The sequence below is a fragment of the Dreissena polymorpha genome, chromosome 6 (assembly GCF_020536995.1).
Source record: "Dreissena polymorpha isolate Duluth1 chromosome 6, UMN_Dpol_1.0, whole genome shotgun sequence".
NCBI classification, from domain to species: domain Eukaryota; kingdom Metazoa; phylum Mollusca; class Bivalvia; order Myida; family Dreissenidae; genus Dreissena; species Dreissena polymorpha.
In genome coordinates, this window is record NC_068360.1 from 30,695,807 (window position 1) to 30,767,895 (window position 72,089).

Consider the following 72,089-nt stretch of genomic DNA (forward strand, 5'->3'; position numbering starts at 1 on the left):
AAAAAGAACGTCACAGACACATGGGACGACTCAAGTTAGATGTTTCAGCTATAAACTTACTATAGGGCTTTTTATTGACAGGTGTTAGGTATGTGACCCGTCGTATTCAGAACACATCGGTATTATCCGAAATACACGTTTTTTATAAGCTTTTGTGCCATGGATTTTAAAAGAAAAGCGTCTCATCACTTCATAAAGATTGCATTACTTTTTATGTAAATTTTACACATTGGCCAAATGTTAACATTTAACTGAGTAATATGTGTTGCATGTTTCATTTCGCTCACTGTACATTAAACATCCGTATATATGTATATATAGAGATGATATATAATATATATGGTCTATATGGTGTATATGTTATATATATATATATATATATGGATGATATATTCTGAAGTGGACGTTATATTCAAGTTAACGTCAACAGAACCAAAGGAATTAATAACAAAAATATATAAGTTTACTAAAGAACGTCAACAAAACCAACAGTAATAGCAACAGCAAATATAAATTTACTTAATTACGTCCACAAAACGATCATGTAGAGAGACAACCCATGAAGCTATGTTTCGCAATAGTATAAACGAGATTGAAAGTAATGTGACTATACTTTATCATAATTATAATAATAACTGATATAATTAATTACAAACAAAACAAACAAGTACACGTACATATAAACAATAAATATATATACTTATGCAAATAGAACACAATCAAATACACGGATTTTATAACAACCCAACTCTTTGGTTGTACATTAATTACCGTAACGTACCTACTTTCAACAAATTCTGACAAAAACTATTGTATAAAATCATTCATCTCAACAGAATGTTAAAACAATCACATCCTCAAGTACTATATATAAAATGCAAAAGGTTTTCGTGTCATGCTTCCAAATGAAATAATATTTACGTATTTCAAACTATTAACTTTAAAACATTTGGACGTCAAAGCGTCTGCAAAAATCAGCTAAAATGTACCAGTGAAATTACCATTATCAAAACTAACATGTTATAAACCTTTCCATGGATATCCTTTTAAGTAGAAAATACGCAATATGGTTCGCCAGCAAACTAAACGCTAAACAAAAAACTAAATTATACAAAACCAAATGTTTAGGACAAAAACTATTATTGAAATGTATGACAGTCGCTGCAATTCGTTTCATACAGAACACATTTCATACTAAAATGATCTAGCACGATAAACGCAAAAATGAGAAATTAAAGCGAATGTGTAAATTATACGATACGCATACATGGTAAAACATGTACAACAATGCAACGTTTATATCCTGAGTCGATATACTTGCTAGATTCTACATCAATACAATACTGAATGGTCTGTTTTCTTCCCGGCGTGTCATCTACATTGTACTAGAATTTGTACACATTGCCTGTAATATTTCCGATGTTATAGTCACAGTCTTGTTGAATGTATCACGACACCATTTCCCGACGCACAACGTATCGCATTGAGTAATATTCTTGAAAATACTTTGATATCTTTCGGAGTCATTTGAACACTTTTCAAATTTTGTACAAATCAGTTCACAAGTGGTAACAGGCGCCGCACAAACGCATTCTGTATACAAAAAAGTTTTCTGTTGTTGATGCAAGTTCATTGCTATGACAGAATTTTCGCAAGAATGCGCTTGATTAAGTACACAAACTTTTCACTGGGTATTAACAAAGTTGCACCATATAAATTATTTCAAAGTCACATTCCATTTTAACCACATTTATTGGAATACAAATGTCAAACAGAATATCCACTTTTTAATTTTATGAACTATTATTATCTTCCTCATTTTACATATAATCTGTAAAAATAAATATTTCATTCATGTGATTATTTATGCAATGAACAAGTATTTATAAACTTCAATTTTTATGACATAACAATGAGTATGTTTACCAGACGAAATATCCGAACAAGCTGGCAGACGGAAGTTGTGTTGCTTAGCGGCGATGCCATTTTGATGGAGAACGCATGAAATGTCCATCGAACTATTTTGGCGTATCACACCCTCGTTGATTTCGAACACGCAACTCTTGTTATGCCCTCCATCTGTCATCGGTGTTGTGTTACACAATTTGGCATCATCTATTAATTGTATTGAATAAGTACTGTCAATTCTGGTATCATAACGCTTGTTTCACGATCATATTTTATGGTACAATGTTTTGCTATAAAAATTATTCTCAAATAATAAACAGAAATGAAACATTATATTGAAGTAGCGCGATGACGTGTAAGCTTGTATTATTATGGTATAGAGATATTAATGTCATTCATTTCAAATCAATACAGTACTTAAGAACGCGCTGTAAATATGCTTCTAACACGAGTCAATGATGTGCCATACAAATCAGTTCAATTTGTATAAAGATCATTTATATTACAAAAACAAATATGTATTATCGAAGGTACTAATTACACCGGCTTCCTAATACCGCTATGATACAGAAGTTTGAAATTAAGTGATTTAACTCGTCGTCAAAGTATGGCATGGGCATTTTGAATTTGAATGAGTAAAACGTACCCAAACCACTTCGTTTTGTCGATAAGCAATCATGAAATGTAATATAATGTATAGAACCAGTTCGCTTGACAAAACGACCGCACGTTACCCAAATAATATCTAAAATGGCTAATCCCCTGCTTTGTTTTAATGTGTTGAATCAATTATTAAGGCAAACACTAGCCTGCCAGGCATTATGGACATCAACTCTGACGTTTCATGAGAACTGAAGCTCACAAAATCCACCAACATGGTAACTCCAGTATGTTCATCCACAGAACCCTTAAGACTGTTCGTGGAAATGTACTCAGACAATTATCTTCTATCTTTGAATAAAAGTTTAGTTGCTATGGTTACCTTCGGAAAGATACCGGATTCTCTCGACATCAACAGTCATGGCAAACTCACTACACGATGACGTCACTTCGCACGTGAATGTGAAGATTGATGACAAATTTGGATCACGTGGATCAAAGACTTGAGACACACTTGTCTCCAAGGGATGATCTTAATAATAATAGGATTTTGTTTACTAATCATGGAACACAATGAAAGATAAATAGTTAAGTACCTGAATAAATCGTGTGTCCATGCTTTTAACAAACACGGTTTAGATCGGCCATTGTATTTTTGAAATGGACGAGACAAGCACATATACTAGTTCAATTAAGTTACTGTGATACGAATTGATATGTAACAAAGTATTTCCTGAATTTGAGCCTTATTTCAAAATAACGAAATGGATTTAAATATAAAAGAATTTGAAACTTTATCATCAATGAGGAAAAAGTACATCGCTGACTTATTAAGCTGGTGTCATGCTCTTTTATTGTGCTAAAAGGCGCGTGCGCCTAGTTTTGTAAACACATTTAGCCTTATAACAGTTTGATGATTAGTAAGTTGTGTTTTAACAATCGTCAATTTTGATATTTTGAAGAAAAGCGGTCTGAAGAAAAGCGACCGCGAAATTCACCTGATAAAAACTGTAACATATTGACTATAAGTACTATCAACATAGTCTGCGTCACACTTGTATGGTTCCTAAGAATATTGAAATAATGGCAGAACCTTGTAATTAATGAGTGTGAAGATTTACTTTTGAGGGTTCGACAGCAGTTTATATTTATACAGATTGGTGTAACTAACCAGGTGACCGAAGTTCCAGTTTGGTGCTTAGCACAGTGTTCCCTCCTGTGTCAGACAGTGAAATAGATAACGTCCCACGGATCAGACAGGTAACATTTGGACCGGTACAAGTTAGTGTGCCTTCCGCAGCTTCAAATGTACAGTTTACCTAAAACATAATTCAGAAAAATAACCCCATCCTAGCGAAATAGAATAAATGTAAAACTTAGTGGATATTTTGTGAATTCTATATTAAATATTAATCACTCGCAATACGATAACAAACATGAACAAGGGCGGGTATAAATGTAAACGAGGCCACAAACAACGCATCAAACTTCCTCAGCATATGGGAGCTGACTTGGTTTAAGTGAGATTAGTTGGCGTTAACTTCCAAAATGGCGTCGCTTTGATAAGTTTTGCTAAGGAGTAACTTGTATTTTCACTCGGTTAGTCACTTTATATTTATATTTCCTTAAAATAATCTCTTTCGGCTCTATGGTGTTTGAGCTTCCCTCGTTGTTTTTTTTTCAAAATCAAATACGTCAGAATAAAAAAAGTTATTGCAGGAAAGTCGTCCACAAATGTGTTGTTAACTTACGTGACCTTCGAGAAATTTGATGTGATAATATCATTTTTTTCTTGCGCATCTGTATTGATAATATTTCGAAAAACACTATTAATTTTTTTTCCCGACAAGGTGTTATCTCTAAAAAAAAATTATTGACGAAATAAATTGGTTTAAGCCCCCTTTGTGGAACTGACTTTCTTTTAAGCACATTTTGGGACCTGTCTTTAAAACTGGCAAACATATCTTTCACATGTTAAAGGGTTTGACGCGAAGTACCGACCTATCGTTAATAAAGTGTATATGTGTACTTCAATATTTTAGTATAGCATGTTAAGTGGTGCTACATAGGTGTTTTTTTTTCGTAATCATGTTACTTACTGTAGCATTTTAATACTGCTGTTAAAAAAAAACCTGCCGACCAACTCAATCAGTTCACTTATGTTCAAGAGTATGGGTTCTGGGGTGGCTGCAAACGAGATCATAGAATGTTTATCAGCCGTTTTCACTAATATTTTAATGAATTTAATGTATTTTATGACTGCTCGACCTTATTCTTATATGAACTTTTGTTTAACCATTCTTTTCTTCCATCTATTTAGAGGATGCAGGTCTCAGATGGCGTAAAGTAATGCATCGTTCGTTGCAGTATATGTAATTAGGAATTTAGAAATAGATAACATTCCTTATCATTTAAACCAAATCATCTCCCGTATACGCATAAACCATCTGCTTAGGCACATGCCATATACATGTCATGGATTGTATTTTCATGTTTGCATATGATTTAATTAGAGCCCCTTTACGCGCTTGATTTCAAACATTATCTTGTCCAAACAGGACTCATTGTTAACTTCTAAAATAAAAACATATAAAGTTACAAATAATAAGCGCAATTTATATTGTTAAACATTTTTTGATTCGGATGGAAAAATGAGCATTATAAAAACCGTTACCTAAGATTTAATTTAGGATATTGAGAAAAAAGAATTAACCATTAAGATATTCGCACACTTCCACCTACTTGTGAAATGATTCGGCCATCTAGAGCTAAGTGCGTGTACTTGGCGTCTATATCGGTGAACGCGTCTGCTGGATCCGTTCTGTCAACGTAACACTTTACTCCTAATGGTTTCCCCATGGTATACTCTGTCAGTGTGCACGTACCTACTGTCATGATGACATTGATACACACAAAGGTTTAGCAATATTATCATTACGAAGAGTTGATATTATTTTCTTAAGCGCAGCTTCTTTGTCTGATGATCTGACATAAAATATCGAAGGAGCAATATGCGTGTTTGTTTCAAATTACAAACCTAATCAGATTCAGACGAAGGCCATTGCACCATTAGTTTGGGATATAAGCTTACGTTTAGAAACGTATATTATTTGCAAGTGCATAAATGCTCATATTGTGCATTTATTCTATGATCGTTGGATACACGAAACCAAGGAAATTTTTCGTCTTTTGAGCATTTTATTTACGGAGCCTTATGATGCTTGACTTATTTGTAATGTTATTTGTATTGCAATTTTTTGTCTCTATTGCTTGCTAAGAAGCACAAACATTTAGCACACACGCGTAAATGTTAAGTTCTAATTTAAAAGAAAACGACGTATTTGTCACACCTACCTCTGTTCACGGAAGGATCTGTAAATAGAAAAAGGCATGGGCTGCAGTAGAGCACAGCGAAAGAAACTTCTAATGGCATGTTCATAATATAAACTAAAATACAAAGTTAGAGAACTACCCTATTTGTTTTATTCAAAAGATAATCAATACAATCGAAGCATTCGAAATGCAAGTATAAGGCTCTTTCACTAAACAAAACTTGTGTTTCATTTACAAAAAAAACATGTTAGATATAGCCTAGCGAACATATATGCTCACTGTTCTTGTTCCGGTTTCGAATCACTTCGATTGGAACGACGACGCATACCACAAGTACCACACACACAGGTATTATTATTCCTAATGCCATCGTTGTTTTCTTTAACATAAAAAGTCAACAATAAACAAAGGGAAAACGTTTTGCAACACACTGGAAACTTATTTTATATTGAAAGACCCTCAGTTACTTTAGCAACACCATGTTATTAATTCATCTGCATAAACAGTTCAAGTATTCTGAAGACAATCGCCTACAATTCGCGATATTTCGATTAAGGCAGAGTTGTTTACAAAATTCCGGCATTTATAAGCTAATATTTTATATACAAAACAATACATACAAATATTTTTCTCACACATATTCTGATCACTTGTTAAGTATACTCACTTTCGAAACTGAACATGTACGATCCGCTAAATGGGTAGAGTTTTCCGCAAACTGTAATAAAAACGGTTTAAAGCCCTTTCCATATTTTGGTAAATTGACAAAATTAAAAAAAGCTGTTTCAGATTCGCAAATTATTGTTCTAGTTATGATATTTATGAAGAAACAATAATACTGAACATGTACCATGCTCTAGAATAGCCATTATATGCATGACGATTAAAAAACCTGTAAGGTATAAAGCGTTGCAACGCGAAACGATTGAATAATTTGGAGAGTTCTGTTGTTGTCGTTATATTTTGTGTAACTACAATGATTGCTTATATATGGTATAAAAACATCGTTTATTGTATGAGCACGGATAGCCGAGAGGTCTAAATGGGAGACTGTTTACTCCAGGACTCCAGGGATCAGTGGTTCGAGCCCTGTTTAGGGTTACTTTTTTTTTAAATTGTATTCTTGATTTTATACTGGGGATTTTTAGATCCAATGTCTAAATTTATCAATATAAAGCATTTAATTACAAACTTCAATACATGCCAAAATCTGTGAAAGGCCCCTTTAAATGAGTATAGCTCTATTTAGCAACCACACATTATTAAAATGATAATGAAAATTGCTATTTTAAGTAGTAGTAGTCGAAACACAGTATGATGTTACACACACAATATAACTTCTCTGTCCCAAATATAACTTCTCCTTCCCGGGTCGTATCAGATAAGATTTTAAAATTATTTCAATGTATTAATAGACATACGTTATGATACCCAAGAAAGTGAGTGGCCAGTTTTGAACCCAGCGACAATATTTTTATAATCTGTGTAGGTAGCCACAATCTGATGCCACGTACTGAATCTCAAGTTGTGGGCATAAGTTGTCATGTTAAACAAGTCAGTATAAATGTGTGCCACTTGGGGCATGGCAAGGTTTGATCGAAGACATGATCTAAACAACTTTATGAAAGATGTTTACTTTGTTTTACATCAACGCTCCTCGAATTCCGAAAATTTAGTGTAAGTCCACACAAATCATGGCATGGGACTACTGGATTTGTACCAGTTTTAGCCTCAAAGGTATCAAGTGAACAGACTATGTAAAGACATCTATGCAATGCTACACAGCAAACATTTAACCACTTGTTTCAAAGGAGAGTAATTTTATGGAAAATAAATAAACAAGTCTTTATGAATCATACGACCATAGATCAAATTTTGACAACAGCGGTATGATCTAAACTAACTTTCTACAAAGCCATTACCTGGTGATTCACACTAAATATTAAATCTTCAGGACATGTGGTTTGAGTGAATTGATCTTTTACGTAAATAATTATAAGATAAGATTTTGTTAAGTTACCATACAAAATAAGTCTGTATTATTTTATTAAAAATTAAAGATTAAAAAACTGTTGCATGATATTATCAAGCTAAGAACAGGATCATTACGTGATATACACAACAAACATCAAACTCTGGGAACTGTGCTAATTATTTATGTGTCTTTATGGATCATGTGATCTAAGGAGTGTGACCAATTTTGACCCATGGAGCATGCTTTTAACAAACTGTGTAGAGGACAAATAAACTATACCTACTGACGAAATATTGTAACTCTTACGATTGCGGTTTCAACGGAGAAAATTATTATAGAAATGTACGATACATGTCGTTGTAAGGCAGGAAATGAACAATAATTGTATATATCTTATTAAATATAATCGCAGTTTTAAAAGCACGGTTGGCATATTTACCAATAGTTAATATCAGAACGAAATAGCGATTGTTCACACTTTAATTATTATGACTGTGGTTGCATACTCACTTCGGGAACTGAATTGTCAGTATGAAGAGATGTGATAGACAGACTGCATTCCGGTGACTGAAATGCAAAAAGTGTTAAATGGTAATGTTCTCTCGTCGATCAGAATGTACAGCTACTGATGTCAGTACATTTTAAACAAATGCATTACTATCAGCAGTATGTTTATATATCATAAAGTGACCAATTTTGAGGTGTGCCCTTCAATAGCAGAAGACTTTAAAAATAGTGTTTGTAGATAGGGAGTAACGGTTTTGTTAATCAAACATGTATATAACTTACACCGTTAAACCAGTTTATCGCCAAATGCTTGTCAATAACCATTTCTTAGTTGTTGAAAAATCTTTTTTAATAACGGTTTGTTCGATTTTCTTCCAGCAAAGTATAATAAACACTGATGCAAAATAATAATGTCTCCTGACGTTGTTTCTGCAGTTTTCTTGAACAATTTGAAAAATGCTTAATAAAATTGACTGTAAAGAAGTGTTTGTCTCATAAACAAAAGTCGTATTGACTTATATGTTAACGAATACACACATCTTGAAAACATAAAGCCAATTACCTCTAACAAACAATTATGTCAAGTGTTGATTTTTTATGAGTTCCATTGTTAATGTCAAAGTGAAAGAAAACCCGTCATTATAAGCATCTAGTCCGTTGTACTTTTTGTTGTTTCTTTATCCATGCATTGAGTAACTTATGCCATGTTAGTATAATATAATGGTATGATTTATTTCATTATGCCGTACTTAAGATGTTTTATGTTCGCACGTGCAGTTCATGCAATAGTGTTAGTTTTATAAGCCAGTGATTTAGTCTAGTATTGCGTCCTTAAAAAATATTATGACGTCGTAAAAACAGACTAAAACTGATTTAAAAGATACTGTTAGTTTTTGATCCAAATACCGTATTTTTAAAAATTCACATGTTTATCGTCTCACATTTTATAAAACATACACAGGTTTTTCTGTCACATATTTGAGTCATACGATATTAAATATTTTGAATGTTTGAAATCGTTTTATTTTATTCATTAAGAGGGATAGAGTTGTATTCTTTATCATGATTTAATTTGGGCTGCGACAATCAACATCGACCGGAGTTAACGACTTGTTTGATAAGCTTGCTGTTCTATTTTCGAAAAGTCAGGGCGTAGCCAATTATTTCTCTTATCTGAAAAACGCATATTGTTATCATTTCGGAATGTAAATCATACTTACAAAAAGGATCATTATTATTCAAATTTTTCGAAAAATGGTAATAAGTCTATAAGGTACACATGTCATGCCCTTACGTCATTAACAAACCATAAAATAATATTGTATTCGGAGGCATTTTGTTTTGAGTTTTTACATATCGGACATGATTATGATTATCCTGCAATAGTTAGAGATTCAGTTTGCCATATTGTATTATATGCTATACTTGGTCGAATTACTTTTCAAGATTATCATATTTAGCCAAGCCTGAGTGCACACTCTTGAAACAATAAAAGCATAATTCACGTAATTAAGCAATGTTTATACAAACTCATAAATCAAATAAAGACCTCAGAATCGGGTCGTTAATTTAAATATATATTAAATACCGATGTCCGTCAGGCGTGTAGTGTTTTTGAAGTGTTGTGTTGCTTATTATGATTTATTGATCAATCCAATAACCAAACAACATTCAATCCAACTTCCGCATTCTTGTTCAAATCATAGCTTGCGGGTAGGTTAAACACTTTGAATGACGAAGCATTATTGGCTTTTAAGTTTAAACCAAATCATTCTCAAATCGATTGGTGTCGTGTACATTATTTTAATTACTGTTAAATGGTTGCAGTAATACTATTACCAACATTCATTAATGTGTTAAAGTTAAGCCATGTATATATTCAAGATTAGTTTCTATATATGATGGTTGTAACTGTTTAAAAAACAAAACAATGAAAAGTACATTTTAACGATATGTGTTCTAGAAAAACGCTTGAACCTGTAGCTTTTTTTAAACAAACAACAATTAGTAAACAGTGGCTATTTATTTTTCAAGGTTTGTCTTACATAACAAGTATATTTAGAGTCGATCTTTAAATACTAGATTTTATTCGTCAATTTCAAACAAACCGTTGCAATGGTGGAATTTGTTTTCACCTATTTCACTCTTTGAATGCACTATAAAAAGTAATAAATTAAACCTAATTTTCAATCAACGAAAAGCGAGTGTCAGTTGAATACTTTTAATCTATAAATGATACATACTTCGAATACAAACATACAATGATACATTTTATTTTCAAATGAAAATCAGAATGTGAATGCAGATTTTTAGAAAACGGCTATTTTTATAACAATGCTCACTATGATTATCTGTTATGAATGTTTATGAACGAAATACTAGTAATTCAAATATTGCGGTATATGTAAAAGCAGTGTATACTTACTACTCGCGTCATGATGTCGCCACCCAAAGTGTGTCAGTACCATAGAACCACACCCAGGTGTACAGCCGCTAACGAACTATTATTAAACACTTTTTGGCATGTGTATCCTGAGTTTCTGAAATTAATGACAATACTGTTATGCGTTACTCAACCAAATGTTAACGTTTATTAGTATCATTCAGATGATTAAACCTTCCACATGGGCCCCTGAATTGATTACCAAACTAGCATCATACCATTTATGTTTTGAAGCTTTTTCGCCAACTAATGCCTATAGTGCAATGTGTTACGCATCCAATTACCAATGTTTTGCCCGTATTAACAATACTGAGTTTATCACGTGATGATAAAAACATCAAGATGGCGACGTCCATGCCAAAACAGGTATGTTGTTTACTTCTATACCATTTATTAATGATATTTAATTGATCCATGCTGCCAACGTTCCAGCAATATCAGAAAGAAAGTGAATTGCGTGTATTTTTATTTTGTCATTTGCAAAAGAACTCGATTTTGCTCGTTCTACAATTTCTAATCGGGGACTGATGCCAACATAATTTGTGATCGTCGCTGGTTTGTTTTTTGAAGAAGGGAATTTCTCTTTCAGCATAAAATATGAAAACATCTAAAAGCAAAAACATGTCATGAGATTGCTTTGCTTATTTATTAATATGTTTGATAAACGACAGACAGGTAAGAATCGATTCAAAGTTTTAGCACTAAACAGGTTAGCGATGTAAATGGGTTCCGAATTTGACAGAACGGTTCACTTTGCGTATACATGTATATTATCATTAAGAGGCCTCGGTTCCAGCGGAAAAAAACTTAAAATGATTTGTTTATCTGGTGTAATTTTACACTTAAAGTTATTCTGTTTACGAGATAGTTTACAATTCGGACGAGATTTCCCTGCTCGAATTCATTTAATTGGAAGTAGTGCACTCAAATCCCTGACTGTAACGATATTATATCCGGGATCGTGTTCCATTGTTCTATGGTTCATTTCAAGCATTAAGCGCCACTTGAGTTGTATCAAAGTACACGCTGGCATGTGAAATGTGAAAAAAAAAACACAGTCGATTTAAAGCAGAATATTTCATTTATTTGAAAAAGTACCACAGCGCGTTATATATAATGATTCAAAACTATACATATATTAATGTACATGTATATTTAATAATAGTAAACCACACGTTTTGAAAAAAAAACACACATTTTAATAGCAACCATTCAATACATAAATAAATGAAAATAATAACGATATTATACCTAGTTGTAATAAGAAGTTATTTATTGTACTAAACTTGTTGTTTTTATGTTTCACATGGTGTATAAATCAGCATTTTAATTATAAACTGTACCTAATTTTTAAAATGCCGAAAAATGCGATACAATTAACATTATATTATAACCATTCACATACAATCACGGTCAAACGAATATAAATTCTAACCATGAAATGCTATACTTATAAAAAAACATACATAAAAAATGTCAAATGTGTATAAATAAAATAACAACAAAGTTCTCACATGAAACAGTATAAGTGCACACTCTGGCGAAGTCGCAATTAAACACTGTTTCAAGATGTATGACTGGGGATTGTGGCTTGAGTTTTTTGGAACTACAATCCGTCATGTCCTATTGTGCTTGTTCACAATTTAAAAACATTACAATGTTGAAAAAAGAATTATCAGACTTTCAAAATTATACTGTATGGTTTTTATTAAACCAAGCAAACAAACTAATACGTACGAGAAAATTGAAAAATGGTTAACATACATGTTCATCCATAATTTAGCAAAAACGTGTATTACCTACATAGGTGTTTTTAAAATCCATTTCACATCCGGAAGTCTGCGTGTTTTAGTGCTAGCTCATCCGGAAGTCTGCGTGTTTTAGTGCTAGCTCATCCGGAAGTCTGCGTGTTTTAGTGCTAGCTCATCCGGAAGTCTGCGTGTTTTAGTGCTAGCTCATCCGAAAGTCTGCGTGTTTTTGTGCTAGCTCATCCGGAAGTCTGCGTGTTTTAGTGCTAGCTCATCCGGAAGTCTGCGTGTTTTAGTGCTAGCTCATTAGCTTTTGCTGCTTAATGTTCAGTGTTCGAACCCAGAGCCGGCACATTTTTCCTTGTTTTTATTTATAACTATTCAAAATAGTACATATTTCTTAGGCATTTAATTTAATGACTGTTTTAAAAGACGAAAACCTGTTCATATTTCAATTTAAATGCGATTTTCTTCCATATGAAATTAAACAAGACCCCCTTTTTATCGAAACAAATGTGATCCCAATAGATCATTGAATATTTTATTAAAAATAAATAATTATTAAAAAAAAAAATTATAGATAGATGTGTACTCAATACAGCAATAAAACCACGCAAGAATAATCGTATAAGGTTTTTTTATTTAAACATTTCTAAATGTGCAAGATGGATAGTAATACAATAAGTGAAACCCAGCAACGATCACAAATAACTTGGCGAACAGCTCTCGCTTATAAAATGTGCACTGAGTAAAGTCGAGATCCAGAGCGAATATTAACACCAAAGAAATGCTAATCACTATTTTTCTGATATGGCTTGACAATTCGCGGCCTTTGATATTTAAATAACAGTAATAAAAGGTATAAAACGGAACAAATACCTCTTTCGGCATAGATGTCACCATCTTGATTCCCTTTTGATCATCGCGTGATTACCCCCCTCAAAATACACACCCGCTTGTTTCTAAACGCACGATGAATAAAAGAACGCCTCTTAAATGAACTAAACAGTTTGTTATTTGAACTCAGCGCTATTTAACTTATGCATTTTCTGCAATTTGTTACACATCCATTCAATTTAAAACGTTTATCCGACATTTAATAGAACGAAACATATGAACACCTGCCCATGATCCAGAACCTCTCTGGATAATTTTCCGAGTGTCCTCAACGAAAGCCTTACTGTATTGTGTTACTTAACCGATTTAGAGCGTTAATCAAGCCTTAAATAGGAAATGTCCTACTCGATTTGTTAATGTTACTGTCGATTTCCGCATGACGAAATAATATATGTATCACGGAAAAGGGAACTTTTTGGAAAAACCCACTAATCTGCTGGTACAAATAAATGACCCATTTATAATCCTTTCAAAATCACACACCGTATCAACCGTTATTATTTAAAGTAAGCTATCATTGGTTGATGTAATGGACCAGCGTTGTTTGTACCGGGGTGATGAGTGGGTTTTTCTAAACTCGTGCTTTTCCGGGATCAGTCTATTCCGATCGCACATAAATAGAACACATTGGTTTCCCATCCGTTACTGGTATTCCGTTTAAGGTGTTTAATCCTCGTTTTGTTTATGTTAACAGTAAACACAATACCTATTTCATTACCCGGGGTGGACGGTTTAACGTGTGCATTTTAATAATCTATTTCTTAATGCTGCAAATGAAATATAGTGCAATAACCAGTAAAACTTCACAATTCAGTGTAAAGTGTAACAAAATCGATATGCTTTAAAGGGGCCGCCCAACAGATTTTGGCATGTATTGAAGCATGCCATTAAATGCTCTATATTGATACATTTAAACATTTGACATAAAAATCTCCAGTATAAAAACAAGAATACAATTTAAAAAAGAAAAAAAGTAAACCTCAAAAGGGCTCGAACCACTGACCCCTGGAGTCCCGCCTAGACCACTAGAACATCCATGCTCATGCCTACAGCGGATATATATTTTTCCTTTATAAGCAACCCTCGTTGTTTCCCAAAATAGAAACTACAACAACAGAACTTTCCAAATTATTCAATCGTTTCGCGTCGCACGCTTTATAATTTTCAGGTTTTCAAATCGTCAAAAGATGCATATAATGGATATTTTAAAGCATGGTAAATGGTCAGTATTACTATTTCCTCAAAAATATCATAACAAAAACGAAAATTTGCGAATCTGAAACAAATTTGTTTAATTTTGTCAATTTACCAAAACGTGAAAAGGCCCTATTTAGTTATTAGTCTATTTACCTGCCAGCGCATGATAGATAAAGATCAAAAAATGATTTAAAAGAGTTGTATTAGCGTGAACATGTCTGACATTTCATTATCGACGTCGAACGACAGCTATCTTTATGTAATATTGGCGTTTGCAAGGTAAGTTGCTACGTATAAATAACAAACACAAGGATTTTCAAAACGATGACGCACTTTGCAATTTACAGCATATTTAATCCGTTATAAATGTTTCATTAATAACACCTATATCTCAATAACCTATTGCATTAGAAATAAATAAGTTTTGTAAAAATCTTGCTCGGTTGATACCGTTGTGAAAATAAAATTAACGAAGACGTCCTTTGTTCAGGTTAAACCTATTTTATTTGACAGTCACGTTTTCGGATGGCAGATTCTCAAAACCAGAAATAGTGATCGTTCAGATGATAGTGCTCATCCTTTTATTCCGTAGTACAAAGGAAGGGGTAGGATAAATTACGTGTCCGTGTAAGCACAATGCTCACCCATAATGGCGGCGAATCGCGCCGGTTTTAAGTAATATTTCCAGGAAAACACATATAAACGCTTTAAAAATGAATTAGACAATGGTCGTTGAGTACCCGAGTACTAACCAACTTTACTTCGTCTATGATTCTTTGTCTTTTAATAAGAGTAGCTTAAACCTTAAGATCTATCCTTATATCAGATTCTTCCCTTGGAAAATTAAATTATAAATTAAAGAAGACATTTCAAAACGGAAACGCACACTTCAAAACTATTTTTATTCAATACAAGGTTTGTTTTTCAACAAACCATAGGTGCATCTTTGAAACATGATATTTGAAAGTATTGTAAAAATGAGTTTGAGACCGTTGTATAAATGATATACATGGACTTTACCGATGTTCGATCCATGAAAGTCACGTTTTCGGATCGCGGGATCACATAACCTCCGCGCAGAAATATTGATGGATCAGAGCATAGCTCTTGTATTGTTAGTCTGTATGTGGAAGTAAACCAGCCAGAAGTTGGTTGAGAATGTTCCCTATTTGTCACCTTTTTTTTCTTCATTTAATTTACCCAATCTGTCGAAAAACATTTTTTCATTTTAAGTCAAAAGACGCAATTAACATGTAAATGTTTGCAGAGCTGGCTTTTACATAATGAGCTTTTGTTCTCTGGCTTTTACATAATGAGCATTTGTTCTCTGGAAGTGCACGTTTTCAATACCGACTTGCTTTGTTTCACGATAATTTCATGGTGTTAAATATCAAATACTAACATACTTGTGATTTCTGATAAAAATATCAAAGCTATGGAATCTTGTGGTTACAGACTTGAATTATTTTAAGTTATTTACATTATAAGTCTTTGGAGATCATGTGACCCGTGGAGCTTGGCAAATTTAGACCCCAATGGCATGATTTAAAAAATCGTAGTAGATATCTACTATCTGATGACTCATACTAAAAACAAAAGTTGTTAGTACTGTGGGTTCAGAGATTTTTTTTATCATGCTACATTAATCTGTATAAATCACGTGACTGCTGGGGAACGGCTAGTTTGTATTCAGGTGCATTATATTATTTACACGCGATAATTACGTGATGTAGCAAAGCCAATATCAAATATCTAGGATTGTGGTTAAAAAGAAGATTTTGTTTAAGTTACTATTTAAATGTCTATATCGATCACGTGATCCCTTAATTTTTACCGTTTTTGACTTGATGGGCATGATTTTAACAAACTTTGTAGAAATAATGAATAACGGTTTTAGTAAACGAAAATTGTATTCTTTAACTAAAACCATTTAAGCAGTTTATTTTGTCAATTCTTGCCGATAACCATTTCTAGGTTTAAATTAATAAAGGTTGATGTTAAAAGGAATGCCTCCTGACATTATTTCCGCAGTTTCATTTGTTAAGATATGTGAACTAGAAATACTATATAAAATTGACTGTTCAGAAATGTACTTGTATGTATACACTGTTTTGTGATATGGCTTGAACTTATGTATGTATTGTGACAGGCAAGAAAAGTGTTAGTTCCATTCACAAAATTCCAAATTACTTACATGGTAACATTTATTTTTAACAAATACACACATCCAGAAAATATAAAGCCGATTTCCTCTAACACATAACTCAATCGAATATGGGTTCCCTTGTCACTGTAAAAGTAAATGATAACCAGTCGTTGACAATTTGTTTTTCGACAGAATTAAATAGCATTGAAAAGATTGATTCAAACAATGGGGGTGGACATGAACAGGTAAAATTATCCGTCATTATGTTATGAGTTTTTATCAACTGGGAATTGTAGAAGATAACATAACAATATTATTGCTTATAACAGAATCTCATAACAAAACCTGTTTTGGAACCTCCATTGTTCATATCGTGATTCAAAATGTGACTATTAACATCAACATCGACTGAGGTTTACAACATATTTCAAGGATTTCAGCATGAAAATGATATTAACAAAAGGATAATTATAATTCGTATCTTTGCAAAAGGATTATATTGATATCAGTTATCCAAGTGAAGCTAAAACATAAATAAGCGCATTATAATGCACTATCGCCTTCGATTTACCATGCAATAATTTAATTCGGAGGCATTTGTTTTGTTGTGGGATTTTACATATTAGACATAATCATGAGTATCCTGCAATAGTTTGGAAGATTTAGTTTGTCATTTTATAATATTCTTTGTCGAATTACTTTTGATGATCTTCAGTTAGCCAAACCCGAGCACGCAGCCTTCACAATGAGAGCAGCCTTCACATAACACACTTCCAAATTCACACTCATTAATCAAATAAAGACCTCAGAATCGGGTCGTTGATTTGAAATATGTCTTCGATATCGATAAACGTTTGGCATGTAGCTTTTTCTTTATTGGTGCGTTTAATGATTTATTTACCAATGCGATATGCATTCGATATTCAGTCTAACTTCCGCATTCTATCAATTGTTCAATTCATACCTTGAAAGTAATTGAAACGCTTCAAAAACAAGTATATATAAATTGGCTTTTCTGTTTAATGCAAATCATTGTACAGATCGATCGTGCTGATATCATTCTGTTTACGATAATTTATTGGTTGCAATATCAATATGAACAACATTCATTGATAGTGTAATGTTAAACCGTGAATACTTTTAAGACTTGTAACTGTTTATAAAACAAAACATTAGGAACGAGAATTTAAACAATATGTGTTCCAGCATATTGCTTGAAATTTTAAATGGACGCCATTTTCAACTACGCATTTTCTCGAAAACTCATAAACTCTATGCAAAAAACAATTCCCGATTGATTTGTCTTACTTAATAATTTTATTTATAGTCAATTAATATATATTATGTTTTATTCTTCGATTCTATTCAAAAAGTTGCAGGTAGTGGGATTCTTTTTTACTTCTTTGACTCTGTTTATGCATTTTGGAAAGGAATACATTTCAACGTTATTTTCAATCAAGGAAATTTTATTCGGTTAAATACTGTTATCTATCAATGATACATACTGCAATCGCAAACATACCACGATACATATTCGGTTCAAGTGAAAATGAGAATTTGACCTCATTGGAAATAACTGCATCTCTTTTTAAACGGCTGCTATTGTTGTTACATAACACTTCTCATAACGGTGTTCTTTTTTTCTATCTGACGAAATTATTATATTATATCCATTGTTATGTACGAAATACTAGTTATACCAAATAAAAGTATATGTCAAGGAAGTGTATACCTATACTTACCACTTGTGTCATGATATCGTCGTCTAATGCGCGTCGGTATCATGGAACCACGTCAAGGCGTACACAATCTAGGGAACAAACATTTTGTGATGTGTATACGTTTTTTCCGAAATAAACTCCAATACTGAATTGTGTTTCTCAATTAATTTCAAAAGTTTATTTTAATCATTCATATGGTAAATCTGTACACACTTGTCATAGAACTAATAAGAAAACTATAATTATACCAATTATACTTGGAAGCTTTTCCGCCAACAATAGCCTATTCCTAAATGTGTTGCCCCTTCAACCACATACCTTTTACCCGCATTTTATAAATACTGAGCGTGTAATCACGTGTTGATCAAACGGAAATCAAGACGGTGACGTCCATGCCGAAATAGTTTTTTTCCGTTTTTTACTATTTCTTAATTATTTAAGACCTACGTCGTGCTTCCGACGCTGACCGAAACCAATCTCGCGTTTGCTCGTGAATGTCCGGATATCGTCGCGAGAAATTCATGTGGAATATATTGTGACACAAAACAATAAAACGAGCATTTTGTATCTCGTTAAATCTATGTTATCATACCACTTCTAACGTTAAAACTTTGGTTATAGCTATAAAGAACACGGATGTTCGGGTAAATTTAAATTAAAAAAAACATAACAACTTCCAAAAACAAATGTGTCATGCATGCAAATGAATATTGCATGCATTGTTTTGTAAAAGCAAACAAACTGTCATGACAGAGAAAACTGTAAAATATTTAGCACACAAGTTCATAAATGTTCATCCATAATTGAGCAAAAACGTGTATAAACGTTTTGATTTTAAAATCTCATTCAAATCCAAACGACCGCGTATTCTAGTCGTAGCCCGTTAGCTTTTGCTGCTAAAAGTCTAGGTTCCAACACAGATCCAGTGCGGTATTATAAATTGTTTTTTTAACTTAGTTTATTCAAACTCTTAAAGTTTTGTTAGAAAATTAATTTAATGACATTTTTCAAAGATACGAATATCTGTGAAGAAGTCTATTTACATGCGGCTGTCTTATATATAAAATATTAACAAATGGGATATCTGTGGATCAATAAACGATTTGGTTACAAAAACGGAATAAAGCAAGTTATGGATGAGTACTCCATACGCAACAGCTATAAAATCTCGCAAGACTAATCTTTTAATGCTTTTTTAAACACTTCTCTATTTGAATGCAAGAGAGTAATAAACTAAGGTAAATCTAGTAACGATTACAAATGACATGGCGAACAGCTCACGCTTATCAAATATACCCCAAGTATAGTCGAGATTACGTGCGAATATTAACATAGAATACATGCTTATCACGTTCGTCTGATATAGAAATATAGTAGTCGGCTTTTAAATTAAGATAACGGTGATAAGTCAAGAAATAACTGTTCCGGCATGGACGTCGCCATCGCGATTCTCTTTTGATCATCACATGATTACCCCGTCTTGTCACACGCCCGCCTATTTCTAAACACACGATCACTGAAAGAACGCCTCTAAATTAAACGAAGACAGTTTGTATTTTTTACTTATAGTTTTGTTCAACAAATGCCTATACTGCAATTTGTTTCTCGCCCATTCAATAAAAAAACACGTTTAACCGACATTTTTTAGAACCAAACACATGAAAACCGATATGCCACCATTTCATGAACAAGAACCTCCAATGGTATTTTTCAGAGTTTCCTCAATGAACGCCTTTATTGTAGTGTGTTACTCAACCAATTTAAAGGATGGCACGTACAAATAATACACTGGTTTTCCACGCATTTTTTCCGTTTGTATTTGTAACTCCTCGTTTTGTTTATGTAAACAGGGAACCCAATAAATATGTCATTACCCTTGATGTGCTGTTGATGTGATCACTGAACGAAACAAATATGTCATAACGAATGCAGTTCATTTCTTAAAGGGGCCTTTTCACGTTTTGGCAAATTGACAAAATTGAATAAAGTTATTTCAGATTCGCTAATTTTCGTTTTAGCTATGATATTTGTGAGGTAACAGTAAAACTGAACATTTACCATGCTCTAATATATCCATTATATGCATCTTTTGACAATTTAACAACCTGAAAATTATAAAGCGTTGGAACGCGAAACGATTTCATAACTTTGAGAGTTCTGTTGCTGTCGTTTAAATTTGTGAAACTACGAAGATTGCTTATATAAAGTATAAAATACGATTGTTATCATACTTGGGAGGATGGCCGAGCGGTGGAATTGGTTTTTACTCCAGGACTCCACGGGTCACTGGTTCGAGCCCTTCTGAGGTTTACTTGTTTTTTCTTTTTTTAAATTGTATTCTTGATTTTTTTACTGGAGCTTCTTAGATCCAATGTTTACATTTATCAATATAAAACATTTAATGACAAACTTCAAAATATGCCAAAATTTGTGAACAGTCCCCTTTAATGCAGCAAGTGAATTAAACTGCAATAAGTAGTCAAACTGCACAAGGCAACGTATAGAGTATCGAAATCGATATGCTTTAATTATTTAAAAAAATACCTGCCACCTCATGACGGATAAACGATCAAAAACTGATTTAAAAGAGATTAAGTAGCGTGCGTATCTCTGACATTTCATTATCGACATTGAACGAGAGCTATCTACATGTCATTTGCAAGTTAAGTTGCTACGTATAATTAAAAAACAAAACAGGGATTCGCAAAAGATGACGCACATTGCAATGTACAACGTATTTTATCCGATATCATGTTTTCAAAAATAACACCTACCTCTTAAATCAGTATTGTAAAAACAAATGTTGATCGTTTGATACAGTTGTCGAAATAAAATCAAAGCGCTGAAGTCACTTAAGTTGTTCGCTATTGCATAATCTTAGACGCAACTCTGTTTTCAAAATTATGTTATAGCTTTTTATATCGCAAGTTTGAAATAAACACAACCCATTCAAATTTATAACGAGTGTATCTTAAAGCACAGGTTGAGATGGGTGTGCACTGTTTATCCTTATATTTATGTTATAGAGACAACATAACAACAATTTGTCTCTTTTTTTCGCAATTGGTTGCTGCACTGGCAAACATCTTTAGAATTTTGATTGCCTTGCTAAAGAATAACAAGCCTAGAATCACGTACATGTTGTGCTATGTGTATCTAATACTTAACCTATTTTCTTTAAATCATTGAGCAACAATTTTGCCGACATGACATACTTTTAATGAATCATGTCTTGTTGTGAGCCGGAATTGAATCATTTCTTGGGCCTTATTGATCCACAGTCGCCAATTTGTATTCTATGTTTTATTGGATTGAGTTGTTTAAGCTTTAAACAATTTAGTTGCCCTACTTTTTAGCCCAACTGTTACCAACTTTTGAGATTGAGTTTCCTGGGCTTAAATCTACTGGCCCCAGGCTAACCGGCAACCACTAAACCTGTTAGTTATTCATGATGTAAGATCTGACAGTGTATTGAACTCTTGCAATTTGCAAGTCTGGAGACATTAAAGGGACCTTTTCACGTTTTGGTAAAAAGACAAAATTAAACGATTTAATAATTTGGAGAGTTCTGTTGTTGTTGTTTTATTTTTTCATACTACGATGATTGCATATACATATAAAGTATAAAATACATCTCTCATTGTATGAGCAAGGATGGCCGAGTGGTCTAAACAAGAAACTTTTATTCCAGGGGCCAGTGGTTCAAGCCTAGTTGAGGGTAACCTTTTTTTCTTTTTGTTTTTAATTGTATTCTTATTGTTTTTTAATGGAGCGTTTAAGATCTAATGTTAACATTTATCAATATTAAGCATGTAATGACAAACTGTGAAAGGTCCCTTTTGGATGTTTACTAAAAAATGCCACAAGGTAAAAATTTAGAACTCGTTTGTTGTTTTTTTGATTTAAAAGTGATTGTGTTTATTTGCCTTGTCAACGATGTTACTTTGAAGTTATTATCACTTTTATCTTTTTTCTGCAAATCATTAATAAAAAAGATAATATAAGCTTCATTTTGGGGAAAACAAGGGCTTAATGGATATGCATTTATTGTCATCCCAGTACCAGATACTCTCTTTACACGAAAAACGCCATAAAATCAGAAAGTGTCGTCCTTGATTAGCTTGTGCGCACAGGCTAAACAGTGTTCACAGGCTAATCTTATTTGATATGCATTAAGCCCCGTTTTCCCTGAAAGCAGCCAATATGTACATATTTCAATGATAAACTGGCCAATGTCGTCGCACAAGCTGTTAAACACTTTTGATTACATACACGCTGTCTGCAGTGTACCAGTGGTGAAGAATGAACAGGAAAATGGGGTTATCGTTCCTAGCGTAGTTAAGAGCAGACTGACTTGCAAAATTCCCTCTACATTAGTTGCCCGCTAGCGCGAACAACTAATAAACGAAGGCGTCTATTGTAAAGGTTTCATCCTATTCTAATTGACAGTCAAATTTTCGGATTGTAGATTCTCAAATTAAAAAATATTGATCGTTAAGACCATATTGCTGATCTTTTTATTCCGTAGTACAGGGTAACGGGTTGGATAAATTACATGTCCGTTTAAGCACAATGCTCACCCATAATGCGGCGGATCGCGTCGGTTAAAGGTTATATTTCCAGGAAAACACATATAACGCTTTAAGTATGAATTGCCAAGTGGTCGCAGAGTACCGGAGATCTAAACAAACTAAATTTGTCTACGCTTCTTCGCCTTGTAATAAAAGTAGCTTAAGATTTATCTTTATATCAGAGTCTGCCCTTGGAAAGTTTAATTACTTTTAATGAATTAAAAAAATATATTTCAAAGCGGTAAATCACATTGGCATTCGAAAACTATTTTTATTCGATACAATATTTGTTTTTTAACAATCATATCTGCACCTGTACAATATAATAATTGGAAGTATTGTAAATACGTGACAGTTTGAGACCATCGTACAAAGTATATACATTAGAGTTTTACCGATGTTAAATCCATGCCAGTCACATTTTCGGATCACGGGATCACATAACCTCCGCGCAGAAATGTTGATGGATCAGAGCATGGTTCTGATATTGTTAGTCTGTATTTGGAAGTAAACCAACTAGGAGTCGCTTTGGAATTTTCCCTTTTTGTCTCTTCTTGGATGAATCATTTAACTCTAAACAACGTTTGTTCTTCATTCTATTCATTCAATTTGTTGAAATACAAATCTTAAGTCCAACGAGCCGTTAACATGTAAATGTATGCATAGGGAGTTTTTACATAATGAGCTTTTGTTTTCTGGAAGTGCACGTTTTCAATACCTACAAGCCTTCGCAATTATTGAAAATTTAGCTTCAAAACGTGATATAATCTATTTGTAAATTTTATTTGCATTTTGATCCATTGAACAAATCGCGTTGTTCTTGTACAACAAAATGTTTAAAAACAATGTCAAACAAGAAATATATAGACATTTTGTTCAATAGCAGGAGTGAAATGTTTGTTCCTTTTAATTTTCACTTCACATTATACACGTTAACTGGTACACAACCATCTTAAATTATGTGATAGCTTACATAGAATGAGACGTTCTGAAAAAGAAGTGATATTCTTCAGTTGAACAACGAATATCAGCAACAGTGATGTCGACAACATACATGTATACATAGCCAAGTCAAATAATTATGCCGACGATAATAAACAGAATGAAACTATACATGTATACATACCCGGTGTGTATAATACCCTGTGATAGCCATAAATAAATAACATACGCGAGGGAAATGGCATAGACATATGAATATATATAGATATGCATTCACTGCAATATCTATGTGAGCAAATGCCAGTTATCTATCAAATACAGCACCTCTGAGGTTGCAATACTGTTAAAGGGATCTTTTCACGCTTTGGTAAATTGACAAAATTGAAAAAAGTTGTTTCAGATTCGTAAGTTTTCGTTTTAGTTATGATATTTGTGAGGAAACAGTAATACTGAACATTAACCATGCTCTAATATAGCCATTATATGCATCTTTTGACGATTTTAAAACCTAAAAAATATAAAGCGTTGCAACGCGAAACGATTGAATAATTTGGAGAGTTTCTGTTTTTGTCGTTAAATTTTGTGAAACTACGAAGATTGCTTATATAAGGTATAACATACGTAAAGAATGAGTACTCGGCGGAATAGCTCAGTAGGCTAAAGCGTTTTTACTTCAGGACTCTGGCAGGACTCCAGGGGTCACTGGTTCGAAACCTGCTCCGGGCAATATTCTTTTTCTTTTTTTAATTTTTTTCTTTATTTTTTACTGGAGCTTTTATGATCCAATGTTTACATTTATCAATATAAAGCATTTAATGAATAAGTTAAAAAAATGCCAAAATCTGTGAAAAGGCCCCTTTAAATATATCCACTGTAAAATGCAAACGCTTGTAATCTTCAAACTTATCTTTTTAAACGCATGTCAATTGTATGTGAATTATTATGTTATTCAATGTGCACAATCAAAATGCAAATGCATGAGACGGTCGGGTATTTAAGTTGCTAGTTGACAGTTGAACAAATTTATGAACAAGTTTATGACGAATACAATTTGAAAACACTGTAAAATATTGTAAAACCAAGATGTATTGCAACATTTCAATAAAAAAATATAATACTACAATAAATTAAACATTTACATACCTCGATATAACACAAGTATAATATACATTTTTTAAATAAATAACAACAAAATAGATACATTTCTGACTAAATAACGTAAATGCCGTGAGAGAAACGGAAAAGCTTTGAAAAAAATATAACACGCATAAATCACTGTGTCACCTCAGGATTTTGTGCACATCGCCTGAATGATTTCCGGTGTAACTGTTATGGTTTTATCAAAGTGGTATATATCGCGACACCACTTTGGGATGCACAAAATAGGACAAGACGGGAATTCGGTGGTGATGTTCTGATACCTTGACGCGGGGTCGTGTTTCAGGCAGGTACCGACTTCTGAACAAATTTCGTCACAAGTAGTTGTCTTCGTTGAACAGTTGCAGTCTGCAAATGTGATTTTTAATAAATATGTAATAATAAAGTGTATGTGAACTACGTTTTAACATATAATACTTTTGTTCAATTTATTATATTTATATTATGTTTATATAATCATTCCTGTGTCAATAAATAATATTTTTGTAAATGTCATTTTGTTAAAATTATGTATAAAAGATCATTTACATATTAAATTTGATTTCATATTCTGCATTCAATTAATGTTCATACATTACACACTTAATCAAAGATGTTATAAAACGGCCATGGTCTGTTGTATACCGGATGCTCTATCAGAACACCGTGGAAGAATAAACTTTTCTTCCTTAGCAACGCCGCCATCTTGAAGGAGAGCGCATGAAATGTCCATACTTTGTTGTTTGCGTATAACACCCTCGTCAATTTCGAATACGCAACTCTTGTTATATCCTCCGTCTGCTATCGTTGTGCTGATGCAAAGTGTTGCGTTCTCTGACAAATACGATTCATTAAACGATTTACATGTCATTTGAAAGTTGTATAATTATGTACAACTGTCTACAATGTTTATAGAAATAGTTCATGTTTGTAAAAAAGCCAAGTTTCAATATTTACCTTCAGTGAGATATCTATTACCCGCGACAAAAAGAGCCATCATAACCGTATCGCACGATGACGTCAAAGCACACGTGAAGTTGAAGATTGACGTTCGATTCATGCCATCTTGCTCAAACACTTGAACCACACTTGTCACCATGCGATAAACTGTATTTTATAAGGTAATTAGATTAGTTTCATTTAAAAATGGATCATGTAATTAGATCATGAGATCCGCAAAAAACACCAAAATCGGAAAAATTAGCCATTTCATGACTTTGTGGAAAGAATCAGATCAGAAAGCGTAAACAAATATGTTGGATGTATTGGATGTATAATCTACCAAAATTGATTTTAGCCTTCGTTAACATTTGGCTGCCGTTTTCGAACATTCTCTAAACGTTTTCAAATGAGCTTTTAGGAGCTTGTCATGTGGTCTTTTGTTTCTCAGCATTCACACGCTTACAATGCAGGAAAAGATATATCGTGTCGGACCATCGGGATCATATAATATATCCGTTGAATATGTTAAGCGGATAGGGTTTTTATTAATATTCCAAAACGAATGTTGATGTTCACGTGACTTATGATGCTAACATAACGTAAATAAGCTTAGACAATAATATCGCAAGCGTTGCAAATCAATTTCAATAGGTTGGACGTCCACATCATAAACACAATATTTTAGAACTTCTCTTAGATAACAAATATTTTCTTCGGCCTTTTAATAATTGACTCTGGATATGTTTAGTAGTTTACTAAGTTCTGTATATTTAATAGCAGCTTATAAATATTCAAATTTTAAATTTAATAAACTTAATTATTATAGAAACTGATAATATATGCAATTTAACACGTGTGACTTTTCATACATTATTAAGATGAAAGCAACTTCTAAGTGGATGAATGGTGATTTTTACAACATTTAAATAGATTAATCAACTTTAACAGTACAGGGATTACGATGTGATGAAATAGGCTTACTTACTAGGCGAACTTAGCTTTATTGCTTCGTCAATAACAGCGTTTCCAGCCTTTTTAAAGAATGAAATCGTCAGAACTCCACGAAACTGACAGGCTAGCGCGGGACCTGTGCATATAATTGTCCCATCCGACGCTTGTGGGGAGCAATACACCTTAAATCAAAACGAGAGAAGTGTCCAACATTTTCGCGTATTATAGGTTTTTGACGTAATTACATTGACTTTTTATGTTTTATTAGGACATACCTTTACACCTGCTAGGTAAAAAGTAGTCAAAATCCAATGTAACTTTTAATGTAAATCTCTGGCAAGCATGTGATGGATTGAGTAATACATTTATATAATTAGATTACCATTTTTTATCGCAAGAAAAATGATAAAAATACGTTTCGATAATCGATATTTGCAATATTTAAAACTGAGATCATCTACTTATGTTTTAATCACACTTTTTAGCAATTGAGTTTTTGTCGTTAAATAAAGGGCCGCATATAAAGTTTCTCTTCCGCTTTTTCCGCAGAAGTTTCACTTTATGTGAATTCGAGTGTTCGCGCTATTTAAATTAAATTATGTAAATTATGTAATTATGTGTTTTTTGAGGTTTGGGTTATTTTTAAACGTCTGTGCCAATCAAATTGACTTGACTTCACATGATAAACTACTGTACCATCTATCTTCACGATTTGTACCATTTTCACTTACTGGTAACACTTTCTTATCAAGCAAGATTGACGTTCGGCTGACGTCTATACAGGCGTCTTCTCCTTCTTGACCCGATACGTTGCAGTGAGTCTTTATCGGTTTCCACATCGTGTAATCTTCGAGGTAGCACGTTGCTTTATATACTTAAATATTTACTTAAATATATAAATATTAACCATAATATATACTTTATTTGTATATCTCGGCATGAAACTTGAATCGAGTAATGGATTTTGTTTTACAAAAAAAAGTCAGAATTTTTAAATGCTGTGGTTCCAAAACAGAAACAAGATGGACATATACGTGCCACGAAAAATAGTACAGGCTACAGGTGAATATCACAGCATTTTCATCGGTTATTTGCAAATTCAAATACAATGATTTATATGATATACTATTTTAAAGTGATTTATTAAAGCAACACTGAATGATCACATTAACAGCAATTTATAAAAATTGAAATGTCTTACTAAATGAGCATTTAAGTTGCATAGGTTAAAACAGCAAATAAGGCAAAGTATCATCGACATATTATCCCAACATTACAATGTTCTCGGGAACACACAACCTATCATAAAAGTCCCTCATTCAAAATGCGAAACCAATACTAAATATTGGGGTGTTATTTTGAGACCAAGCCTATAACGCGGGGAAACCCGGACTTCCGATAATACGTCGTATATTGGTATTTGCCGATCACTGCATAGACAAATTAAAATGTGTTATTGAAAGATATCTGACGCATTTTCATATTACCTTTTTGTTTAACGAAACCTTTGACATTAAATTTGTCCGGTGGTTTCAAATAAATGCGATACACTTTAATTATTTCAAGGTTCATTTATTCAAATTTGCATTATCCGGACTGTTTATAATAAATGGACTTAATTTTCGAAATTTTCAATCAAAAGCAAAATATTAATTAATTAATTTGACTTAACGTTTTGATAGGTAATTTTCACAAACAAAACCAATAATTATTGTAATTGTATATTCTGTCAGTAGCGGTATTGCACATGCTTATATTTTTTTAAATATTAGATTTGAAAAGCGATTTTTTTAATTGACTCTTTTGAATGTGTCACTTTTTGATAAATACCTGTCAACTTGGAATCGTCTGTAAAATAAAGAAAATCAATGATAATTACTTTACACTTTTAATCTTTATTTATTTTTATTTTAAATGTAAGCATATGTTGTGTTTATGATAAATTCTATAAAATAAAGCATTAATTGTTGCAAAGAAGTCATTAATTAAGAAACAAAGCAAAACGGACACACCTTTCGTTTTGGATTTGCGCGTAAGCACGACTGCGAGCACGACGGCGGCAATGATGAGACAAACTGTCAACGCAACAATGCCGCGTTTCCAGGCAGTCTACAATGCAATCACACATTCATGTTGACTACCGTACTTTCAGCATATCGTTTGTCTATCATGCAGTTAGCTTCTTATTAAAAGTGTATGTTATAAAATGTTTGAAAATTGTGTGTCCATAGCAACAATCAAGCAAGGTACAAGATGTAACAACCATCATTTTTTATATTCAATACTTTAATGCCAAGTAAAAAATCTATGTTTTGATTTTTTTCAAAAGAGGTTAATTAATATTAATTATCAAATGTTTAATTATAAATTATCCTACAATTTTCTGTGCATTTTCGATTATTTGGGAAAACGCTGAGCTTTGACCTATGTTTTAATGATAGAAAATATCAGAAGACATTCGGACGTTCGTACCGATGTTAAAAGATTATGCCATGAAAAATTTACTTAACTTAAATCGTTAACATGGGTGTAGTCAACAAACTTTATGATACAATGTCAGAACTTTTTTCCGACTGAAATCTCAAGATCACAACGGTATGATTAAGGATAAACAAACTTAAATGAAGAAAAGCTTTTTAGCACTCTGCTATTCACACTCATTATCCCATTCACAGAAAACTTAGTAAGAAATTTTTCGAATTTTCTGCTATTTGACAACGAGTGAACTGGTGTCAATAAATACAAAGTAGATAACAATGTCGAATTAAAAAAAAAAGCTTTGCGTGACTCTAAAGATCGTTTTTAATGACAAAATTCCATACAAAAGGGCTACTTTATGTTATCAAACAATATGTCAAAAGCTTGATATTTAGGTCAAATTGATTAAAAAGCCATGTTGAAAATCCAGCTCTCTCGTTTACATTACCCATCTCTAAGTCAAAATCTGTGTCCTAATGATAACTTGGCCATGTTTGTAACTGTGTAGTTGATAACTAGAGCGCAAGGACCAAATATAAAAAAACAACGATTAACACACAAGCCAATATATTTGATGCATACAAATAAATTATTAAACTCTGTCAAAACTATTGTCCCAATTTAAATTTGAAGATTAAATTTAAATTGGAAAAAGCGACTGTACTTATATGTATGCGTTTTTGCTCAAGGAAAATATTCATTCTGCGTACGTACGTTTAAATAATTCGTCGTCAACTCTTTCCAGCATTCTGAGCACTAAAAGAAATATATATTAACTGTTAGAGTATGCCTGAGGAAGACTGCAGCAATATTAATAGGTACACTTTAAATTAGGTTCCCTATAGTCATACATTTTACAGAAGTAAATTTACGCTATGTGATATACGTTTTGACCAATTAAAGCAACACTTTAACAATACGGCACTGCATGTTGGTTTCCAATGGCCGTCTTTTTGATCAAAATGCTAAAAAGGCTACATTAAAATTGTTCTAGTACATGTATTTCTTGTCAATGAAAACGTTGCAGTAGAACTACAAGAATAAAGTAAATAAATAGTGTTCTGGATTATATTCTATGCAATGCGGAAGTTAGCACAATTGTTCAAAATTGTAAATAAGTAACATGGACTGTCAAACTTCTGTAAATAACTAAACAATAATACTAAGTAAATATCCGATAAGATATCTTTATATTAGGGCCAAGAGGCTTAAACCTGTATCGCCTATATACGCTTTCAGCAGTGTTTAAGGCCAAACAAAACATATGCTGTCTATTTCCACTAAAATCTCTGGTAGGTTGATTTGTGTTTTTTTCTTTAACGTTTCACTATACACAAATTATTTCCCTGTTCAATGAGCATATTTACTGACAGAAAGTGCGTAAATTAAATTCAAAATTCTTTGTTTATATTTAAACATTAATTTTGTGAATAAGATCGAATATAGTGAAACTGAAAGAATATTACATCAAAAATACACACACAAATTATGGTCGGCATAACTATAGGGTCGGTGTTCGTGAAATTATTTATTATTTAGTCATGTTAATTGTACGTTTACACTTTATATTATTGTGGATTTTCATCAAACGAAATCTTTCACTAATTAAGTAACTAGTAAAGCAAGGCTTCTTATATAATAATTTTGTAAATCCGCCAAAGTATATAGTTCATAAGACAGTTTGGTTCGTAAATACAATGTCTCCTTTAAAGGGTTATTTATTAATTTGATGCCACACCAACACTTAAGCGTGTTTGCAAATGTTTAAAACAGCCTTTTCGTATTGACAAAGTAATATACAGAAAGACCAGAATTTGTATTTACTTGTGGTACCATAAATATTCTTTACTCTGACAAATATATTTACCTTGGCATTATGTCAACAGAATACCTATATTATGATTTAACAGCAAAATATGTCTCGCAAAGTGCTGGCCGTGCCTTGGGACTTCTTATTGCAACGTTCAAAAACATTGGTGGTTTTCCCTATGACATTTATACTAAATTGTATTACTCCTGTGTTGTACCAATTATATCATATGGGGAACTAAAGAACACTCATGTGCTTATGCAAGCCATAGCGCGCAATAAGATTTTTCCTCGGAATCGGCGAATATACGCCAAATGTATCGGTTCAATGTGATATGGGATGGGAACCTATTTACACTGAACAATGGAAAAGTATATGTAATCACTGGTATCGTTGTTTAACATATAGCAATAGTAGAACAAATAAGAAGATACTTGACTGGGCTCTTGATAAAGGCAACCACAGATGCAAAAAATATTCCATTTGATGTCTGTGAATTTATGCATAAGTATCATTTAAATGAATATACTAATTTACCATTCTCTAGAAATAGAATGTTAAAAGATATTTCATCAGCTTTTATTGATAACCATCTCAATATATGCAATACTAGCCTTAATAGAGTAAATAGTGTACATGGACAAGGCAGAAATAAGCTAAGAACCTATAGAACTTTCCAAAATGAATATGCTGTAGAAACATATTGTAAATTTAATATGTTATTTTCACATAGATCCGCATTAGCAAAATTCAGATGTGGATTAGCCCTACTTAGAATAGAAACTGGACGTTATGAAAATTTACCAGAAAGGGATAGATTATGTCGATTACGTTTATCTAATGTAAAATTTGAAGCACATATATTGTTAGAATGTCCTACTTATGAATATGATAGAAACATATAAATTTATAAAGCCAAGCAGATTGATGTTAACTTCTCAATAATGTGTGAAGAACATAAACTTAAGCTTTTGTTCACCCGTAAGGATATGATAAAAACTTTGGCCAAAGCCTGCTGTTATATCCTAAAAAAAGGAAATAATATTATATACAGTAGATCGTTTAACTTGATCACATGTTTTAATTTATATGTTACATGTTTTTTTTAATAATAATGATAAGTTTTATGATATATCTGAAAAGTTCTGCTCATCTATACTTATCATATCTGATGAGGGAGGATACATTAGTATATCGTTTTATACTGCTTTGTTTACCGGACAATAGTCGGTTAAGATACCTGAAAACATCAACTCTTAATGTCATGTTTTAATACCATTTAACACAAATACTTTAATGTCTCGTTAAGAAGAAATTAATAAGTTAATTATTAAGTTTTTAATATGTAAATATATAAGTATAGTTTTACATTTTACATAATAAATATTAAACTTTTAATATATACATTTTAGTTTGATGAGTGTAATATATTATGTTATGTTGTATTTTAAGTCAGTCTTTATGAGATTGTGATATATAGTCTCTTATAGTTCGCTAAGCATGGCCACATTCACACATGCTTTGCAGCTTTGATTGTAATAATTGTTATGACGAATTATGGATGATACTTAAATAAACTAATAAACTTCAAACTAGTAAACCGCATGTAATTTATTCTGAGTTCAGATATTTGTAAGAATTTAAAGTGTGTATGACGCGATTATGTATGTTTATGTTTAAAATTGATAAGTGATAGATAAGGCACGAAACGATATGCCATTTTGTCTTATTCGTGCATACTCGATTGATCAATCCTGAAGTATTCATTTTACGATTTGAAGTGCAAAACGAAAAACAAACACATTTTTGTTTAAATGAATTAAATGGTTCATTTTGCCGAAATATGTGAACTTATTTCATATGGAAAACATCAATTTTTATTACCTTTTAGCGAAATATTAACAAACAAGTTACGAAAGTCTTTATCCCTCGTTTAAAATATACCAATAACATATGATTTCAAATAAATCATGTTAAGAGAACATCATTATATTATTATAAGTTAGGTATATCTTCTACAATGCGTTAGATTATATGTATAAAAATAATCCGATGTACAATTTTAACAATCTCCAAGATAACTTAAGTATCCGAAACAAATTTTCAGAGACGGATCTATAAAGATATTTAAACGCAAAGTTGATAACGTACACCTTTAATGAATGAAACGTGTGTGCTACTTTATATATGTTGCTAAATTTGCATGAACAATATGGCGGTATATAAAAAAGAAGTTGTTTTTTTTCGACCAAATAAGTCTATAGGTCTCAAAAGTAATAACGGATGACGTCATATGTCATCGTTCAAAACACGAAAAATACATTTAATATATAAGATATTGAAATAGAAAGAATTTGTTTGATTTGTTTATCTATTTCAAAATGCGAACCACTTTACAATTATTAATCTATTGAATCATAATTTTAAATGTTGATGAGAAAGTCCATGTTTTTACTGAAAAAACTTACTTAATAACGTGATATCTACCTTTCCATAGACATATATCTACGATAAATTATTTTACAACATACTCACCATTTGTTTCATAAAATCGCAACCAATTTCGAATCACTACCATGGAATCACGACATTAACGCACATATAATGTTTTACTCTTGTAAAATCAAACCGTACATGTCGAACAGCTTTAAATAACATCGATTGATATTTCCTCTTGTCCTATGTCTAAGTGATTCCTCATTGATTGATTAGATTGTTAGCCTCTGAAAATTGTTAATATCGTATTTAGTAAGAAACATGCGTCTACATACGTACACCGTAATTACACTTATAAAATTGTCCCGAGCTATTGCGAATTGTTCGTAGTTTCCTCAATTTATTTCCATACTGTTAACAGGGTGCAGGATCACGTGACTTAAATAAGTCTTATCTGTGTAGATAAGAATGTCCGGTATCCCATTTTTATTTTTTAAATTGCACAACACAGGTATGCGTAAATCAATCGGCTATTCGTAAATTAATACTAGGCTGCTAAATATTGATAGATCATAAACTGGTTTACATGATATAAATGATCATGCATTTCGTGCTCATTTCAAAAACAACGCAAGATCTTCTTAACGAATTTTCGTCATAAATGGCGCTCGCCAGTTGTTAAACTTTAAATAACAACAAGTGTTGATAGAAATTATGTCGCTAAGAAACGTCGGCCCACATGGGTATTCACTTAAGAAAGTACATCTGCTTACGTTTCCTCATTTAACCTGCATTAAATAATCATTTTCTTTGAAAACTCAAAGGGCTAAATAAATGTATTCTTTTTCTAAAGCAAAGTTCAACAATTTGAAATTAAAATTTCAATACAAATTCAAACTGCGGAGAAGAAGAAAACAAGTTCATAAGGTTGGCTAGTCTCAGAGCAGCCACAATCCTCTTTTTATCTTCTATGTAATTAAGATACATTTCCGTTATAGCGTTAACCATTTAAAAACAGATAACGTACTTACTATATAACCAAAAACAGTCAAAATCTAAATAAAATATTTACAATTGTTTAGTATTTCACAGCTTAAGTCGAAATTTAACCCTACAAAATATGAAAAGGCTAGTGAATACAAATAACAAAAATGTATTGCGTGTGTTTAGTTAAAAAATAACGTGTTTGTTAAAGACAAATATAAACTATTCTCGTAGTAGTGAAATGATATACTCACATAAATCATGTTTTTACAAAATGTGCATGCATTATGCTTTCGAAAAATTATTTGACACAATAAAAGTATATTTCATATTGCAGCTATAACAGCCGTGATAATTGTTCACAAATATGTTTAATTGTGTAAGGTATAACAGCTTAAAACAAATAATAAAATAAATTGAAATAACGTACACATGAAGCTGATAACCTATTGAAATCCAACAATATTGTGTGCCATTACACTATTATTTAACTTTTATTATGAGGGACCGATATATATTGATGGAAATTTTTATATCAGATTTTGATAAATATGTTTATATAGCTTCAATATTATATCTTTATATACAAAACATTGTATAACAGCAACGACATAGAGCACACAGCAGGGTAACACAACCTGCTAGAGCACACAGCAGGGTAACACAACCAGCACATTTTCCCACCACTCTGTCAACTTGTAACACACAACGTTAACGATTGAATGTTTTACTCTCATTTTATATAGGTTCACAAACGTTCAGTGGTAGTGGACTTTGTTAACACACTAGTTTAGCTGATTAAACTTGACTTATACAATTGTAACAAAATGATAACTTACTACCCATCTTGCTACATTCATCAGCCCCCTTAAACTTAAACTGTTCCATATATATGTATCAAATTGTTTAACAACAGGAAGTTGATGGGCAAGAACATGAGATTTGTTCCAAAGAGTAAGCTTTAATTCAATAATTAACAGAAGTTAGCGTGTAGTATATACAGCAGTGTGCAAGAACGAAACTTGACGCTGCTGGTTTGAATTTATTTGTGTGACGGCTTTATCATTTCATATTCTTCCTTGCCACGATCGTGGTGCGTAAGAGATTCATACATTGCAGTTGTTGACATTGCTCTGAAACGATTTGATCATGGACGCATGTGAATTTACAAATTATCAGAGCTATGAGTATCATTATTATCATTATTATTATGTAAATGAAACGTTTAAATTTGCGAAATAGATGTGAGTAAAAACAATAATGCACGATAAATTATTTACCCGGGTTGGGTTTCTTGTTTCGCGTTCGCGTCACCTGAAAAATACAATCGAATGTACGTTTATTTCTGTGATATCTCATTGGCAATAATATAAACAAATAGCATTATTCACCGCCTTATACGCATACCAGCCCTGTGTCATAATACAAACAAATCAACGTCCTGAACATATACAGACGTTAAGAAAGATACATGAAGTTACTGGTGATTTTATAGTGTATCCAATATAAACATTAGAACGTGTACAATTATCCTCCATCTGCTCATTACCAACAACGTTCTCATATGCTGCTCCAGTTGAAAGATGAATGTCTTGAACTTGTCCATGACCTTTGGCAGGTTGAGACTGGTTTACTCGTTGATTTCTTTCTGCAGGATTAGTCGGTATAGACGAATAGGCATCATCATTTCCCGATAGATGCGCTGACCTTAAAATGATAATATCAACATGTTGAAACATAAATATGCACTATACAAACGATCGTTAATGACGACATTCAATGTATGTGAACTAAACTATATTTACATGTTTGAATGAACGCTGTGACTTACGCGATTCTTGACCCATCTTGTGCATGTTGCGACGGATTAACTCGTTGATTTCTGTCTGCAGGAGTAGGCGGTATAGACGAATAGGCATCATCACTTCCCAATAGATACTCTGACCTAAATAGAATGATAATATCAACATGTTAAAAATAGGATTGCACTGTACTAACGATCGTTAATGACAGTATTTAAGGTACGTAAATCAAATTACATTCAGATGTTTCAAGAACGTTGTGACTTACGTGATTTCGGGCCCAGGTCGGATGCCTGGAATAGATGCTATTTATGTAAACAAATGAATTACACTTAACTATGAACATTGAGAAGAACACTTCATACACGCTTTACTTTTTAAAACAGACTTTACTTTAATAAGAAAAGAAAAACGTAAGTGTATATGTAATGAACGTGTTAAAGCCAATGATTGTACAATATTCACAAGTGGTCGAATTCAATAACAACAATTTATTGAATATAATACACTAGACTTAGTAATATTTATACACTATAATAGTGAATAATATATAGTCGTGAATCGACCCATTCCAATAGATACCTCTTTGGGAGCTGGTATTCGTCCTCCGAATCACGACAATCCACGATCCTAGGATTCCGAGAAATAATCCGAGAATAACGCCTCCGACAACACTTCCGCTAATTGCACCAACACTGAATGATTGTGAAGACGTATTGGGTAAATCTGAACCTTAAATGTACATAACAATTTAAATTAAGAACGGAATTTTGAGAACCGATAAGTATTTGAGCCCTACTGAGCGTCGTGATTTACTTATTATAAATGAATTAATATGAGTATGTTATTTTAGCCTTCACAAATGCTAAGACCAAAGACAAAGAAACAAAGTCGCGTAAAGTTTCTCATAAATTGTCCTCTTTTTTAATAATGCACTTCCACATTTTTTGTACTTAGAACGTATGGATGAGAACATATTGTATCGTGGTCCTTGTTAAACTGGATTTATAATACATATACGAGTATAAGAAACAAATATTACAACATACGATGCATTAGGAAAGATAATGTACAAATACCCGACACATCAACCGACAATGTTGTAAATGACACGATATCTGAAGGTCCACTTCGGCCTAAGACGTTTTCTGCGTAAACCCGTATTCTATAATATGTTGACTCTTTCAACATTGTCAAATCGATGTACACGGCAGACGAACTAAGATTGAAAAATGCAGTAGACACAGTTTGTTCAATCCATTCACCGTCGTTTTCGTTTACTTCAACTGTAAATTGTTGAAACATACGGCCTGTCAACTGGAAGAACCAGGAAACCCTGACTGAATTAGCAGCTATTTCAGTGACCGCGACAGATGACGGTGCTTCAGGAAAAGCTGAAATCAGACGAAAAAAGTTTTGTTTAAATACTTTTTAATTTAATTGTGTATACGTATATTAATAAACAAATATAAAAGAAACACAATCTTGATACGAAATTTGTTTACTAAGTGAATGTTTGGTCACATGTTTTAACAATTTTAGATTAAGATCCTTTCCAAAGCGATCTTATATTAAAGTGCACATATTTAGTTGGGGATAAAATGCACGAATTGTTTTTTTTTCCATTTAGTTTCTTGAGCTTCATTGTTTGATCTACTAAACAAGTTTGTACTGTATGTTAACGTTACATCTTTATTTTAAAGGTAAAATTATAGTCTACTATACATACAGGCAATTATAAGTTGTGCATGTCGGTTTGAGGTTAATCTTTTCCCGGTATTGTTCCCCGTGCAATATATTTTCATGTCATCATCGACACGCTTCGCTGTGTAATTAAGGACACTTTTTGTGCCATTGTCTGGAAGCCATTTTACACTGGAATAAGACATTTCTACATCATCCATGTAATTCTGTGGTGTCCGGTTGTCTTTGTACCACTTAATAACGGCGACAGGTTTTCCAGTTGATGTAACACATTTGAATGAGATGGAGTCATTCTCTTAAAGGAACACTATCTTTGATTCTGGAGTCACAATTTCAACGTACATGATTGGTACTGAAAGCATAGTAAGAGACACCGTTTGATATCGAAACTTAAATGTTAGATGCAATGACAGTTATGAGCATTGTCTGTACGGGCAATTATTTGAAATATTCAACAGAACACATTCAACTCAATAAAACTAAAATTGTATTAATATTTCTTACCATTTACTTGTACGAATATCAAAGCATTACTTGTTTCTGACCTTACCGAACCAATCGACGGTGTCATAGTATTACGAGCACTGCACGTGTAGTTTCCTTCGTGCATTGTATCAATGCTGGTTATTACCACATTTTGACCTGTTGTTGTACCACCGGGATATGTCCATGTAAAAGATGGTGAAGGATAGGCGATACTCGTGCATGTTAGAAGGAGGGACTTTCCCGACAAAGCAACGATAGATCCACCTACTACTGAACCGTTGAAGTTAAATTCTGGTTGTGAAGGTCCAACTGTCAAATACAAAGTAAACCAATCAATATTCAAGAATGTGTTATCCGTATATTTGTCATACACAAAGGAATTTAAATGTGTGCTTTTTTCAACGTATTTATGAGAGGAGCGATATTACAATATTTAATTTAAAATAAGTTCGAGAGGTAAAGAATATACTAGACTATATATTAAAATTCATAACATTCACTACAATCTACAGCTGCGTCAGTTTAGTAACTTCTGAAAAGATCTCATAAGAAGGTCGTCTTACATAGAATATTAATTGATGGCTTCATTGAAGAAAACACTCTTGATCCGCCGTTGTTTCCAGAGCAGTACAATCGCGTGTTATGGTCAGGGTTGTAGGGTTTAACAGTCAGTGTGCTGATCGTAACGTTGTCACTCATGGTTGTTACCTCGGATAAATGCGTTATGTTAACATCATCCGACTCGTCATTTGTGGCGCTGTCCATAAACCTGTCTATTACGGGAGTGGGCCTACCGAAGTCACTGGCGCATGTTACCTGCACTGTTCGATTGACTATCAATGAGATTGGATCCAGTTTTGGTGATATTTCTAATTTAGTTATAGGAACTGAAATCAAAGAAATAAGCAACAATAAGAATACTAACAAGCATAGTGTCATTTTCAACATGCATTCGTGTTTTTATTGAATATTAAATATGATGGTTATCAGATGATATGTAAATTGCATATACATGCATACTTTGTTTACTTAATTGTTAGCTTTAATTTTTTGCGTTGGTTTTTGGCTTAAATATACATTTTCAGATATAATACATTTGTTTGTATCATAAATTATACATTTTAAATAACAAGTAAACCAACAACTAATATTTTAATCCATGCTGATGTTTTATTATTGTAATACATGTCTATACACGTTCATTACACATTTGAATAAACATCACACTTTTTAGTGAGGTTATTTAATTTATGCCTACATGTTATTCATATCATGTCTTTACAACTTGATTTCTGATACTTAGTTTACATTGTTTTCAGACAAAGAAAAGGTGAAATAAAATGTACATTATAACTTAAAATCATTGGTTACAATTCTAACTTACAGCGGCTCTTTGCATACAAAAGCTATTTTGAACGTGATTATCATTCATACGTTTTCATTCTGATAAATGATTCCATTCCTATCTTAATCAATTGTTGTTACATGCAACACTTATATAATGTTTTATGAAGGAGGCTATTATTTAATAATTCGTTTGTAAAATGTATTGATACCTAAATCCATGTATACGTAAGTGTACAAAACACGTTGGGTCTTAGATCGCATTATCCTATGGGAAAGCAACGAATGCAATAAATATGCGGTAACATGCATTATAACATCAACATGTGGATGCTGGCGACTACATCGACATGTCAATAGAGGCATCATAATGCTTGCATGTACTGATGTGTTATATGTATTTGGCAGTTCGATTTCAAATATGAAACTTGAAATTAATTATATATTTTAATTTAAAGCGTTTAGAAAAACAACATTGTTTTCCATATACGATTATATTAAATCGGTAAAGTAATAAATGCTACCTATCAATAGCACTTCAGTCATGCAACGTTCGAAGTTCTGATAGACGCGCACATATATATCCCGGTATCGTCTCCTTGGAACTCGGTAATAACAATGTCCCTTTTATTTGCAGCCAATGATACGCGTGTTTTTATAGGATTTACAGTATCACTTTCCTCATATTTAAATAATGTTAACATTCCATTAGAATTTATAGGTGGACCACTCCACGAAGGTCTAGCAACATTCAAAGCGCAGAGTACCGTAAATGTACTGTTCAAAGCCGCGTAGATTGTTGCGTTTACTGTTGACATTCCGTTCGGTCTTTAAATATTAACAAAATAATCCAAACACAGTCACTTAACAATGCTATGTTATTATATTCAACATAGTTTTGTTTTGTAAAGAAACACATTTACAAACAACTCAACTCTCAATCAAATGTATAATGAAATGAAAACGAATATTAAACTGCAAAAGAACGCTTTAAAAACGTGACCTAAATAACTGTGTTACATAGACATGGGTATTGATGTGCATCAAGAAAGGAAATTAAATACCTCATTACGACAGGCGTAAGCCTTACAAAATATAAAGGTTTAAACTCATTGAAGATTCGGATATTTAAAACCTCTGTCTTATATCGTTTAACAGTTAGGGCGGACAATATTAACACGGTGTTGAAGTAAACATACAATATAATAAATTACCTTATTAATCAAAAAATATATATTATGTTTCAGAAAATGTGTAATTTGTGTTGATACGGTTGAGTTCATGTACATGTAGAAGATGTTAACCTGTAGATACATTACGTGGCATATTTATCTCATTGAAGCGTGTGTACGTGACAAAAGCAAACCGATTTAAAACATAGTAATAAAATTACGTATTTCTGACATCAAAAAAAGACTTACGTTCCAGAATCATTTAAACTCGCCATCGCATGACACTACGTATGGCACATAAATAACAATAACAAACATGTCATCTTCTAGCTTTGGTAAAGTAATATAGAAGTGTTGATTGTCTTTATAATTTTTTTTACACAAACAATATTAAATTAGTATGAATGTATCGATGTTTGATATATAACAATGGTGAAATTGGCACGTTTAAATATGTTTTTTCTAGTGAATATAGTGATTCCAAACCTACAAAAAACTTACCAAAGGAAAAAGTGAAATGCATTTAACATACGTAGCTCCCCGTGCAAATTTATACGTCCCTTCTTGCTCAGTCGTAAAAGGTCCAAACTGTAATTTCAGAATACCTTCACTTATATTCCCGCCTTGTGCAAGGGAACAGTTTTTGTAGAAAGGTCCTGCAAAAACAGTTCCTCCAAAATATGCCAAGACAAACATAGAGTAGTTTGAAGGAGTGAGTAGAGACAGCGATCCATCATCTGTTATATCAGCCGCGTAGGTCAAGACTGGCGATGAGCCAAGTCTTACAAAGTTTTTCTCAGTTGTTTTGCATGTATGAACACTTGCTGAAATAAAAAAAGTCTTTAGCTTAAAGTAATACATATGCACATAGTACCTGCTTATTACGTTTATACAGGTAATAGTTTAATAATAATCAGCTACATTTTTAATTTAAAACACTGCAACATGTAGAATGTTCTGCGCTTCTTTTTTGGTATTATTATAGTTATCTCTTCTCGTTTTTATAGGTCATGTGATATATGAGTCTGTTACACCGGTATAAATTATGGCACTAGTAATACAACACGTCTGGAAATTATTTTGCAATTGTAGTTTACATTTCCGCAGGTCATTCAAAAACACCAGTACATTATGTTAAAAAAACAAACATCAAGCCCAATTCACTTAAAATTACACTAACCTGGTATGAAAAATATCATGCATACCGCGATGAAAAGATAATTTTCGATCCGCTGAACACATTCCATATTTATACTTCCTGTGTGTATGTATGACTCGGTTAAATATTGTCACTCTATTGTCACTCTATCTTATTGATCGAGTGTCGATTACAAACGTGTTTGCAGTGTATGAATCGTTACTCGTAAGTTAATGATATACTACGCATGTGTTTGTAGTAAGTATACTTTTAGCTTAACTTAAGCGTTTTTAACTCTTTAAGTTTACTATGACGAACGTGTGAATTATGCATAATATTCGCCACTGACACTGTGAACATGCATATTTCTTGGAATGTACCTTGAACATTGATTGTTATATTGTTCTTGAATGTCAGTGATCACGCTGCACTGCCACCTATCTCCATCCTGCGAACGGTGTACGTGCAAGAAAGTAAGAGTTGTCAAAGTAGCATTGACGCATTCGTAAACGAATCCTGCAGGTAATGGCGATGTGTCCGACGTACAATTTCCGTTGTAAAACCCTATCCTCAAAATACTGCCAAAACCATTTCTTAACCAAGTTGTGGGAACTACTTGTCTGGGAAGGATACACGTTAGAGTCAGCGAACTGTTTTCAGTAACAATAACCTTAACTGAAAAATACGTGATACTATGTAGGAATCCTGTATATTAATAAACCAATTTTATTAAAATGATAAAACCGTTTTGTCCACGAATATGAGCAAATATTCAAACATGCAAAACTCCAGTTTTTATCACACATTTCTAATTCGTAAGGAATAGTGAATTTTGTAAACCGATATACAAAACGATACAAACTTTATGATAAACAATTGTATTTTGTACAGCCAAATCGCCATGTTGTTGAGTCCCTGACCCGATTACTGGGCAAATCCGTTGGTTTAAATGCAGTTGTTAGTATGCCCATATCAGCCTAATGCAATGAACGACATCTAGTATCTGAATCTACTGAAAGTAAAACTATTCAAACGAAACAAAATCACAATATATATTAATGCACACTACATACTGCAAATGATTACACCAAGGACAGCTTAATGGACATATTTGTTTATGCTTTTACCCACATAAATATATAAGGTGTGATATGATGTCAGTGTGTAGCTCAACTGCGCATAATGGGCTCATGGTGAGCTTTTTTGATCGCCTTTCGTTCTTCGTTCGTCGATTGTCGTGCAGTGTTCGTCATGCATGGTGGACCTTTATCTTATGAATAATGTAGAAGTTGCATTCATTTTGCCCAATCTTTATGAACTTTTATCCAAATGATATCTTGCCCACGTTTGAAACTGAGTAACGTAAGATTTAAGAACTCGGTCACTAGATCAGACTACATGTTTTGCCAATTGTTCATGAAATATGTTCAGAACATTGTTTAAACTTTCGGCCGAATCTGAAACTGAGTCAGGTAGGATCAAACATAACGTCTCAACGTGTGATGACATAACATGGGTAATACGGTTCAATTGAAGATAAAGCTTGTGAAAGCTCTAGTAGCCACATTCATTTCCAATGTATTTTGTATATCTTTCAGTAATAAAATGGTGCGTAAATAAGTTCTTTTAGACTTTCAATGTGGCTTATTTGTTTTAATTAATTTTAAGTTAAACAAGGAAATGATGCCTATGGTTGGTAGTTACTGATATACTGTTACCATAATTAACTGGAATCGTTGGCTATACAAATAACAATTATAACATACTTCCGGTAATTTATATCAATAATTTAAAAAGTGGAAATAATACCTGGTAAATATCAATTCATTTTACTCATACAATATATAGTATATGACTATTTTTTGTAATAATTTTAAAAGTTTTCGCCGAGAATGAGTTTACTGAGCGGGAAAATAAATTGTAATATTAAAATGGAATGTTTTGCTACTCATTTGCATGCACAGCATTTGATCGAGAGGCATTTAATAAACAACAACAGCAAAGATAAATATATTCAGCGGATTTGTGGACCAGTTGTACCACTATATCGCCAACACTGACTGACTGCAGTCTGGATCCCCAAATCAACATTAAAATCCTTAATTGCTACTCGTAAAAACGTTACTCCGATGTGAATTCCGTTGTACTTGGTAATGATATGTGTTAAGAAACAAACTGGTTACGTCACACATGTTAATACAAATATACATAACGCCAAATGCATTGTAAGTGACTTAATTAAACGATACTCATTTAAAGAATCAAAACGTTTTATGTTAGCCTTTTAAAATCGAGATTTATGTTTTAGTATATTATTGAATAAAGTTACATTTAGGCTGTTTATGATCATTGTATACTATATTTAGTTCGGGTAATGAAACATGGGTATACTAGTATTGTTACAGTTTAAGGTATTAGCAGTCTAACACGATATTTTGATTTCCTGTTCTTTCTTCGCATATCTCTTAGTGTTATAGTATTCTGCATTGACAATCAAAATTTAAATGCAATTCACAGCACAATAATTCTTTTTTTGACATTTTAAGTTGTCAATCCCAAATTATTTGTTTTTTCCCATTTTTTCTGAACCATGAATTTACAAAATTCACTCTTATTAATCCAAATATCTTTATGAAAGTTTATGAAAGTTTAATGTGTTTCCAAATATTGATCGAACAACACTTGTTTAGTATGTAATCAAAGATAAATGAATAATATATACAAATATGATAGTGTATAACGTGTAAGAAAAGGAATAAAATGTAAACAAACAAGTGATGCCATCATCTCTTTGAAAACCAGAAAGATTACAATATATTTTGTCCTGTTTTATGCCATTTGTCTAAATGTACGCAAAATTCGCCACTTTCCTCAAGTATAGGACATATTTACTGCGGATGCAACTGGGGTTTCACTTAATTTATAAGCGAACAGTAAGTTTCCCGTTAGGAGTTTTGTATCTCACGTTGTATGCCAAAGCGTTCTGGAACGCAGGCAGATAAACGATCGGAAGTATAGTATAATTAATGTTTTATCATAAAGCGATGGATTTAAAATTAATTATGGAGAATTTAAATTTCATTCCGAGATAAAAGACACTCAACACATCTTCCTCACGGTCACGAAAAGGCGAATAAAAAATTATAAATTATAGTCATACTAGTGTTAAGTGAAAGGTCATTTGAGAAATAACTCCTTTGATTGAACAATGGTTCTTTCGGAGTACATACAGTCACAAAGTAAGCCAAATGAAAAGAAAAGTCCGACTTACATAACAACAAAGCAAACACAATTGAGAGATAGGTCTTACTTACACTCAAACAAATTAAACCATATAAAGAGATACCTGTTGACGTATTGCTTTGGGGGAATTGAATATAATCATTATGAGGATTAATTGCACATGTTTTTGTAAAAACCGACACAGGTTCAACACGTGTATTAGTAGTAATAGTCAGACGGGCAATATCACAGCTGCATGTTCTGAGCTCATTACTTTACGAATCATACCGATGAACGGCGTGTGCCTCGCTTGTCTTGTTTAGTTGTTTTCTTCGTACAAAAAATGAAAACAATCAAAGCGCTGAAGGCACTGAAGTTGTTCGCTGTTGTCCTTGATTAGCTTGTGCGCATTGCACAGGCAAATCAGTGTGCACATGCTAATCTTATTTGACGTGCATTAAGCCCCGTTTTCCCTGAAAGCAGCCAATATGTACAGATTTCAATGATAAACACTACACTGGCCAATGTCGTCTTACAAGCTGGTATATACACTCACTGCTAGAGGGTATATACACTCGCTGCTACAGCAGAATCATTTGTCGTCTGCAGTGCAGACAGGCGAGATAATCCTTCCTAGCATAGTGAGTTGCGGTTCTTACCGTACTTTAGGCTTCTAAGCACATACTGATTTGCACAATATGCTCTGTTAATTAAGCTGGCCGCTAACGCGACCAACTAAAAATGTATTCAGTTATTGTCTTGTAATAAGCATTCGCCAGTATTGTCACAACGGTTGACATTAATGTTAGTACACAGCTGCAATTATAAAATGCTTTTGAATGAGAACGACAAGGTATGATACGATACGTTTTACCTTGTCCAGATGAATATTCCTTTGAAACACGTGAATAATCGTAGCCCATTTTAAATTTATATATAATAAATATCATGTGTGATCAATACGGATATTTAAAGAGACATGGAAATTTTCACGTATAAACGACTTGAAAATAACTTAACATATAACTGTTAATTGTAACAGCACATAGCCACATAGTGCTGCGTGACTTTGTGACTAGTTCGATACGCTAAATTGTCTTGATTTTTAAATGTTGTCCCTAATCGAAATGCAACTGTTTATGAATTTCACGATTTGTGTGTATATTTATTTGTTAATTTTCGTTGATAAAACTGTGCAGCATATCACAACCGTCAATGTACTGTTTATTAAAGATTGAATTATTTAAGATATTCATTAACTAAATAAGATTACAGTCAACAAGAGTTTGATTTGGAAAAAAACAAGTGAGAATAAAACACCTGCGCCATTCAATTTACTTGTCATTCATTGGTCAATTGAACTATCACAGAGTGCCTTACACCGCTGTTTTATTTTTATTGCGTTGCTTGGTTTGATTAAGGATTATATCAAAATATACTTAAGACACGGCAACAACAAAAATCAAGCACCCGACCAATACCATGAACGGACATTGGTCGTTGTTATCGATTGGAAATAACACAAAACGATCAAACAAACGAATAAAAGAACGATCAAACGAACGAACGAACGAACCGACAAACGAACAAACACACATTGAAAATAGATAATATCTAAGCAGGATAAAATGTTTTTATATTGTCCCAATTATTTGAAAAAAAGGAACAACAATAAACTATGACAAACAAACAACTAATTAACAAACAAAACACAACACAAACACACAGGAACTTAACTTTACAAACAAATAAACAAGAAAACGAACAGACAAACAGACGAACGAACGAACAAAACAAATGAACGAACGAATCAACAACAAACAAATACCAATTAATCAAAACAAAACAAATAAAAAAAGTGTATAGCAAGTCTTATCGTGCGCAACGCGACAGGCCGACACCATGAAGATCGCGACGATACAACGAGTAAACTCTTTGTCAGAAAGCACAAACAATACAAAACTCAAATACTGGTCAAATGGTTGAAATTCTGTATACAAAATTGCCATGTATAAGGTTCAGATGTCAAACGGAATTAAAAGTGATCGATGCTTCTGGTCTTAGTGTGCATGTTATGGAAAACAAAGTCAATACGATATATATCAGTCGTTTTAATGCATTGATGGAAAAATGATACTGGTTAAAAGAACCATGTTGTTCCAATCGGAACGTAGGAACGTCATTAGTTCATATATGGTTTGTATTGTGCTCATAAGACATGTGTTCTGTGTTCAGTATGATGTTGTTCATTTGAAGCCGCGTACAACGGTGAAGAACATTAAATACTTTATGCTATGTTTCATTTGTTGCTCATGTCAGTAATTGCAAGGAGGATCGTTTTATAACGTTTCTGTTACCGATTGTTGTTCTACATACATGCCATTCCAACTAACAACATATAATTGCACCATGTTCGACAAAACAGTTCCAAGGAAGTACTGAATGACGAAGAAAATAATAATAGGTCAAGTATTGTAAGCATATATCACACTTCAATTCTTTATCAATCTCATACTTAAGTCATTGAAATAAACCTTTATATGATGACAACTTGAATCATTGTCAGTTTTAAAAATCCTTTTAAGCATAAATGAAGTCGTAAGTGTGTCAATGAAAATTTAAAAAATAGTGTTCAACTATTATTTAAATCCATTCCTTTGAAGCTTTGAAGGACGATAATAAATGGTGACAATGTCTTGCCGTTAGTCATTCCATTTCTTTCATAGCTTTCGTTGGTCCAGAGCAATTTAAATCTGATATTATGCAAAAATTACCACGTGCTAACATTCACACTACCATGGGAATAACCGAAATGTGCATTCTAGTGAGCGTGTTGTAATGTATTCAAGGCACATGTGCAATTGACAAAACAAACAGTAACATGTACATTGATGAAAAACGGTCAAACATGTTAAAAGGTGGGACAAAAGCATTTGAGGTGTGACCGTCTTTTGGGGAAACCAGCTCAACATGTTTGTGTTTAATGACAATTAAAGATTTTACAAATATATTTGCACATAAATGAAGCAAAACTTACAATATTCTTTGCAATATCGAAACTAGCTCGCCAGTAATAAATACGCAACCGTTGAAATAAACAACAATATAACATGTAATAATAATAAAAAAACGTAAGTTTTAAACAGTTAAATATAAAAATGTGATTGTGTTTGCTTTCTTTTCGTCTGATAAATCGCATATTGTTATTTGGCGAACTGACGTTTCAATGTCGAATAAAGGTCGATTTAGAACCATTTATCACCCCTTGTTCGCAAATTTAAGTGTTTGTTTTATCTTAATAATGTGATCAAATATCTTAAGCTGGTAGTCATATCATATTTTTCGTTTATTAAACTCGCCCAGAGAATTCATAAGTAATGCCACTTACCATCTCAATCACCAAACGCTATCATAGTACATGATTTGCATCGATCATCACTCATTCATCCGTTTGTCGGCTTTAAAACTCCAATCAAATGTGTAATATACCTGCGACTTTAAGCTTGTTGGCATAATACATTGTCTTTATGAGCGTATACTTATCGAGTGCTGATGAATAGCCATATTCTCATTTTAAGAAGTCTAGATATTATAATGACACAGCGATGTTTGTGTTTGTGGAAACGGCAACAATTGACGAAAATCTTTGTTTTCAAAATTTTAGACAAAAAGCTATATTTACTTTTTCGAGGCTTTTTCGAGAAGTAGGTGAATACAGTAAGCAAAATACGAAAGCAAACTTATACACAGTTATATTCATGCAAGAAATTTGCAAAGAAGATACGGAATCCTTTTAATATTTAATACTAAACTGTCTCAGGGCTCATATGTATATACTCATTCAAGATTTGATGTAAACAATTTAATAATATTTATGAGACTTGAAAACAAACATGTGTTCATACTTTTGAAACGCTTATAGCTAAGCTTAAAAGTTAAGTTCATGCTAGATGAACACAAATGCCTCATACATTAATTATCCCTAAGTGTCGCCAAACATCGTCTCATGCTCATGACTTCGCGAAGTAACTTGACGTTTGTTTACGTTATTAATGCACATTCCGTTGTAAAATGTCACCTTAGACGCATAAAATCTGTTTTATATAAACACAAGTATACTTTATATAAAATTGATTTCTTAATTAGAGCAAAGTAAAGAGATAAATACATTAACTAAATAGTAAGTCATATTATTGACTAACGAAGCAATTCAAGATATTAAGATACTCCCCATTTGAATGTTAACTATTACCTCGTCCGATAACTGCAGAAGCTGCTGGAAAGAAACATTTGTTATAACTGTCTTATAAATGACATTGTTACATTTTGCAATTAAGTGTTTTGATTTCATTGCTTTGACGCCGGTGTGAACTTAGTATTGCAAATCAGTTTTGTTACAAATATGGCTTTATTTAATATAACTTGTTAGGGTTAAGATATAGAGCAATGCCGTGAATTTATCAAACAGCCTATGCACGTTTGCATACAAATTATTTGATGAAAAGAAAAATTGATTGAAAACGAACCAAATAAATAATTTAATACTGGTAATTATTGTCAAGATAGCCTGTTGACTGTACATCAGATGCCAGAAAACATTGCTTTTTGTCTTTAAGTCACGTAAGTTGTTTCGCAATCCTTTTTCTGAACAATTTTGGAGTTAATGAATCAATTGAATAAATCTATAGGGTGTGCTAGAAAGTGACTGTCTTTATAACCTACAAAATAAGATAAATGGTTATTCAGCGGAAACTGTATTTCTCGTTAAGTAACGGTTGACGTTTACTTTGGTTAAGGTTAGTTAAAAGTGTACTATATTTTCATGATCAGTGACATCAGTGATCCTATCTACCCCAATATGTTTCCACCTAAAAGACTACACATACGGTAACATGAATGAAGGCCAAATTCAATATCCGACATACGTGTTGGGTTAAAAGCTAAATACAACTTTTAAGCGTCGAAGTAGGCCAGTCCGACGACCCACTGACCTTGTTCTTAGCGCGCACCAAGCCATCATAAACGCTGGTGCTCAAGTATTTGACATTTATTTGATGCCGGACAAAGGTATACTTAAGATGGGAGTTATGACTAAAATCCCTCACTTGACGGGCCGGCTTGTTTTGTTGGTATGGTGCCAGACTACTAATTCGATCAAAATAGGTTCGATCCCCGGCCAATAACTTGTGTAAGCATAAGTTATAAAATGTTTTCTACGGCCAGTCTCCCATACCTCTGATTCGAATAGGGTACTTGTCATTTACTTGCATAAGTTTGTTTACATAGAAGTGGTAAACCAGGTATCTAACGAACGTGTGAGTTGTTAAACTTACCGCCATAACAATGACTGAACTACTATTGAAAATGCTAAATTCCCAACACAAACAAACAAAATAATTTACATAACATTTCATGTGAATTAAAAATAGCGGACTTAGCTTTTGTGCGCGCGAATCACTTTTCACAACATAACTTCTTAATAAAATTAATAGCAATGACATCAGAACAATGTTCATCTCCTTTGGGATATATGGCTTACGTTCTTCTTTTGTACCATTGACCGTCACGTTCAAAGTGTTCTATGACATAGGATTCTGATTCTAGCAATATAAAATTAGTCTCAACAAGCTTCACATTTTAATGGACGTAAATGGATAATTATTCAATGCTGGACCAATCCATATTCCGGACAAAAGTTCGAACATACATACGTTCATACGTGCGGACCCATATGCAGATTACAGTCTATACCAACTGCATCATTTATGCTTGGTACAAACAATGCATGCAAATACATTCATTTATAGTGTCTATATTAATTGAAAACTATACATGTGTATCGGCTATCAGATCGTACAAGTAAGCGCGACAGTGAATCCTACAATATCCGATATACTGGTTGGAGGATTCCTGCTACAGCTAGGGATGCGTATAATTCCAATGAATAAGCTCTAAATCTTTTGTCATGCAATGAGTTGTAAATATTTGATTTCATCCTTAATCATATTTAAAATTAAGCATAGTTCCGTTTATTTTTTTGTGCCCACATAGTTACATAATAATCAGGTAAGATAAGCACAATCTCTCAGACACGAGCTACATTTTAATAACCTCTTTGATTGCGCAAGGAAGTTTTCCTAACTCAAGGCATGTTGTTTTACTCACATTAAAATTTCCACTTTGACCACATTTATTTTGTTTTAATCGACGTGTCGCGAAGTACGCGAGTAAACTCCGCTATATACATATATGTATGTGTACAATATTCCCGTCAATTAGGCGGTGCTGTTTAACGGATAATATGAGCCGTCAAGACCGCCAGAGCCGCTAAAGCCGTCGGAGCCGCCAGAGCCGTCGAAGTTACTATATAAAGGACTTACTGAGTACGAATTGGGGCCAGTTAAGAATCAGTGAAGAACAGTGAAGTTATTGTATTAAGTTTGTTAACGGAATATTAAAAAAATATTAAACTAACTAAACTATTAAAATGACTTGTTTCTTATTCGGAAATAAAAAAGTTTCTCCAATGTGATGAAAAATGTATACAGTGTACAAAAAATAGAAATATTCACCACATTGATCGGTCCCGCGAACCGGAACTTTAAACAATTGTAATACACGTGGTTGTGTTAAAAGGTTGTGAAATTGGATTAAAAATAAAGTGTTGAAAATTATATGGATTTGTTGGACACATATCATTGACCAACTTCATCCAAATTAATTACATTAAGATAAATAAACGAATAGAAGTGGAATTTAAACTTCAAAATGACGGCTTTAAGGTGCGTTAAAGCAGTAAGGACAAGGTACATAAACAGCCTTGAAAAAGAAATAAATTCTGCCAAGGATATTCTTAATCAAGACTTAAAAAGTTTGGATATAATCAAAACCAAAAATGAAGTAAACACGTGTGTTCAGATGTTAAAAAAATATAGTGATAAGGTTGAAATACAGTGTGAAAAGTACATTTCTGCATTAGGTGAAAATGAGGACGATGAAAAAGAAATTGACAAGGTCATGGACGAGGATACGTCTTTATGTGACAGAGCTACTAGATATGTTAGTTTGCTGGAACAGTTAAGTACGGACATTGTTTCTCAATTAGCAGATAAAAAAGATACAGAAGAAAAGATACTTCCTGCCCAAGAGGAGCTGAAGTCCTTCATTTTGGAGCAGAGTCTCCGTCAACGAGAGTTCACCGAACGTCAGAGTGCACTGCAACATGAACTCATGGAGCACATGATGAAAAGTCATCAAAAGGTAGCTGACGTTCCCATCGAATCACGTTCGACGTCAGTTAAATTACCCAAACTTGAACTGAAATCATTCTTCGGCGACAAAGCAAACTGGCCGGAGTTCTGGGATAGTTTTGATTGCACTATTAACAAAAATGCACGTCTTTCCGATATAGAAAAATTTAGTTATCTCCAAAGCAAGCTCGGAGGAGAAGCAAAAAGGGCAATTTCAGGACTTTTGTTGTGTAATGACAACTATCGAATAGCTGTCGACATACTGAAGGAGCGCTTTGGAAAGAAACAGGACATTATCGACATTCATTATTCGGAAATTATGAAAATTGCACAACCCCAAAATAACGTACATAGTTTGCGACAGTTTTTAAATCGGTATGATCGGCATCTTCGCAGCCTTGATGTAATGGGAGAGAATACCGATCAGAATTTGTTTGTGTCAATGATCAAGACCAGAGAAGTCCTGTTACACCTTGAAGTTCAGAAAAGAGTTGACAAAGAGTGGACTTTAAAGGAGCTCCTTTGCAGCTTACGGACATATATTGTCGCACGTGAGCGTTCGGAGTAAAACAGTATTTTAACCAAAGACGAAACCAAGCAGGGAATCGCAAAACGGGTCGCCTATGAAAAACAAGCGTCAAAACTCGTCTCGAAAGGAGCTAATAAAGAGACTCCATTTCAACGGCGCACATCGGCGGAGACATTATTGACTGGATCCGCCGGAAAATTATAATTATTGAAAAAATGCCGATGCTGTGAAAAAAGTCAATGGCATGACGAGTGCAAAGATTACAAGACCATTGACGAGAGAAAAAAGATATTGAAAGGATCTTGTCATAAATGTTTAAGGCAAGGACATAAATATGAGGAATGCAGACGGAGCAAACTATGTGTGTATTGTGGCAAAAAGGACGCCCATCACCGTAGTTTATGCCCGAAAAGGTTTGCTACAAAAAGCAATGCTGGAAATGAATGCGCAAATGTCATGAATGAAATAAAATTCAGTTTACCTAGAGAAGAAGGTATTTCTCAAAATGTTCTGGTATTGACAGAAGAAATAGTTTTCATGCAGACGACGACATCGGAGGTCACATCGCCTGCCAATAAAAGTGGGTTGAATGTACGCCTGTTGTTTGACTCAGGATCACAAAGAAGTTACGTAACCGCCCGCTTGGCGGAGAAATTAGAATTAGAAGGTAAACAGCAAGAAATAAAACTACTTACCTTTGGCAGTAAAACACCAAAAGTGATTAAAACACTTTCAACACAACTCAACTTAAAGCTGAAGAACGGAGAATATATGACTATAAGTGCGAATATTGTACCAGAAATAACAGGTTGTGTTGAATGCAAACGATTGAATTTAAGTGAGTGCCCAGAATTACAACAAACCTTGACCAACGTTGATCTAGCGGATACAATACCAACTTAGAATGAAAACGTGACTTTGGATATTCTAGTTGGAAATGACTTCTATCTTGACATTGTGTTGTCGCAAAGAATAGAATTACAACCTGGGTTGTACTTATTAAATTCGAAACTTGGAGGGCTTCTAACTGGAAGAAAATGTGATAGTGACTCGACGATGGAATCCGCCAGTATGCTTATACTAACGTACGGGTCAAGCATCGAACAGTCGAGTACATTTACGACAGTTGATAGCTCATTACGACAACCGCCAGACATTGAAGATTTTTGGACAATGGAAACTATTGGGATAATAGATGATCCGACAAGAAATGATGACGAAGTAGCAATGCGAAAATTCAAAGAAACATTGAAGTTTGAAAATGGTCGTTATCAAGCAGCTTGGCCCTGGAAAAATGATACACCCGAATAGCCATTAAACCGTGGCCTCGCACTAGTCAGGTTAAGGTCAACAGTCGGAAGGTTGCGTGATAAGCCTGAATTACTTAGACAATACGACTCCGTCATCAAAGAACAATTACAGAAGGGGGTCATTGAGAAAGTAGATAAGAATGTATTAGACGGTGTAACACACTATCTGCCACACCACGCTGTGGTCACCCCTCAAAAAACAACAACAAAGATCCGCCTCGTGTACGATGCTTCCTCTAAAACAAACAAACCGTGGAATAGTTTGAATGAATGTCTACTAAGAGGACCTGTGTTGTTACACGACCTTTGTGGTATTTTACTGCGATTTCGTTCTTTTAACATCGGTGTTGTTGCTGATATTGAAAAAGCCTTTCATCAAGTTGGATTGCAAAGGGATCAAAGAGATGTTACTCGATTTATATGGCTGAAGGATTATGAAAACAATAACACAAACGATGACAACATACAAGAGTACAGATTTTGTCGCGTACTTTTTGGGGTAATATCTAGTCCTTTCATCCTTGGTGCCACGATTGATCACCATTTAGAAACATATAATACAAATCTTGCAGACAAACTTAAGATCAACATATATGTTGACAACCTAATCACCGGAGCAGATACAGACAGCGAAGCTGTTAACATGTACACCAAGGCAAAGGGCATGTTTAAAGAAGCAGACATGAACCTTAGGGAATGGTCAACAAATTCAATCTTTGTGAATAACATAATTCAAAGTGAGGACAAATCGTCGATGTCTACAATCAAAGTACTAGGTCATTACTGGAACACAAATCAAGACACTTTGTCATTGAAAGAACCGTCTCTTATGAACAGTTTGGTAAGCAAACGAGCAAACCTTAAAGACTTAGCCTCAGTATTTGATCCGCTAGGCTTTGTGTCCCCCGTCCTTTTGAGGGGGGAGGTGCTCCTACAAGAATTATGGAGCAAAGGACAACATTGGGACGATGAGTTTGATGCAAACGAGATTGAACGGTGGCTGCACATTAAGGTATCACTGGCGGATATTACGGATGTTTTATTACCAAGATGTATTGCAATGAAAACAGAACGTTATATAACATACAAACTAACATGTTTTTGTGATGCATCGGCAAAAGCATATGCAACAGCAATTTATCTGCACCAAGAAATGGACAATCATGCAAAGGCTGATTTGGTTTTCGCAAAGTCAAGACTCGCACCAATTAAACAAACAACAATACCAAGACTGGAATTAATGGCTGTTGTTATTGCTGTTAGGTGTGCTACATTTGTGAAAACACAGTTACACATACCAATTCAACACATTTTAGTGTGGAGCGACTCTCAATGCGTTTTAAATTGGATAAAATCAAAATGTACATCTCCTGTTTTCGTTGGAAATAGAGTCAAGGAGATCATGAAAGCTGAAAATTTTGAATTTAGATATGTGTCGAGTAGTGAAAACCCCGCTGATTTAGCTACCAGAGGAGCAAGTGTTAAACAACTCAAAGAGTCTATATGGTGGCATGGACCAAAATGGTTGGAAAAGCCAAGTGAAGAGTGGACAACAAACAATGAAAACGAACACATACCAACCAGCGAAAGCTTGATGACGGCTATAAATTTAGGTGAAATCGATGTAAACCAGGTGAATGCAGTACAAAAGCCACCATTTGAAATCGACATCGAGAAGTACTCTTCGGTCTATAGGCTTATACGAGATACTGCTTTTGCACTTAGGTTTCTAAACCAATTAAGAGCACACAGATTCTCTAGTGCTTCACTGAACAGCGAAGAAGTAACTGTTGCGGAAACCACGTGGATACGATACATTCAACGTGAGCATTATGGTGACACAATCGACTCAATAAAAATAAATGAAAGCAACAGTATACAAAAATAACTTGGGCTAATTATAGACGAGGATGGACTTTTGCGATGCAAAGGAAGAATGTACAATGCTGAATTAAATGAGGCTATGCGACAGCCATTTTACACGGTTAATGATTGATAAAATGCATAGAGAGATTCTTCACAGTGGAGTATCACAGACGTTGAGTTATCTTCGACATAGATTTTGGATACCAAGCGGGCATGCAATTGTGAAACAAGTACTACGCAATTGCTATGTATGTCGCAGGTGTGAAGGCGGTGCTTATAAAATGCCTGAAATAGCTCCGCTGCCGAAATTGCGTGCAACGGAGTCTACTCCGTTTTCACACGTTGGCCTTGATTACTTGGGCCCATTGTATGTAAAGACGACCGATGAAACAAACAAAATTTGGATCTGTTTGTTTACATGCATGGTTACCAGAGCGATACATCTCGAAATGGTTCACAAATTGTCTACCAAAGACTTTCTTATGGCGTTTTGACGTTTTATATCAACAAGAGGGAAACCCAATGTTATCATTAGTGACAATGCACCTCAGTTTAAACTGGCAAATGACATGTTTGATATAAACTGGCGTAAATTACTCAAACATGAGGACATACAAAACTATGCTTCCGGAAAAAGAATCAATTGGAAATTCATCGTAGAGCTTGCCCCGTGGATGGGAGGGTTTTATGAACGGTTAGTGGGTCTTGTTAAACGGTCTCTGAGAAAGTCAGTCGGTCGAAATCTTCTTACAGAAATTCAAATGCAAACCCTCGTTAAAGAAGTAGAGTCAGTAGTGAACTCGCGTCCATTGGTCTATGTAGGAGACGACATAAACTCTTCAATATCACTAACCCCGGCACATTTTCTGTCACTCAATCCGAAAGTAGGTATACCTGATACCTATTCGGACGGTGACGATGAAGAATATTTACCAAGAAGGAGTAGTTCGCAAAAATTGCTTGACATCTGGAAGAAAGGTCAACAATTGTTGAACAAGTTTTGGTTACTTTGGCGTGATGAATATTTATTAAGCCTTAGGGAGCGAAGGCAGACACATCTAAAACAGAACCGAATACAATCTCCACATACCGTTTTGGTAGGAGATATTGTTATGGTTAAAGACGAAATGCCACGTGGATGTTGGAGACTTGGTCAAATTATTGATCTAAACACAAGTCGTGATAGGCATATTCGGTCAGCAAAGGTGCGTTTGTCTAGTTGGCGTGTTATAAATCGGCCCCTGAATTTACTTTTCCCAATCGAAACCTCACAAAATGTCGACCATGAAAAGCCGACTTTCGACGTAAAATCGACAAGTCAGCTTTCTAGACCAAAACGACAAGCGGCAGAAAAGGCTAAGAAAGCAATAAAATACTTGAGCGTCAATTAATTCATTTAAAACAATAAATATATATTTTTGTGATATTATACATTTAAATGAAAGGACACTGGTTAAAAGTAAACGATTACAATATGTGAGTTAAAAACAAGATAAAATATTAGTGACTGATCAGGGATCGAACTCATACCCTGCTACCGATAAACGAAAAGTAGATGAATTATAAGTACATATCTTATTGGTATAAACATAGTATGTTGCCTTCGTGGCGGAGTTTCCACGTGCTACCTTAAAACAACACAATCTTGAAGGAGTTGTACATAAAAAAGACGAACGGAGCTATAGTCAGCAAGCGCTCGTTTTCCTCGTGCAAAGTGGAGGTATATAAGTCTCGGTCAGTTTTTAAACGTTCTCTTATACTGTTTACACGCACTTTATAAATTCCAATCATAGGTGATGTTCAATGCGATACATGCGGCAAAAAATATTCAAGTAAAAGGAATCTTTCTAGACATATCAAAGAAAAGCATGGCGACAAGTTATTATACTTTAAATGTTCTGTTGTGCATCGAAATTTATTCGACGAAGTTATGTTACTAAACATTTAATTCACAAACATGGATTTGATAAGAAATTAGCAAAGGAAAGTGTAAAAGAACTTATCATCAACGCCGAGACGGAACATGTTGAGAGACATCACACCCCGGAGAAAAGTCATCAGGTAACCATTGTGGTTGAGAAGGAAGAGGTTACGCAACATCGCATTCCTCTCACGGAGAGCTGTTTTTATTCGGATATTTCGGATGACGAAATCGATTTTGGTAATTTGATGGACAGTGTTATCGTTTGGGAATCCCGGGTCGGCATGAGTAGCACATCGTTCACGGCGTCGCTTGGTGAGGAACAGGGCATTTTAGGGTCGCCATCACCGTCTTCGTCATTGCCTGCAGATGATGAAAGTGATTTTGGTAATTGGTTGGACAGTGTTATCGTTGGGGAACCCCCCGGGCCGCATGTCGTCGGCATGAGGAGCACATCGTCCACGGCGTCGCTTGGTGAGGTACAGGGCAATTCAGCGTCGCCATCACCATCTTCGTCATTGCAAGCAGATGAGGGTCTTTTGTTTTACGAGCCGACCTTATACGAGGTCTACCAACAGGCGGAAGCACATACATCATCTGAACCGTGCCTTGATTTAGTGCCTTTTTACATGATTGAACCAGAAGAAGCTACAGGCGATAATGACATACCGCAGTTTAGCGGTAATGAGGAGACTGTTGTGGAATTGATTAACGTTACGTTCAAAATTAGGACTACATTCCAAGACAATCAAGTAATAAATGTTGAAAAAACAGCCTCCTTCACCTACACTGATAGATTTGATCCTCAGTACACCAATCCAAGAGACGTATTTGCACACATGCAAAATATGTTCGAGGAGTACGCGAACGAGTGGAATTAATATAACAGACATAACTTAATAATTAAATATTAAGTAAATATTTAATTATTTTTTGAATAAGCATTTCTTGTTTTTTGATCATTTGATATGAGATTAATATCACCGTTTATTGTGGCTATAGGTTATTCAGTTGATAATGATATATATTAATAATTGGGAATTAGATGTTAGTCTTATTTTGATTTATAAAATGTTGTGTGTTTTTTGTGTCTCCTTGGTCGGGAGTGTCGCGAAGTACGCGAGTAAACTCCGCTACATACATATATGTATGTGTACAATATTCCCGTCGATAAGGCGGTGCTGTTTAACGGATTATATGAGCCGTCGGAGCCGCCAGAGCCGCTAAAGCCGTCGGAGCCGCCAGAGCCGTCGGAGTTACTATATAAAGGACTTACTGAGTACGAATCGGGGCCAGTTAAGAACCATTGAAGAACAGTGAAGTTATTGTATTAAGTTTGTTAACGGAATATTAAAAAATATTAAACTAACTAAACTATTAAAATGACTTGTTTCTTATTCGGAAATAAAAAAAGTTTCTCCAATGTGGTGAAAAAAGTATACAGACGACAAAAAATAGAAATATTCACCACACGACGCACTAAAATCATATTCATACATAGGCACCCAAATGAGTATAAAATCGATCTATTTTCAGTAAAAAGAATTACAATCATTTTAAATATATATGATGATCTAGTAAACCAGAAATATTTTATTTCTATTATGATGTTAATCATACAAATCCCATTTTATGTGCATGGAAGACATATTTCCGTTTTGGTAGGATTTCTATTATAAGCATCTTTTCAAAATAAAGTAAAGAATGCAAAACGTTTTTAAAAACAGTAGTAACATTAATATCATTTTGTAACAGGTTGTTGCTAATAATACCAGTTATGAACTTAGCAAAGTCCCCATTTATTGTTAACAAACCATACTACTGATAAACGGTAAGGTCATAAATTATTCACTTGATCTTTAATATTTCCACGAGAACAATTTTACTAGCATGTACCGTATGTATGTACGGTTTATTGTTTTGTTTAAGAAAAACCCACACAATAACTTGTGTATGATGGATTTATAACTGACAGCAAAGGCTTTCAAATAAAGAAAGCATGGCGCGCAAAATAATTATTATACACTTGACCTCACAGTAACCAAATCAGCCAAAGTATCGTGAAGGATATTGGTGTGTGCATGTGCCATATGGACTTACAGGATGCATAATAATGCCCATGCGCCTTATTAAAATATTTGACTTTAATGAACTTTCACTTTATATTCGGGGGCATTATGCATGCATTCTTATTTCATTTGGTCATAAAGGCACAATGTGTTGACAATACTGTTACTTAATACATACAATAAAACTAACAATATGCTTTATAAATATAAAAATTGCGACCATACATGTGCATGAGCTCGAAATTTCAATCGTCATGGTGGTATCGCAACATGATATAGTTCATGCATGCGATGTCAACTGGTATATGAATACGTAAGAAAAACAGAGTTATACAACAACACCAACAACATTATTATTATAGCATTCGACCACACACACAAAATGCTTGATATAAATGGTGAGTACTTAAAGGCGCATGACGATTCTTTATACAAAAAGGTAAGTTTTTGTAAAATATAGCTTTTCTTCTCACGGTAAAGACTGGTAAGTTTTGAATTGAGAGACACATTTCATAATGAACAGTTTAATTTTCGTTTCCATTTCTGTATGATGCATATTTCCCTTTTAAGCCAGTCCTTTTATGCGCACAAAACTTGTTTTCCCCCAACGAATTCTTAGACTTTAGATTTATGAGTATTCTTATGAAAATGATTCTTTTTCATTTAGACAAATATCGTGTTATCCAGATTACATCAAGATAGTTATGGCCTGTTATGATGTCTGAAGTATTTTAGGTAAACGTTTTGGCAAAACGCTTGTCAGCAGCCATTAAGGGGTCCTTTTTGGCTAGATTATTTTCATATGCTAGTTTAAGTTGTTCTTGCTAAAAACAATTAATGCCCACCTCCTAAAATCGTGTCTCAATCATATTAACAAGATAATAGTTTCTCCTAATAAAGACACTCACTTAAGCAAAACCACGCTTAATTTTGTGTATTTTTCTCTGAAAAGTGTTAATACTTTAACGCGGCCCATATCACTTTTAATACTTTCGACAGACTTATTTAAAATCGGTAGGCTTCATAAAATATGTGTTTATCTTGTCATTTTTAGTCATTATTACCTTTGGTCTTCAAGTATGAACTTCTCGACGAAGTTCTTGCGCGCGATAAATCGGCTAATAAGTTAACATTACTGTCAATTTTATTCAAATAGCGTAATTAAGATTAATTGCGGGAAATATTCTTGACACAAACACCGTTGTACTTTGAAATTTGCTTTCTAAGTATGACGTTGTCTTTAATGAAGCCATGTACTTCAACCAATCTCTTACATAACTTTACATTTGTGCAAAATAATGTTAAATGCGCTGGAAGATTGTATAAAGGATGAACCAACTTTTGTCAGTGAGGTTGTATTTCGCTTTTTACTCTGAAGTTCAACTCTTACATGAGAGGTACCAATGTGTTTGCTGTTGCAATATATTTTATTATTGAAAAATAACTGCGTCTCTTGATTTGGAATACACTTATATGCATTCTAAACATAACTTTTTCTGAAAACATGATGCAATTTGAAGTTTCATCTAAAATCCGTGCATTTGCCTCAAAGGCAGTGACGTGTCATTGCGTGCAACACGTCACATTGTTTAGTTTCACATTTGAGTCTAGGTGAATGTTATTAAATAGTTGAATTCAGTGTGTTTTTACAATGTGAATTAAGTTATGGTAATACAGACCGACCAAACGAATATAATGACTCAATCCTACATGACTTACTAATAGTTAAAATAAAGGCATGCACTAAAGACCTTACGATTACATGAAACAATATAATTTTACGTTTTGTCAGTTGTTTTGATAAACAGATATATAATCGTGCAAAATGCTCTTCCGAGAACTCGTTCGGTGGGGGTAGTCAATACGTACATAAAATATGTGAATAATATCATAATAGTCTCGAGTAAAAAAACGAAAAACGCCTGGCACCTTGTGCATATTTGTAAGAAGCTGACAACTTGTGTCCTTTAATTCTTATCAGGTATGGCGGTGAAATAGCCAAGGCAACCATTGCATGCACATATTTACAGCAAGCCAACCCGTTTTTAATGAAAACATAGTATTCATAAGTTTTTATAGTAATGGTATGGTAACGTTTTACTGAGCTATTTTTAGATCATGGTCAACATTTTCCAAAATAATTTCCCATATTCACTAAGAACAGGCGAAACGAGTTCGTTCATCCAAAATCTTTGTTTCTAAGTTTAGTTGAAGTTTACAAAACCATGTAAATAAACCTTTAAGTTTTTAATATAAATACCTGCTACATTTGAAGTGTGTTAAATGAGTTTGCTTATTTTTTTTTATACAAAATTAATGTGGGACCACATTGGACAGTAATTAAGAAATTAAGTTAGTCAGTTTTTAACGTAGTTCGATCAGGGTGTTCAAAATCAGTTGTGACATACTTATTACAAAGCGATATACTAACCTTCAAATCTAAAGGCCTCATTGTACCTTTTTATAGATCATATACCGTTGAGCATAGGCAAGAAAATTATATTCATTTAAAATCATTTGAATTTAACTGACCTGGCTAGTTCTCTTTTCACATGGTGTCAAAGATGATGTTTAGCGAACGACAATAAAAAGATCATGTTATGTAAGTAATGTCATTACACATCCTAGGATAAAAAATGCAGTATTAAATATTAAAATCGCGCTTTAATCATAACTTATAATGTGCAACAGATGTGGTAAGTGTTGGCATTAATGGCAAAGAGAATGTTTTTGTTTCTAAATGAAACTTTTACAAATGGAACCTATATAATGTTAATTTTAACCCTCTTAATTCTAAAATCAAATGTTTGAAAGCAATCGTTTCTCCTAAAAGATGGCCTGAACGTGATCCTGATATTTAATAAAAATGAAATATAAGTATGTTTCAGTGGACTAAATAACGGACGGACGAACAGGACATGAATAGTATCCCCAAGTGATGGTATACATAATACTAAGAGCAGTGATATTTATAATTTACAGTTGCCTTAAAACTTTTATAAATCTTATTTTTCTTCTCTGCAGTTGTTTGCATTTAACTTCTTTGGTCAATACATAAATCCAAGTGTTTACGAAAGTAAATTAACATTTTAACCAAGAAATGTCATTGCCAAGTTGTACTACATGTTTTTAAATCAACCATGTTGTATAAGGCTTAGGAAGGTGAAATAATAACAAACGTCATTTTACGACTTATCTAGAAGCACTTACAGCCACACAAAAACACAGTCTGTTTAAGTCTATTTCACAACACAGGGTAAAATGGATGCCGTCAAAAACAAGGAAACGGACAGAACGTTTGTTTTCAACAGATAAGAAAATAATTAAGACCACACTGTGCATCAATTACTTTAAAGTAACGTGTCTATCCTCGCGGACATACGTAAGTTGATAAAAGTGAATTTCATTTGAATGAACGTCTATACAAAACTTAAAATCTACTTTAACTCTGTATTTCTAGAGTTTAGCTAGGGCAAAAGTTGTGAATTTACTAAACAAGACACACATTTGGAAATATTTAAGTATTATTTTGACTCATGTTGAATAATTTAATTTCTTATCGTAATGGACGTCGCTCGTTTGGTGGAATATAAATACAATTTCTCTATTCTAGCGGAAAGCCTTGAAGGCAACGTGTCTTATCGTCAGAGCATCATTTTCAAATTAGAACAGAAGACGTTCATTTAAGGTCGATTCAACTCACCTTTGACGAAAAAGATTCAACAATCTATTAGTGTCGTCTGCAATACCAAATATGTCGTCCGGCGATTTTGCACTTGATTTAAGACTTATACATAGGACAGCAAAGGGGTTGAAGTTGGAATTGTTTTTGATTTTATTAGTGCAAAGTTTGAAATTAGTTACGAATTTTTAGTCACTCGTGTTTACTCGTGAATAATATTAATTAGAAAGTGAACCACTTTGGCGCTGTGTGTAGCACTAGCAGTCGGTGCGAACGCGGATGATCACGAATTCAATTTTTAAAAGGTAGGTATCTTACCAATAACTTTACAATATTAATATCCGTATATAATCAATCCATGATATTTAACAATATATTTCTAAGCGAAAGTTTTTACACGCATGCTTACCATCAACTTATCTAACTATTTTATTTGTATTTTATCGTGGCTACGGGTTAAGAAACGTTGTCGGGATATGTGTAATATATGGCTGATCGAGTGCTGATGAAGGACAACACATTTATCTGTACGAACTCTTGACATTATAATTGCACAACGCCGTTTGTGTGAGTAGTGTTAAACAACTGACTGAATAAATATTTATTGTCAAAGTATTATATCGGCAGCTATATTTACTTTTGCGAGGTCATTTCAAAAGGAAGAGCAATCTAGTGAGAAAAAAAAGAAAAACATATAAAAAGATATCTTCATACCAGAAATGTGCAAAGATTACATTTTTTTTAATTTGGGTTCATGGTTATCAATTCTTTGAAGACCCAGCGAGAACAATTTAAACCACAATTTAGAGACATGCAACCACGTTTGTTTTAATATTGTACAAAGAATTTGAATTATCGTTTGAATATGAAAAAAATTAAGATGCCTTACCTAATAGCCTCATATTTTACTTTTGTGGAATTTAAACTGGAAGGTTCAGTAATAATTGCACAACAAAGGAAGAAAGATATTGCAACTCACGTGACATATTAGATGAATGCCATTAAATGATAATCTGCCCTTGTTATAATGATATCAGGAAAAAAAATATTTTAAGCTACCATCGGTTTATAAATTCCTAAGTCTTATAAGAAAATGTACTCTAAAGAAGTTTATGTTTTTGTGAAAGAAGCTCTTTTAATCAGAACGTCTTTATTTAATTTCGTACATACTACGAATACGACCAGCTGAATTTGTTCCTCAGGTTTGCCTGTTTGATTGTGGATGTGATTGTTTTTTGTTCGTGTATATATTCCAAACAATCAATCTTACGTTTATAACTATAAGCATAATGAACCATATGGTATTTGTAATATACAAACTTGCCAACATTTGTTTTTCATAAATACGAATTATTGGTTTACATACAGATATAAAACGTATGTGTCTGATTATTTAATTTTCTGCCATATGGAATCAATGTAATCTTTGCAAAATATGTATGTCATTTCTTACTATTATTAGCATAATAATCCACATTGTATGCGCAAGATACTCAATTTTCCATTTTAGTATATTTCCATAAATAAAACAACACGATAACCACCTTGCCACATACACAAATTATATTCTAAAAATGCATTTCTTCTTTCTCAAAATACTTTCATGTATTACGATAGAATGAATGTACACTTCTTATAACTGTATGATAACTTCCTATTCACATGACCTGTTGATATGTGTTTTATGGCAAGGTTAAGGCTGACGATGTACTATTGACAAGTCGTAATACATTTCTGTTCTGTTCTGTTAATACAATCGACACTATTATAGAGAAGGTTAAAATTTGCAGTTCATTCAAGGTTTACACGTTAATAATCCTAACACATCAATGTCGCCATACAGCGTCTCGCGGCACGACTTCGCAAAATATCTTAACGTCAATATACGATATTTATTTACATTCCGTTGTAAAATGTCACGTTAGACTCCAATATAAAAAAAAACAAAAACAAATAGAAAATCCTATACTTTACGTTAGGCGCAATAAAGGATAAACACATAAATAAAACACTAAGTCATATACTTGATAACTGCATAAAGTGCTGGAAAGAAAGATTTGTTACAATAAGTATCGTGTTGCGTCTTAATAGTTATGCACCAAATCTAAACAAAAGGGTAGGTGTAATTTAAAAATTATTCCGCGAATTCAGTTTTTCCTTTTTACTAACGTTTACCTTGACGCCACCCATTCCGTTTGTAATCACTGGTATTGTGCATCTATGATGTTTTTACCTAGTTTCATATTAATAAGTCAATTCATCTTCGAATAAAATTGTGTAAAACGTTTTTTAATTTAATTAATTAATTCATTTATTTATAACATAATAAAATTTGATTGCTACCAGTCCAATACCAAGCACGATCTTTGTTAATTATTCAAATTAATGGATATATTTAATAATCAGTAATATAAATCATTTAGAGAAAAGTGGCTGTTTACTTGTATTATAAAAAATTCGGCGACATTGATTGAATTAGTTTTGTCCCCATCCACCTTACATGCCAAAAAAGATCACAATTAAAGGTTTTCATGTATAAAACTTCATATCAATAGACCAATTGGTTCTTCTTGAAGTAAGCTGAAACTATTGTCTATATTTAGTAACAGTGACATTGACATGGATTCCATCTACCTCATATGTTTCATAAAAACGGAATACAAAACGGTATAAATGTTAACAACTATATTCAAAGTTACTAAAACGTTTTGAGTTACACCCGAAGTAAAGTTTTAAGAGTCGCAGACAACTATGCCTTGTTGACTTGGGCGCGATTAGCCTCCTCACCATGTTGAACACTTGTGCTTAATTATTTGAAATTCATTTGCTGTTGGACAAAGGCATACTTCAGATGGGACTATTGACTGAAATTCTTACATTTGATTACACATCCGATGATCTCCGGTTCGATCCACGGATCAAATAGCTATAACAAGCAATGTTAATATTGGTTAATAATCTAATAAACGCGAAAAAGTTCATTTCTATAATCTGAATATATATATATATATAGTTGTGTAAGAGATATGTTTCCGTCTTGATAAGATTTTATCATAAGCCTATTCCAAAATAAATCAAATCAACAATTAGCATAAATAGCATTTTGTAACGGTATGTTGCTAATGACACGAAGTATAAACTCGTCAATGTCCACATTCATTGTAAACAAACCAAACTACTGATTAACGGTAGGGTCATAATTTATTCACTTTATCCCGTCCGTTTTTCCACGGGAACAGTTGTACTAGCATTTATCGTAGATTTGTTCGGTTTATTATCTTTATTATAAAAAGCAACACACGATCTAATTTATGATGAATCTTGTTTAATAAACAGCCAAACATGAACTACTGGATGATGGATTTGTAGCTGTCGACAAATGCTTTCAAACAAAGAAAGAATGTCGCGCAAAATAATAATAATAATGCACTTGACCTCACCAAAAATGCTGGCCAAGGTTTCGTGAATTGTAATTTAAATTGACATTAGTGTGTACATATGGAGATACGGAATGCATGATAATGTCCTTGTACCTTATTAATATATGTTTGACTTAATAAACATTTGATCTTGAATCTGCTCAGTTATAAACATTTTTATTTGATATGATTCTACACAGACACATTATCTGATGAACACTTTTACACCGCTGTCCATTTCTGTACGATGCTTGTTTCCCCTTTAAGCCTTGTGGTATCCTGGCATCCTGGCATCCTGAAGGCATCAACATTATTGGTGGCCCATAATGATGACAAGTATTGTTCCTTGTGCGAGAATATTGTTTATCTCCTGCCTATAAAGCTGCAGTTTAAGGAGGAGGCCTTAAGGCGGCTAAAAAGAATATGTCCACATACTTCACTTCTTTATATTGCATTTTCTTAAAAGAGGACCCGGATACAGATACAGCATAAAATGATGAGGATATGCTATGGTACTTATTAGTTCTAAGCAAAAAATCATGTCAATACTTGAAATTGAGGGAAACGCACAGATACTACACTCAAATACAGTTCCAGATGTTCGTATGCACTAAGCAGTTCCGCGACATTGTCATGTATACTGACAAAGGTATTTTTTACCAGACCATTTATTATGACCTTTTATTAGTCAGGCAATACATTGACAAGTATTCAAACTTCACATTTGACCATCTACTACAACCAGTGATCATATTCAAGAAAGTGGCTGATGAGTGTGGTCTGGAGAGTAAACATGCAACATAGACTGTAGAATATGGACAATTCACAATACTTGTGTTTATCTGTATTTAATGCAATATGCAGTATTTACACTAGTTTTCTTTCTAATTATTATTGTAAAGTGTATTGTAGCATTCGCTACCCCAGCGGGAACCAGCCGGTCATGGCGGGAACCAGACTAGACGATTATCTTTTCGGCAGTTACGGGTACCTGCGGCCCGATTGCTGGCTCGGTGGATATACCGGGAGTTCGAGAACAGCTATAGCAAGCTGAGGGCTGCATTGCAGAACTCTGGGTCATTGAAGAGAGCAAAAAGACTGCCCCCTGATGAAGACGCGGAATATTACTGCAAAGCAGGCATCGACAAGGATTGCTTCAAATTAAAATATATTTCTGACTTCAAAGGGTATGGTGTGTTTAGTACTGTGGAGTTTAAGGCGGGCGACTTCCTTCTGCAGTATTTAGGAGAGAAAGTCACAGAGGAGGAAGCACTCAATAGGATGAATAAAAAACAAGCGGACAACAAGTTTTTTTTCTATAACTACAAAGGCAAGAAGTGGTGATTCGGATTCAGATCCATTTGATGTTGGCAGCTATGTTGGTGACAGCAGTGAAGAAGATCAATTAACTGCAGTTGAAGATGATGGGAGCAAAACTTGAAGATTTGCCGTGTTTCAAAGCAATTTGCCATTATTGCAAGAAGGCCCACCAAAACTGGGCAAGATTTACGGAGGAGGTGGATAAATCAGTACCGTTGGGAGTTGGTATGCAATGTTTGAGGATCGCGGGAGGAGGTGGTAGCACGAAAATTAATTGGGATAAGGAGGATAACACCAAGGTGGAAATAAATGGGTGTTCGTCTAAGGACGTATCCCTGTTGGAAATAAATAGGTGTTTGTCTGAGGACGTATCCCTGGTGGTCTTAAAGGGTGTTCCGGAAGGATCCAAGAGTGGGTCGGAATCATCCAATGTGAGTTCAACTTCTAATCAAGAAGGCGCCAAAAACTTGATTAGAGACTCACCGGTGCAGATATCTGATGGTGGTGGTATTTCAGGGTCTGGAGAAAGTGGACCCACAATTTCAAAGATTGGAGTCGCTGCGCGCGACTCCTGGTGGTACAAAATTAACAAAATTAATCCATCAGGCGATCCAGAATTGCATGAGGTGGCTAAAGATGTACTGTTGGAGGAGGATGAGGCAATTGAAGCGCATATCAAACTAGTAATGGCAGGGGAGGATTATGAGATTTTAGGCATTGACGCGGATGATACAGGTGGACCAAGTAGTTGGGGTTTCTCAATTGAAGATCTGGTGGTGGCTCAGGACAAAGAACGTGATCTGGAGATTCTTTTGAAATAGAAGAGAAGGAGGATGTTGATGAGGAGGAGGTACAGCCAATGGAAGAGGAGGAGGAGGAGGAGGATGGAACATTATATGAGATGAGGAGGTTGACGGAGGTATCACATGTATTTCATGTATAGATTGAGGAGGCGTTGAAATGGTGGACATGAAACCGCTCGCACGTTTTTAGTGATATTGGGTGCCGGTTAATAACATGTAATGATGGATGCATGTACTTCATGTGGATGAGATTATCCCAATAAGATTATTTTTGTTTGGAAATGTGTTACCGCCTTACAAGAGAAAGTCAGGGGAAGTGTAGCATTCGCTACCCCAGCGGGAACCAGCCGGTCGTAACAGGAACCAGATTAGACGATTATCTTTTCGGCAGTTACGGGTATATACGGGGAGTTCGAGAACAGCTATAGCGAGGTAAAGACGCCATTATTACTCAGAAGCTCTTTTCAGCAAATATAACAGGTTGTAAGTCCCTTAACCGGTGGTAAATGGTGGCCCAATCACTTACCATTCGACCATAGTATTATAATAGCAGTTTTCCTTGCATAGAATGTATATATTTGTTACTGCGTTGTTTATATAAACTAGTAATTACATGAAAAAGACCTTTGTTAAAATGTCCTGCATTTTGTTTCTTTATACATGTAGATGCTTTGATATGAAACAAATGGTGGACTTAGCTGTATTGTTGGACATTAACCAATCCAAAGCAGACTATCAGTTGTATGTCAGTAACCAAAAGTGTTTCTGAATTTCAAAGTGTAATTTCAGAACTGATCCTTGAGGACAGGCTTCTGACATAAAGTGTTTTGTCGTGTTCTCTTTAACAATAGATGAAAGTACTGACAATGAAAACATGAAATGTGTATTAATGTACGTCCAGAGTGTGAGTGATAGTGGACTCCAGTTCTCCCTGGATCTGAGGGTAGTGACAGTGCTGTTAACATCGTCTCACTTGTTTTATAAGAGCTGAAGTGTAAGGGACTAGATATAAGAAAAATGTTGGACTTTGTAAGGAAGGAGCTAGTGTAATGACTGGGAGGAAATGCAATGTTGTGAAGCTCCTTCAGGAACACTCCCCAGCACTTGTTGGGGTACAGCGTGCAGCGCATCATTTTGCCATGGCCACCTCCCAAGCAGCCCAAAAAGAACCTCGCATGGATGAGTTTGGTAGAACAGTCAGCAGTATCTTTCGATACTTTAAGAACTCTGCTTTTCGATCAAATAGACTTGAGAGCCATACACCAGTTGCTGAAGCTTCCTCAGCTCAAGTATGCTGAGGTCCACTCTGTTAGATGGCTCAGTCTTGAACAGGCTGTTCAGGTCATTTACCGAACGTTACCAGCCCTGGTGATGACACTAGAGCGTGACGCAGATATCAACCCAACTGCCAAGGGCTTGCTGAGTGAGGTAAACCAGTACCGCTTTATTTCCATCACACACTTGATAATGGATATTCTGCCTATGATAATTGGTTGCCTTCGAACAGTTCCAGACCAATTCTGAGTTCCAGACCAATTCTGCAGACTACAGTGCTGTGAATCCTCCCATCACCAGCACATGTGATACATAGGATGACATATGCCCCCTTTTTCCACATTTTCCTAAACCTAAACGCAAAGTGTTTTTCCACATTTTTAGAAACCTTAACGCAAAGTGTGACAGAATTTCAGACGGACAGACAGATGGACAGACGGACGGTGCGATCACTATATGCCCACCTTCGGGGGCATAAAAACAAAGGCATTAAAACGGAGTATTTATAGCCGAATTTTTTAAAGAAATTTTGATTGGATGATTTTATAAACGTTCTCTCGCTTGTGTTACCCCACCAGCCTGTTGCTAGCAGAAATCAACTTTCTACTTTACAACTGAAATAATTAAATGTTTATTTTTGTTAAATCTAAAACAAACTGTTAAATTAATGTTTTAATAGTTTTCTTCTATGCTAGTCATTTAATTTGTTTTATTTAAACAAGGTTATTGTAAAGTATGTTTGGCTCTTTTTTAACTTCAGAAGAGTCAGAATGTCAGCCAGCTTAAAAACAATGACCCTGTCTGTGTCGCTTCAAGACAGCCAGATTGAAACACAAGTGACAGTCTGACTAACTCAGTAGCAGATTTTTTCCCTATATAAAAGCCAGACCCTTTTCCCGGCAAGACGCAGTGATAGCCCAGCTGTTACTTAGGCCAAGCAAATTAAGAAAACATACTCTCCCTCAAAACCGATACGAGCACATTGTGCACTTCTTGCCATTGTATTTATAACAAGAGATGTGTTTGTCAGAAACAAAATTCCCCCTACTGC

At 33.8% G+C, this 72,089-nt stretch overlaps 3 protein-coding genes across 18 annotated transcripts; all 3 read right to left on the minus strand.

Annotated features, from left to right (window-relative positions):
- Positions 1-400: 400 nt before the first annotated feature.
- LOC127834303 (uncharacterized) lies at positions 401-20,408 on the minus strand. 13 transcript variants are annotated; one of them, XM_052360033.1, is made up of 12 exons: positions 13,394-13,794; positions 12,566-12,891; positions 10,749-10,863; positions 8,327-8,383; positions 6,509-6,559; positions 6,121-6,220; positions 5,863-5,880; positions 5,251-5,393; positions 3,680-3,827; positions 2,891-3,040; positions 1,927-2,115; positions 401-1,593 (listed from the first exon to the last, which is right to left on the minus strand). In XM_052360033.1, exons 3-12 carry the CDS (start codon positions 10,758-10,760, stop codon positions 1,376-1,378), a joined length of 1,086 nt encoding a protein of 361 aa, XP_052215993.1. In that variant the 5' UTR covers positions 10,761-10,863; positions 12,566-12,891; positions 13,394-13,794; the 3' UTR covers positions 401-1,375. The 13 variants fall into 13 exon arrangements, with proteins under 13 accessions (XP_052215993.1, XP_052215995.1, XP_052215994.1 ...); XM_052360027.1 differs by lacking the exons at positions 12,566-12,891; positions 13,394-13,794 and adding exons at positions 18,497-18,564; positions 20,350-20,408 and having other exon boundaries at positions 405-1,593; positions 5,251-5,396; XM_052360029.1 differs by lacking the exons at positions 12,566-12,891; positions 13,394-13,794 and adding exons at positions 18,497-18,564; positions 18,724-19,414 and having other exon boundaries at positions 405-1,593; positions 5,251-5,396.
- A 3,402-nt stretch (positions 20,409-23,810) lies between these two features.
- Positions 23,811-34,236, minus strand: LOC127834306 (uncharacterized). 4 transcript variants are annotated; one of them, XM_052360043.1, is made up of 9 exons: positions 33,842-34,236; positions 30,211-30,252; positions 29,031-29,127; positions 28,849-28,866; positions 27,750-27,892; positions 27,053-27,200; positions 26,083-26,232; positions 25,729-25,959; positions 23,811-25,494 (listed from the first exon to the last, which is right to left on the minus strand). In XM_052360043.1, exons 1-8 carry the CDS (start codon positions 33,851-33,853, stop codon positions 25,742-25,744), a joined length of 828 nt encoding a protein of 275 aa, XP_052216003.1. In that variant the 5' UTR covers positions 33,854-34,236; the 3' UTR covers positions 23,811-25,494; positions 25,729-25,741. The 4 variants fall into 4 exon arrangements, with proteins under 4 accessions (XP_052216003.1, XP_052216001.1, XP_052215999.1 ...); XM_052360041.1 differs by having other exon boundaries at positions 25,771-25,959; positions 26,083-26,212; positions 27,051-27,200; XM_052360039.1 differs by having other exon boundaries at positions 25,771-25,959; positions 33,842-34,232.
- Positions 34,237-35,116: 880 nt separating this feature from the next.
- On the minus strand, positions 35,117-39,600 carry LOC127834305 (uncharacterized). The gene is made up of 10 exons (XM_052360038.1): positions 39,282-39,600; positions 38,783-39,027; positions 38,258-38,584; positions 37,608-37,922; positions 37,111-37,260; positions 36,797-36,821; positions 36,558-36,671; positions 36,276-36,433; positions 36,007-36,040; positions 35,117-35,859 (listed from the first exon to the last, which is right to left on the minus strand). The coding sequence occupies exons 3-10, from the start codon at positions 38,430-38,432 to the stop codon at positions 35,769-35,771; spliced, it is 1,062 nt and encodes a 353-aa protein (XP_052215998.1). The 5' UTR covers positions 38,433-38,584; positions 38,783-39,027; positions 39,282-39,600; the 3' UTR covers positions 35,117-35,768.
- Between the last annotated feature and the right edge of the window lie 32,489 nt (positions 39,601-72,089).

Coding starts and splice junctions, on each gene's coding strand:
- LOC127834305 (XM_052360038.1), bottom strand. CDS start 38,432: ATGGATGATGTAGAAATGTCTTATTCCAGTGTAAAATGGCTTCCAGAC. Junction 37,923..38,257: donor TGCACAACTTATAATTGCCT/GTATGTATAGTA, acceptor GTCTGATTTCAG/CTTTTCCTGAAGCACCGTCA. Junction 36,434..36,557: donor CAAGATGGGTCAAGAATCGC/GTAAGTCACAGC, acceptor TATCATTTTAAG/GTCAGCGCATCTATCGGGAA.
- LOC127834306 (XM_052360039.1), bottom strand. Junction 27,201..27,749: donor TTGATAAGAAAGTGTTACCA/GTAAGTGAAAAT, acceptor TTTTGATTTAAG/GTGTATTGCTCCCCACAAGC. Junction 25,960..26,082: donor TAATAGATATCTCACTGAAG/GTAAATATTGAA, acceptor CGTATTTGTCAG/AGAACGCAACACTTTGCATC.
- LOC127834303 (XM_052360027.1), bottom strand. Junction 3,828..5,250: donor ATGGCCGAATCATTTCACAA/GTAGGTGGAAGT, acceptor ATTATGTTTTAG/GTAAACTGTACATTTGAAGC. Junction 2,116..2,890: donor AATCCGGTATCTTTCCGAAG/GTAACCATAGCA, acceptor TACAATTAATAG/ATGATGCCAAATTGTGTAAC.